Genomic DNA, 56,799 nt, shown 5'->3' with positions numbered 1-56,799 from the left:
TGTGTCTGCGTGGCTTCACACAGGCACACAAAGCCCTGGCATCCAGCGGAAGGAGCCGCAAAGGGCAGAGGGATCCGAAAACGCCATCTGAAGATGACAAATATTCCCGCAGTCAAGCTCTGAAAACATTGTATTTTCGAAACTTGATGAATTTAGGTCCCCATACCAGTATATGGGGAAGCCGGGCCTGATCGGGAGTTAAAGGTAAGCAGGAGATATCTATGCTATGTCCGGCGTTACCTTTGTGATTCATTTTCACCTATTTTTGTTGAAATTAGGTGATGATGAAACTGTCCGTAAGAGACTACATGGAGTGTAATGGTAAAAGGGATGTAAACTCAGGGGCGTAACTAGACCTAGGGGGGCCCCCTAGCAAAATTTTCATGACCCCACCTCCCCCTTCATATCCTCCCTAGTAGCCCTCAGCACTTGCTGAGAAGCGTAAGGGTGCACTGTCAGTGTTATATAAGCTGAGAATCATGCGGGTGCACTGTCAGTGTTATATAAGCTGAGAATCATGCGGGTGCACTGTCAGTGTTATATAAGCTGAGAATCATGCGGGTGCACTGTCAGTGTTATATAAGCTGAGAATCATGCGGGTGCACTGTCATTGTTATATAAGCTGAGAATCATGCGGGTGCACTGTCAGTGTTATATAGGCTGAAAATCATGCGGGTGCACTGTCATTGTTATATAAGCTGAGAATCATGCGGGTGCACTGTCAGTGTTATATAAGCTGAGAATCATGCGGGTGCACTGTCAGTGTTATATAAGCTGAGAATCATGCGGGTGCACTGTCAGTGTTATATAGGCTGAAAATCATGCGGGTGCACTGTCAGTGTTATATAGGCTGAAAATCATGCGGGTGCACTGTCATTGTTATATAAGCTGAGAATCATGCGGGTGCACTGTCAGTGTTATATAAGCTGAGAATCATGCGGGTGCACTGTCAGTGTTATATAAGCTGAGAAGCGTGCAGGTATACTGTCGGTGTTATATTGGCTGAGAAGAGTGCGGGTGCTCTGTCAGTGTTACATTGGCTGAGAAGCATGCGGGTGCACTGTCGGTGTTATATTAGCTGAGAAGCATGCGGGTGCACTGTCGGTGTTATATTGGCTGAGAAGCATGCAGGTGCACTGTCAGTGTTATATTAGCTGAGAAGCATGCAGGTGCACTGTCAGTGTTATATTGGCTGAGAAGCGTGCGGGTGCACTGTCGGTGTTATAGTAGCTGAGAAGCATACGGGTGCACTGTCAGTGTTATATTGGCTGAGAAGCATGCGGGTGCACTGTCAGTGTTACATTGGCTGAGAAGTGTGCGGGTGCACTGTCAGTGTTATATTAGCTGAGAAGCATGCGGGTGCACTGTTAGTGTTATATTAGCTGAGAAGCGTGCGGGTGCACTGTCAGTGTTATATTGGCTGAGAAGTGTGCTGGTGCACTGTCAGTGTTATATTAGCTGAGAAGCATGCGGGTGCACTTTCGGTGTTATATTGGCTGAGAAGCATGCGGGTGCACTGTCAGTGTTATATTAGCTGAGAAGCATGCAGGTGCACTGTCAGTGTTATATTAGCTGAGAAGTGTGCGGGTGAACTGTCAGTGTTATATTGGCTGAGAAGCGTGCGGATGCTCTGTCAGTGTTATATTAGCTGAGAAGCGTGCGGGTGCACTGTCGGTGTTATATTGGCTGAGAAGCATGCGGGTGCACTGTCAGTGTTATATTAGCTGAGAAGCATGCGGGTGCACTGTCGGTGTTATATTAGCTGAGAAGCGTGCAGGTGCACTGTCAGTGTTATATTAGCTGAGAAGCATGCGGGTGCACTGTCAGTGTTATATTAGCTGAGAAGCGTGCGGGTGCACTGTCAGTGTTATATTGGCTGAGAAGCGTGCGGGTGCACTGTCAGTGTTATATTAGCTGAGAAGCGTGCGGGTGCACTGTCAGTGTTATATTAGCTGAGAAGCGTGCAGGTGCACTGTCAGTGTTATATTGGCTGAGAAGTGTGCGGGTGCACTGTCAGTGTTATATTAGCTGAGAAGCATACGGGTCCACTGTCAGTGTTATATTGGCTGAGATGCGTGCGGGTGCACTGTCAGTGTTATATTAGCTGAGAAGCGTGCGGGTGCACTGTCAGTGTTACATTAGCTGAGAAGCATGCGGGTGCACTGTCAGTGTTATATTGGCTGAGAAGCGTGCGGGTGCACTGTCAGTGTTATATTAGCTGAGAAGCGTACGGGTGCACTGTCAGTGTTATATTAGCTGAGAAGCGTGCAGGTGCACTGTCAGTGTTATATTGGCTGAGAAGTGTGTGGGTGCACTGTCAGTGTTATATTAGCTGAGAAGCATACGGGTGCACTGTCAGTGTTATATTAGCTGAGAAGCGTGCGGGTGCACTGTCAGTGTTATATAGGCTGAAAATCATGCGGGTGCACTGTCATTGTTATATAAGCTGAGAATCATGCGGGTGCACTGTCAGTGTTATATAAGCTGAGAATCATGCGGGTGCACTGTCAGTGTTATATAAGCTGAGAATCATGCGGGTGCACTGTCAGTGTTATATAGGCTGAAAATCATGCGGGTGCACTGTCAGTGTTATATAGGCTGAAAATCATGCGGGTGCACTGTCATTGTTATATAAGCTGAGAATCATGCGGGTGCACTGTCAGTGTTATATAAGCTGAGAATCATGCGGGTGCACTGTCAGTGTTATATAAGCTGAGAAGCGTGCAGGTATACTGTCGGTGTTATATTGGCTGAGAAGAGTGCGGGTGCTCTGTCAGTGTTACATTGGCTGAGAAGCATGCGGGTGCACTGTCGGTGTTATATTAGCTGAGAAGCATGCGGGTGCACTGTCGGTGTTATATTGGCTGAGAAGCATGCAGGTGCACTGTCAGTGTTATATTAGCTGAGAAGCATGCAGGTGCACTGTCAGTGTTATATTGGCTGAGAAGCGTGCGGGTGCACTGTCGGTGTTATAGTAGCTGAGAAGCATACGGGTGCACTGTCAGTGTTATATTGGCTGAGAAGCATGCGGGTGCACTGTCAGTGTTACATTGGCTGAGAAGTGTGCGGGTGCACTGTCAGTGTTATATTAGCTGAGAAGCATGCGGGTGCACTGTTAGTGTTATATTAGCTGAGAAGCGTGCGGGTGCACTGTCAGTGTTATATTGGCTGAGAAGTGTGCTGGTGCACTGTCAGTGTTATATTAGCTGAGAAGCATGCGGGTGCACTTTCGGTGTTATATTGGCTGAGAAGCATGCGGGTGCACTGTCAGTGTTATATTAGCTGAGAAGCATGCAGGTGCACTGTCAGTGTTATATTAGCTGAGAAGTGTGCGGGTGAACTGTCAGTGTTATATTGGCTGAGAAGCGTGCGGATGCTCTGTCAGTGTTATATTAGCTGAGAAGCGTGCGGGTGCACTGTCGGTGTTATATTGGCTGAGAAGCATGCGGGTGCACTGTCAGTGTTATATTAGCTGAGAAGCATGCGGGTGCACTGTCGGTGTTATATTAGCTGAGAAGCGTGCAGGTGCACTGTCAGTGTTATATTAGCTGAGAAGCATGCGGGTGCACTGTCAGTGTTATATTAGCTGAGAAGCGTGCGGGTGCACTGTCAGTGTTATATTGGCTGAGAAGCGTGCGGGTGCACTGTCAGTGTTATATTAGCTGAGAAGCGTGCGGGTGCACTGTCAGTGTTATATTAGCTGAGAAGCGTGCAGGTGCACTGTCAGTGTTATATTGGCTGAGAAGTGTGCGGGTGCACTGTCAGTGTTATATTAGCTGAGAAGCATACGGGTCCACTGTCAGTGTTATATTGGCTGAGATGCGTGCGGGTGCACTGTCAGTGTTATATTAGCTGAGAAGCGTGCGGGTGCACTGTCAGTGTTACATTAGCTGAGAAGCATGCGGGTGCACTGTCAGTGTTATATTGGCTGAGAAGCGTGCGGGTGCACTGTCAGTGTTATATTAGCTGAGAAGCGTACGGGTGCACTGTCAGTGTTATATTAGCTGAGAAGCGTGCAGGTGCACTGTCAGTGTTATATTGGCTGAGAAGTGTGTGGGTGCACTGTCAGTGTTATATTAGCTGAGAAGCATACGGGTGCACTGTCAGTGTTATATTAGCTGAGAAGCGTGCGGGTGCACTGTCAGTGTTATATAGGCTGAAAATCATGCGGGTGCACTGTCATTGTTATATAAGCTGAGAATCATGCGGGTGCACTGTCAGTGTTATATAAGCTGAGAATCATGCGGGTGCACTGTCAGTGTTATATAAGCTGAGAATCATGCGGGTGCACTGTCAGTGTTATATAGGCTGAAAATCATGCGGGTGCACTGTCAGTGTTATATAGGCTGAAAATCATGCGGGTGCACTGTCATTGTTATATAAGCTGAGAATCATGCGGGTGCACTGTCAGTGTTATATAAGCTGAGAATCATGCGGGTGCACTGTCAGTGTTATATAAGCTGAGAAGCGTGCAGGTATACTGTCGGTGTTATATTGGCTGAGAAGAGTGCGGGTGCTCTGTCAGTGTTACATTGGCTGAGAAGCATGCGGGTGCACTGTCGGTGTTATATTAGCTGAGAAGCATGTGGGTGCACTGTCGGTGTTATATTGGCTGAGAAGCATGCAGGTGCACTGTCAGTGTTATATTAGCTGAGAAGCATGCAGGTGCACTGTCAGTGTTATATTGGCTGAGAAGCGTGCGGGTGCACTGTCGGTGTTATAGTAGCTGAGAAGCATACGGGTGCACTGTCAGTGTTATATTGGCTGAGAAGCATGCGGGTGCACTGTCAGTGTTACATTGGCTGAGAAGTGTGCGGGTGCACTGTCAGTGTTATATTAGCTGAGAAGCATGCGGGTGCACTGTTAGTGTTATATTAGCTGAGAAGCGTGCGGGTGCACTGTCAGTGTTATATTGGCTGAGAAGTGTGCTGGTGCACTGTCAGTGTTATATTAGCTGAGAAGCATGCGGGTGCACTTTCGGTGTTATATTGGCTGAGAAGCATGCGGGTGCACTGTCAGTGTTATATTAGCTGAGAAGCATGCAGGTGCACTGTCAGTGTTATATTAGCTGAGAAGTGTGCGGGTGAACTGTCAGTGTTATATTGGCTGAGAAGCGTGCGGATGCTCTGTCAGTGTTATATTAGCTGAGAAGCGTGCGGGTGCACTGTCGGTGTTATATTGGCTGAGAAGCATGCGGGTGCACTGTCAGTGTTATATTAGCTGAGAAGCATGCGGGTGCACTGTCGGTGTTATATTAGCTGAGAAGCGTGCAGGTGCACTGTCAGTGTTATATTAGCTGAGAAGCATGCGGGTGCACTGTCAGTGTTATATTAGCTGAGAAGCGTGTGGGTGCACTGTCAGTGTTATATTGGCTGAGAAGCGTGCGGGTGCACTGTCAGTGTTATATTAGCTGAGAAGCGTGCGGGTGCACTGTCAGTGTTATATTAGCTGAGAAGCGTGCAGGTGCACTGTCAGTGTTATATTGGCTGAGAAGTGTGCGGGTGCACTGTCAGTGTTATATTAGCTGAGAAGCATACGGGTCCACTGTCAGTGTTATATTGGCTGAGATGCGTGCGGGTGCACTGTCAGTGTTATATTAGCTGAGAAGCGTGCGGGTGCACTGTCAGTGTTACATTAGCTGAGAAGCATGCGGGTGCACTGTCAGTGTTATATTGGCTGAGAAGCGTGCGGGTGCACTGTCAGTGTTATATTAGCTGAGAAGCGTACGGGTGCACTGTCAGTGTTATATTAGCTGAGAAGCGTGCAGGTGCACTGTCAGTGTTATATTGGCTGAGAAGTGTGTGGGTGCACTGTCAGTGTTATATTAGCTGAGAAGCATACGGGTGCACTGTCAGTGTTATATTAGCTGAGAAGCGTGCGGGTGCACTGTCAGTGTTATATAGGCTGAAAATCATGCGGGTGCACTGTCATTGTTATATAAGCTGAGAATCATGCGGGTGCACTGTCAGTGTTATATAAGCTGAGAATCATGCGGGTGCACTGTCAGTGTTATATAAGCTGAGAATCATGCGGGTGCACTGTCAGTGTTATATAGGCTGAAAATCATGCGGGTGCACTGTCAGTGTTATATAGGCTGAAAATCATGCGGGTGCACTGTCATTGTTATATAAGCTGAGAATCATGCGGGTGCACTGTCAGTGTTATATAAGCTGAGAATCATGCGGGTGCACTGTCAGTGTTATATAAGCTGAGAAGCGTGCAGGTATACTGTCGGTGTTATATTGGCTGAGAAGAGTGCGGGTGCTCTGTCAGTGTTACATTGGCTGAGAAGCATGCGGGTGCACTGTCGGTGTTATATTAGCTGAGAAGCATGCGGGTGCACTGTCGGTGTTATATTGGCTGAGAAGCATGCAGGTGCACTGTCAGTGTTATATTAGCTGAGAAGCATGCAGGTGCACTGTCAGTGTTATATTGGCTGAGAAGCGTGCGGGTGCACTGTCGGTGTTATAGTAGCTGAGAAGCATACGGGTGCACTGTCAGTGTTATATTGGCTGAGAAGCATGCGGGTGCACTGTCAGTGTTACATTGGCTGAGAAGTGTGCGGGTGCACTGTCAGTGTTATATTAGCTGAGAAGCATGCGGGTGCACTGTTAGTGTTATATTAGCTGAGAAGCGTGCGGGTGCACTGTCAGTGTTATATTGGCTGAGAAGTGTGCTGGTGCACTGTCAGTGTTATATTAGCTGAGAAGCATGCGGGTGCACTTTCGGTGTTATATTGGCTGAGAAGCATGCGGGTGCACTGTCAGTGTTATATTAGCTGAGAAGCATGCGGGTGCACTTTCGGTGTTATATTAGCTGAGAAGCATGTGGGTGCACTGTCAGTGTTATATTGGCTGAGAAGTGTGCTGGTGCACTGTCAGTGTTATATTAGCTGAGAAGCATGCGGGTGCACTTTCGGTGTTATATTGGCTGAGAAGCATGCGGGTGCACTGTCAGTGTTATATTAGCTGAGAAGCATGCAGGTGCACTGTCAGTGTTATATTAGCTGAGAAGTGTGCGGGTGAACTGTCAGTGTTATATTGGCTGAGAAGCGTGCGGATGCTCTGTCAGTGTTATATTAGCTGAGAAGCATGCGGGTGCACTGTCGGTGTTATATTGGCTGAGAAGCATGCGGGTGCACTGTCAGTGTTATATTAGCTGAGAAGCATGCGGGTGCACTGTCGGTGTTATATTAGCTGAGAAGCGTGCAGGTGCACTGTCAGTGTTATATTAGCTGAGAAGCATGCGGGTGCACTGTCAGTGTTATATTAGCTGAGAAGCGTGCGGGTGCACTGTCAGTGTTATATTGGCTGAGAAGCGTGCGGGTGCACTGTCAGTGTTATATTAGCTGAGAAGCGTGCGGGTGCACTGTCAGTGTTATATTAGCTGAGAAGCGTGCAGGTGCACTGTCAGTGTTATATTGGCTGAGAAGTGTGCGGGTGCACTGTCAGTGTTATATTAGCTGAGAAGCATACGGGTCCACTGTCAGTGTTATATTGGCTGAGATGCGTGCGGGTGCACTGTCAGTGTTATATTAGCTGAGAAGCGTGCGGGTGCACTGTCAGTGTTACATTAGCTGAGAAGCATGCGGGTGCACTGTCAGTGTTATATTGGCTGAGAAGCGTGCGGGTGCACTGTCAGTGTTATATTAGCTGAGAAGCGTACGGGTGCACTGTCAGTGTTATATTAGCTGAGAAGCGTGCAGGTGCACTGTCAGTGTTATATTGGCTGAGAAGTGTGTGGGTGCACTGTCAGTGTTATATTAGCTGAGAAGCATACGGGTGCACTGTCAGTGTTATATTAGCTGAGAAGCGTGCGGGTGCACTGTCAGTGTTATATTGGCTGAGAAGCATGCGGGTGCACTGTCAGTGTTATATTAGCTGAGAAGCATGCAGGTGCACTGTCAGTGTTATATTAGCTGAGAAGTGTGCGGGTGAACTGTCAGTGTTATATTGGCTGAGAAGCGTGCGGATGCTCTGTCAGTGTTATATTAGCTGAGAAGCGTGCGGGTGCACTGTCGGTGTTATATTGGCTGAGAAGCATGCGGGTGCACTGTCAGTGTTATATTAGCTGAGAAGCATGCGGGTGCACTGTCGGTGTTATATTAGCTGAGAAGCGTGCAGGTGCACTGTCAGTGTTATATTAGCTGAGAAGCATGCGGGTGCACTGTCAGTGTTATATTGGCTGAGAAGTGTGCTGGTGCACTGTCAGTGTTATATTAGCTGAGAAGCATGCGGGTGCACTTTCGGTGTTATATTGGCTGAGAAGCATGCGGGTGCACTGTCAGTGTTATATTAGCTGAGAAGCATGCAGGTGCACTGTCAGTGTTATATTAGCTGAGAAGTGTGCGGGTGAACTGTCAGTGTTATATTGGCTGAGAAGCGTGCGGATGCTCTGTCAGTGTTATATTAGCTGAGAAGCGTGCGGGTGCACTGTCGGTGTTATATTGGCTGAGAAGCATGCGGGTGCACTGTCAGTGTTATATTAGCTGAGAAGCATGCGGGTGCACTGTCGGTGTTATATTAGCTGAGAAGCGTGCAGGTGCACTGTCAGTGTTATATTAGCTGAGAAGCATGCGGGTGCACTGTCAGTGTTATATTAGCTGAGAAGCGTGCGGGTGCACTGTCAGTGTTATATTGGCTGAGAAGCGTGCGGGTGCACTGTCAGTGTTATATTAGCTGAGAAGCGTGCGGGTGCACTGTCAGTGTTATATTAGCTGAGAAGCGTGCAGGTGCACTGTCAGTGTTATATTGGCTGAGAAGTGTGCGGGTGCACTGTCAGTGTTATATTAGCTGAGAAGCATACGGGTCCACTGTCAGTGTTATATTGGCTGAGATGCGTGCGGGTGCACTGTCAGTGTTATATTAGCTGAGAAGCGTGCGGGTGCACTGTCAGTGTTACATTAGCTGAGAAGCATGCGGGTGCACTGTCAGTGTTATATTGGCTGAGAAGCGTGCGGGTGCACTGTCAGTGTTATATTAGCTGAGAAGCGTACGGGTGCACTGTCAGTGTTATATTAGCTGAGAAGCGTGCAGGTGCACTGTCAGTGTTATATTGGCTGAGAAGTGTGTGGGTGCACTGTCAGTGTTATATTAGCTGAGAAGCATACGGGTGCACTGTCAGTGTTATATTAGCTGAGAAGCGTGCGGGTGCACTGTCAGTGTTATATTGGCTGAGAAGCATGCGGGTGCACTGTCAGTGTTATATTAGCTGAGAAGCATGCAGGTGCACTGTCAGTGTTATATTAGCTGAGAAGTGTGCGGGTGAACTGTCAGTGTTATATTGGCTGAGAAGCGTGCGGATGCTCTGTCAGTGTTATATTAGCTGAGAAGCGTGCGGGTGCACTGTCGGTGTTATATTGGCTGAGAAGCATGCGGGTGCACTGTCAGTGTTATATTAGCTGAGAAGCATGCGGGTGCACTGTCGGTGTTATATTAGCTGAGAAGCGTGCAGGTGCACTGTCAGTGTTATATTAGCTGAGAAGCATGCGGGTGCACTGTCAGTGTTATATTAGCTGAGAAGCGTGCGGGTGCACTGTCAGTGTTATATTGGCTGAGAAGCGTGCGGGTGCACTGTCAGTGTTATATTAGCTGAGAAGCGTGCGGGTGCACTGTCAGTGTTATATTAGCTGAGAAGCGTGCAGGTGCACTGTCAGTGTTATATTGGCTGAGAAGTGTGCGGGTGCACTGTCAGTGTTATATTAGCTGAGAAGCATACGGGTCCACTGTCAGTGTTATATTGGCTGAGATGCGTGCGGGTGCACTGTCAGTGTTATATTAGCTGAGAAGCGTGCGGGTGCACTGTCAGTGTTACATTAGCTGAGAAGCATGCGGGTGCACTGTCAGTGTTATATTGGCTGAGAAGCGTGCGGGTGCACTGTCAGTGTTATATTAGCTGAGAAGCGTACGGGTGCACTGTCAGTGTTATATTAGCTGAGAAGCGTGCAGGTGCACTGTCAGTGTTATATTGGCTGAGAAGTGTGTGGGTGCACTGTCAGTGTTATATTAGCTGAGAAGCATACGGGTGCACTGTCAGTGTTATATTAGCTGAGAAGCGTGCGGGTGCACTGTCAGTGTTATATTGGCTGAGAAGCATGCGGGTGCACTGTCAGTGTTATATTAGCTGAGAAGCATGCAGGTGCACTGTCAGTGTTATATTAGCTGAGAAGTGTGCGGGTGAACTGTCAGTGTTATATTGGCTGAGAAGCGTGCGGATGCTCTGTCAGTGTTATATTAGCTGAGAAGCGTGCGGGTGCACTGTCGGTGTTATATTGGCTGAGAAGCATGCGGGTGCACTGTCAGTGTTATATTAGCTGAGAAGCATGCGGGTGCACTGTCGGTGTTATATTAGCTGAGAAGCGTGCAGGTGCACTGTCAGTGTTATATTAGCTGAGAAGCATGCGGGTGCACTGTCAGTGTTATATTAGCTGAGAAGCGTGCGGGTGCACTGTCAGTGTTATATTGGCTGAGAAGCGTGCGGGTGCACTGTCAGTGTTATATTAGCTGAGAAGCGTGCGGGTGCACTGTCAGTGTTATATTAGCTGAGAAGCGTGCAGGTGCACTGTCAGTGTTATATTGGCTGAGAAGTGTGCGGGTGCACTGTCAGTGTTATATTAGCTGAGAAGCATACGGGTCCACTGTCAGTGTTATATTGGCTGAGATGCGTGCGGGTGCACTGTCAGTGTTATATTAGCTGAGAAGCGTGCGGGTGCACTGTCAGTGTTACATTAGCTGAGAAGCATGCGGGTGCACTGTCAGTGTTATATTGGCTGAGAAGCGTGCGGGTGCACTGTCAGTGTTATATTAGCTGAGAAGCGTACGGGTGCACTGTCAGTGTTATATTAGCTGAGAAGCGTGCAGGTGCACTGTCAGTGTTATATTGGCTGAGAAGTGTGTGGGTGCACTGTCAGTGTTATATTAGCTGAGAAGCATACGGGTGCACTGTCAGTGTTATATTAGCTGAGAAGCGTGCGGGTGCACTGTCAGTGTTATATTGGCTGAGAAGCGTACGGGTGCACTGTCAGTGTTATATTAGCTGAGAAGCGTGCAGGTGCACTGTCAGTGTTATATTGGCTGAGAAGTGTGTGGGTGCACTGTCAGTGTTATATTAGCTGAGAAGCATACGGATGCACTGTCAGTGTTATATTAGCTGAGAAGCGTGCGGGTGCACTGTCAGTTTCAGGTTTACCTCTGGCCTCAATCAGTTGCAGACTGGGCGTTTCTTTGTGCTTACCACATCACCAGGCACCCACCTGTATCTCCACACAGCACTGCCCTTGGCTCTACCCTCTTCAGGAAAACCATGCCACCGGAATGCCTCTGCAGTAGGCTTTAATCATCCGTCACAGTTGGAAGTGTTCTGAGGGGCTACGCAGACCAGCTAATCGGAACTGCTCTCCAGGGGGAGATGCCTTGGAGAGTGATAAAGTAGAGAGTGATAAAGTACCAATCAGCTCCTAGCTATCATTTTTCAAACACAGCCTGTAAAGTCACAGGAGCTCCTTGGTTGGTACTTTATCAATCTTCACTTTATCACTATCCAAGAATTGGTACATCTCCCTACAGGTCAGTTACTTCAGCTCTGCTCTAACTGCCACACGCTACCAACTGCCACTGGCAGTACTCCCTGACACTGGTCATGTGACCTACTCCTGACCTCTGGAGCAACTGCAGAGGCTGCTGGGAATTGTGGCCTGTCTGTATAATGACAGGCACATGTGCTGTAGCATGCTGCACAGTGTCAACACCTTGCACAGCAGGGTATTACATATGGAGCCACCATACCAGCCCCAGAGCACTGATACCGGATGGTATGCAGTCGGGATGCCGACAGTCTAAATGCCGACCGCCGGCATGCCGACTGTCTAATCCCGGCAAGTGTCTAATGACAGGCGTCGAAATCCCAACGCCTGTCATTAGACCTACTTAGGGAGCCCGACACCTGGCTTACTGAACGAAGGTAAGCCGGGCGCGGACAACCTTGGGGGGGGGGAGGGGGAGGGTTAGGTTAGGGGCTCCCGGGGGGGCTTAGGGTTAGGCACCCCCACGGGAGGTTAAGGTTAGGTTAGGGGAAGGGGGGGTTAGGGTTAGGCACCCCCCCGGAGACTTAGGGTTAGGCTGCGGGGAAGGGGGGGTTAGGTTTAGGCACTTAGAGAGGGGTTAGGCACTTGTGGAGGTTAGGGTTAGGCATCCCTAAGGAAGGGTTAGGAGGGGAATTAGGTTATTCAAATGGCAAAATACTTACCTGTCGGGATCTTCACTGCGGCCGGCGGTAAATCATACCGATTCCATACCGAACCCGGGGCCAGATGGCAACCTGTCCCCTGGCCCAGCCCACCCCTGCCCACATACTCGCACAGTGCCCAGCATGCACCCACCCTCCATACCAGGGGCACTTTAAGAGAGGAGGGTGCCTGTGTGCAGACTCATTGTGGGGCCCCTCCTCTCTCTGGCGGTGCAGTAGATTCTGGCTTAGTGCCAGAATCTACTGCGCATGCGCAGGTCACCGGGAACATGGTGCCCATGTAATTTTCCTGGGGACAGCAGTACTGCACATGTGTGAGTCACCATTTTCCCAGTGATTTTTGTTGCTCGGAAGCGTCGGTCCGGCGCTGTAGAGCGGCACTCTGGAGTCAACGGACAGCTAAGTATAAGACTATATGGGTGTGCGGTGTGGGACCCCCTGGACCCAGGGGCCTGTGTGCCCTGCATCCATTATAGATACGCCCCTGCCCCATACAGTATCCAGTATGCGTCCCCCATACCCCTAGTTTCAGGCATACACACATAAAAGTGCAGTAATACCCAGCTATACCTGTAGCTCAGCATCTGCCATAGCCCCGTGTCAAGCAGCAGAGTAGGGATATCTAGAGGAGAGTGTAATTACTGTGCTGACTGCAGAAGTCACCTTGCCGGAGTCCTATAATACTGGACACCTCACTGTCATACGCTCTCCCCTGGTGTCTGCCGGCAGCAGCTGCAGCTAGAGGGTGCTCTACATACAGGTTATACCCGTGTAAGCTGTCCTGTGACTGTCACTAGGATGAGACAGCACTGTTGCGTGACTGGGGAATGCAGGATTTTAATTAACTTTCCAGGGCATCGGGAGACTCTACATTGATCCGGGAGTCTCCTGCAAGATGTATGAGGGTAGGCAAATATGAATAGGGTACTGGGCTGGCGTCCCACCCGCGGGTCACAGTGTCCGTCGGTGGGGGTAAGTTAGAGGAAATGTGTAGGCATCTATTCACTGTGCGGTGGGAGCCTGGGGGTAGCCCAGTATCTCTGGGAGTACTGGGCATGCTCCCAGACTGATGAATAGGTGGGTGTGCCGCCAGGACACGCCCTCTTCACCACTAGGTCACACCCCCCTTTTGGCACACAGGTGTCCAGATACAGATATTTAGAATGTTGGGAGGTATGGCACCGTACGTAGTGCAGCAAGACCACATACTGCATGGGTGACCAGACAGAGCAGTTACAGACAAGTATACATAATTATAAATTGCCGATTACATAGAGGTTACAAAAGAAGAGAATGGCCCTACTCGTAACTTGCAAGAGTGAACATTCTAGAGGGGATATACGGAGGGAGGAACATAGGGCCTGATTGAGAGGTGCACGCTATTGCAGCTGCGACTGTAGTCTGCTGCAGTGGGACCACGTCTTTATGCTAAAGCTGCAGCCAATGGTATACATACAGAAACGCCCACCGACTACGGTCTAAGGAATGTATTGTCCATTTTTGTGCGTTGATTGGAAGCAGATGCATGGAGATTCACCATCTTTTGGTCTGTTGCGGAAGTGTCATTGAAAGGTGTTGTAGACCCATGAATATTATAAAACTCCAGGACAATAATGCAGGGTTAGCCATCAACCATTAATGGTTTGTCACTGACTGTCGATGTTTTTGCCATCGATGGTTGAGAGCTTATCGTTCTCTACCATCAATGACTTATGGAGCATACACACGGTCAGATTTGTCAGATGAACGACTGAACGATTTGAACGATTTTACCAAAGTTTTGAACGATTTGAACGATTGAACGATTTTTGACTGCATTAAAATGAATGGAATCGTCCAAGTCTGACTGCAAACCCATCAGATGTCAGATATCGTTATCTGACAAACGGGAACGCGCATCGTTCAGGCATGTCAGATATGAACGATTTTCCTTCAGATATGAACGACTGAACAATTTTAAATCTTTATCGTTCATATCTGAAGGAAAAATCTGATCGTGTGTATGCACCATAAGAGGGAGCAATATTTTATTTCCCTCTGCGCAGGAGGAGCAGAGCTAAGCCCCGCCCCCAGTGATCCGCTAAGCCCGCCTACACTGATTTGCACACTGCCTGCCGTTCCCCACAGCAGGGATGTTGCCATCTATGTTAAGCACTGATGACACCATTGATGGTGATCACTGATAGTTAATTTTGAAACATTTTTTGAAAATAAAGAATTTATATATATATAAAAAATAAAAAAAAAGACTATTGCCGTAAATTCAAAATTGCTCCTCCTGTGCAAAGTCGGCGTGGGTAGCTAGTTTACCATATAAACAAGTTTACAAACATCCAGAGGATAATGGACCTCATTCAGAGTCTCTCGCTAGATGCGATCGCTCGCCCCCACATATGCAAATTTGTCAAAGTGACGCCACGGGAAGCGATCTCTCGCCAAGGCATAAGCCCGCCCACCATGTCTTAGCGAGAAGCCAGCGTAGGCCCAATCGCACAGGCGGAGCCGCCCAACAGCACACGTCATCTCCAGGAAGTGTATTAAAACATTGGTACATCGAGGACAATCGGTAGCGATCACAGCGCTTGTGGTTGCCTTACCCTTCCGCAACCACTGCGAGGACTTCAGTGTAAAAAACAGGCATGTGAAGTGTACTATGTATACTTGCCTACCTTTTAATGAAGCAGCTGGGTCCCGATGGGGGCGGGGCCAAACGATTCACGCCATTTAAGCCCCGCCCTGTACAAAGGGACCCGTGATTGCCGCGGAAGTTCTCCCCATTCTGCCAACTTCATTAGGAAGTGGGCAGAATGCGGGAGAAGTGCCTACCCTTCCGGGGGTGCGGGGGGTTACCCGAAAAATCGGGAGCCTCCCGCGAAAACCGGGAGGGTAGGCAGGTATGGTACTATGACGCTGCCTGTTAATTATGCACGCCTTAAAAACGGCGTTGAAACACTCAGGCACGCCTGCGTTCGCATCTCCAACCCCCCGTTATTAGTGTCCTGCCCCTGTTACCACCCACAAACGGCCTCTCCTGTCACTCATTTCACTGGCCTGCACTCGCACAGAGTAGTTTGCGCACGCGCAGACCGAAGCGTGCGCATGCGCGTGTGCAAACCATCGGACCGCTTGCGAGCGCACGACGCTAGCGATAGACTATGAATGAGGTCCAATATGCTACAATTAGAACTATAATCAGGAGCCAGTACCTGGTAGCATTCACTGCAGGACCTTATCCATCCTGATCTATCCCATCATGCCGAATACAAAAGACAGACAGTGCATGCAATAGCCCTGCACGTCCCCTGTATGAGCCAGACCCCGGACCTCATACAATAACAACAATAGAAAGTAAAAGTGAAAGTGTTCATGAGGCAGGAAGTGACCTTCCTACTGGGAGGTGCTGGAGGGAGGGGAGGAGGCTCTGCTGCTGGTTAATGTCACATTGAGGGCGGCTTGCTGCTGGCTGTTCAGCTCTGTGCACAGTGGCTGTCTGCAAATTCATATCATAACCAGTTAATGAATGTCTTCCTGACACTATGGGCAGAAAGGTGACTCTGGCAACCTGCTCCCTTAACCAGTGGGCTCTGGATTTTGAAGGGAACCTGCACAGAATCTTACAGAGTAAGTGACTCCTGTTCTCCAAATAGCTGCTGGGCAGTATCACTGCTGGGTTACCTGTGATTGGCGAATGCTTAGAAAAAAAACACAGATGTGTAGAAGCAATTGTTTATTTATGAACAGTTTATATTGCGCACGCATATTCCGCAGCGCTGTACAGAGAATATTCGGACATTCATGTCAGTCCCTGCCCCAGTGGAGCTTACAGTCTATGGGCCTCATTCAGAGCGGATCGCAATTGCGATTGCAGCTGCGAAATCGTACGCAACGCAGCTGCGAAAATATGCTGACTGCCAGAGCTCAGCCAACATAGAGACGCACACTGCTGCCTTCTCACATCCGTAATACCTTGCAGTCCTGCTTATACATCGGTAACATCAACACACATCGGCCCGTTACGCAGCATTTACACCGGGTCTAACCAGCCGCAGACACTGCAAGTCTCGTAGCACTTAGTGAGTGCTCAAACTGCGTATGCCATCACAGTGGCTAATTTATGCACACCCATGAAACAGCGATCGAACGAACAGACACGCATGCTTTTTTCTGGCCACTCCCCCGTCACCACCCCCAAACGCTGACAGCCTGTCACTCACTCTGCAATGGATCCACTTGTGGATGCGTAAACGCGATGCGAAATCTGCACGCGCTCAGTGCGGCTCGTACACATGCGCAGTGGCATACAGTCACTCGACTGCGTCCGTAATCACTATTGCGTATGCTGCTGAATCAGGCCCGATGTTCCCTACCACATGTACACATGTACAGTTAATTTTTGTCGGGAGCCAATTAACTTACCAGTATATTTTTGGATTGTGGGAGGAAACTGGGATGCTCGTAGGAAACCCCACGCAAACACGGGGAGAATATATAAACTTTATTAACAAATTATATTAATTTATGGCGGTTGCGATATCCCACGTAAAATCGATGGGTGGCACAGCTTCCCGCTTGCTCACGCAGGCTTCCTCTGCTGCCCGCAACATTGCGTCTCAGAATCAGGCCTCTTTAGCTACAGTGTGCGCAGTGGGACAAATAGCAGATTCAGGAGTCTAGTTACTAAGCAGTGTTATGAGACAGAGTGAAAAGTGATAAGAAAGTGATAAGGTGCCAGCCAATCAGCTCCCAACTGCCATCTCACAGGCTGTGTTTGAAAAATGACAGTTGGGAGCCAATTGGCTGGCACCTTATCACAGACTTACTCTGTCTCCTAACACTGCTTAGTAAATAGACCCCACATTCCTTTATTACATCCGTTCTTCTGCTTTCAGGTATTGAGATCGCAAAAGAGAAAGGAGCTCGCTATCGTCTTGGTCCGGAACTAGAAATCTGGTGAGGCCATTATTATTGTGAGCTGTGTGGTGAATGTAACTTTGTCTGACCTGACTGCTGAGCCTGCAACCTGGGTACATCCTCCCCCTCCCAGGTGCCGATCACTAAGACAAGATCATCTGTTTGGCTGCAGGTCAAAGTTTCAATGTAACAAACGTACAACATAACAATACTATGCTTAGCTCACTTACTCACGTAATGATTACAGTGTAACAGATTTAGGCCCTCATTCAGACCCACTCGCGAGCGGCTGTCCGCTCGCAAGTGGGTCGATGGTCCGCGCTGCGCATGCGCACGACGGAGGGAGCTCCGTCGTGCTCATGCGCGAGACCCGACGAGCGAAGGACTTTCCTTCGCTCGTAGTGTCTCATCAAAGGGGGCGTGCTGTCGATGGTGACTGACAGCACGCCCCCTTTGGTGGGCATGCCGGGGGCGTGCCTGCCAGACGGAGGCGTTCCCAAGGGAACGCCTACCGTCTCAAGCCGGCCCCACTGACATCACTAGTGATGTCAGTGGGAGTGATTTTGGCTCTGATAGAGCCAAAATCACTCCTGGCCTTGCGGTTGAAAAACCCAACCGCAGGCTGTTGCTCGCAGTTTCGATGGTCGCGATGGTCAAGACCATCGCGACCATCATCCTGCACGCTCGTATATGCTGTGGGTGGTGACCCACAGCTATACGAGCGTCCAGGAGGACGCTACATATTTATGGAGGTGGGCCCTGATTCAGAGCGATCGCTCTGGTCAGAGCGTCCGGCTCTGAGTCAGGGCCTTAGTTATGTCGTTATGCAATAGGATGACATCCAGGACAGCACGTGAAAATGCAAAAATGTCCATGTGCTTTAAGGGTCCGGTGCAGAGATGAACGCAAGTCTGATGGCGGAGCATCTCTTGTGTGTTTCTGCTCTGCGCATGCTCCAGTGCCAAGCGTACGTAATGATGGGTGATACTGAGTTTTAAGTAGTCCATTTGCGATAAAGTGGCGTAACTGGGCAGTCTCATGCCGGTAATAATCATACTAGTCGCCGTGTACACATAGTGCCGGGCTAGTCACAATATACTGTACGTATCGAGGAGGTCTGACCACAGAGTACGTATAAGGGTGGTCCGGCTGCAGAGTACTTATGTAGTGGACGTTCTAGCACCCTGCACCTGTCACAACCCGTGCAGTTCCTCTTTCCTGCCTGGGGTGTCTCTCTCTGCTCTGGTACTTCTAGCACATTCTGGTTTGTAGCATCAGTTTGTCACATCTGCTGAGTGTGCTAGAAACACCAGAGTAGATAGCGACACCCTAGACAGGAAAGAGGAACTGCACGGGTTGAGACAGGTGCAGGGTGCTAGAATGAACACTACGTATAGGGGCTAGTCCCGCCACAGCCTATGTATAGGGGCATTTGTGTACATATAGGGACGGGACAGTCACAAATAGAGGAAGTCTGGCCGTATTCATATAGAGGCAGTCCGGCTGCAGAGTGTGTATAGGGTGATACGGCCACAATGTACGTGTAAGGGACCTGGCCGCAATACATGTATAGAGGAGGTCCGGCCGCAGAGTATGTTTAGGAGTGGTCTGGCCGCAATACATGTATAGAAGAGGTCCGGCTGCAGAGTATGTTTAGGAGTGGTCTGGCTGGTAATGTATGTATAGAGGAGGTCCGGCCGCAGAGTATGTTCAGGAGTGGTCTGGCTGGTAATGTATGTATAGAGGAGGTCTGGCCGCAGAGTACGTATAGGAGTGGTCTGGCTGGTAATGTATGTATAGAGGAGGTCCGGCTGCAGAGTACGTTTAGGAGCTATCTGGCTGGTAATGTATGTATAGAGGAGGTCCGGCTGCAGAGTATGTTTAGGAGTGGTCTGGCTGGTAATGTATGTATAGACGAGGTCTGGCCGCAGAGTATGTTTAGGAGCTATCTGGCTGGTAATGTATGTATAGACGAGGTCTGGCCGCAGAGTATGTTCAGGAGTGGTCTGGCTGGTAATGTATGTATAGAGGAGGTCTGGCCGAAGAGTACGTATAGGAGTGGTCTGGCTGGTAATGTATGTATAGAGGAGGTCCGGCTGCAGAGTATGTTTAGGAGTGGTCTGGCTGGTAATGTATGTATAGAGGAGGTCTGGCCGCAGAGTACGTATAGGAGTGGTCTGGCTGGTAATGTATGTATAGAGGAGGTCCGGCTGCAGAGTATGTTTAGGAGTGGTCTGGCTGGTAATGTATGTATAGAGGAGGTCCGGCTGCAGAGTATGTTTAGGAGCGGTCTGGCTGGTAATGTATGTATAGAGGAGGTCCGGCTGCAGAGTACGTTTAGGAGCTATCTGGCTGGTAATGTATGTATAGACGAGGTCCGGCTGCAGAGTATGTTTAGGAGTGGTCTGGCTGGTAATGTATGTATAGAGGAGGTCCGGCCGCAGAGTATGTTTAGGAGTGGTCTGGCTGGTAATGTATGTATAGAGGAGGTCCGGCTGCAGAGTATGTTTAGGAGTGGTCTGGCTGGTAATGTATGTAGAGAAGGAGGTCCGGCTGCAGAGTACGTTTAGGAGCTATCTGGCTGGTAATGTATGTATAGACGAGGTCCGGCTGCAGAGTATGTTTAGGAGTGGTCTGGCTGGTAATGTATGTGTAGAGGAGGTCCGGCTGCAGAGTATGTTTAGGAGTGGTCTGGCTGGTAATGTATGTATAGACGAGGTCCGGCTGCAGAGTATGTTTAGGAGTGGTCTGGCTGGTAATGTATGTATAGAGGAGGTCCGGCCGCAGAGTATGTTTAGGAGTGGTCTGGCTGGTAATGTATGTATAGAGGAGGTCCGGCCGCAGAGTATGTTTAGGAGTGGTCTGGCTGGTAATGTATGTATAGAGGAGGTCTGGCCGCAGAGTACGTATAGGAGTGGTCTGGCTGGTAATGTATGTATAGACGAGGTCTGGACGCAGAGTATGTTCAGGAGTGGTCTGGCTGGTAATGTATGTATAGAGGAGGTCTGGCCGCAGAGTACGTATAGGAGTGGTCTGGCTGGTAATGTATGTATAGAGGAGGTCCGGCCGCAGAGTATGTTCTGGAGTGGTCTGGCTGGTAATGTATGTATAGAGGAGGTCTGGCCGCAGAGTACGTATAGGAGTGGTCTGGCTGGTAATGTATGTATAGAGGAGGTCCGGCCGCAGAGTATGTTCTGGAGTGGTCTGGCTGGTAATGTATGTATAGAGGAGGTCTGGCCGCAGAGTACGTATAGGAGTGGTCTGGCTGGTAATGTATGTATAGAGGAGGTCTGGCCGCAGAGTACGTATAGAGGTGGTCTGGCTGGTAATGTTTGTATAGAGGAGGTCTGGCCGCAGAGTACGTATAGGAGTGGTCTGGCTGGTAATGTATGTATAGAGAAGGTCTGGCCGCAGAGTACGTATAGGAGTGGTCTGGCTGGTAATGTATGTATAGACGAGGTCTGGCCGCAGAGTATGTTCAGGAGTGGTCTGGCTGGTAATGTATGTATAGAGGAGGTCTGGCCGCAGAGTACGTATAGGAGTGGTCTGGCTGGTAATGTATGTATAGAGGACGTCCGGCCGCAGAGTATGTTCTGGAGTGGTCTGGCTGGTAATGTATGTATAGAGGAGGTCCGGCCGCAGAGTATGTTCTGGAGTGGTCTGGCTGGTAATGTATGTATAGAGGAGGTCCGGCCGCAGAGTATGTTTAGGAGTGGTCTGGCTGGTAATGTATGTATAGAGGAGGTCCGGCCGCAGAGTACGTATAGGAGTGGTCTGGCTGGTAATGTATGTATAGAGGAGGTCCGGCCGCAGAGTACGTATAAGAGTGGTCTGGCTGGTAATGTATGTATAGAGGAGGTCCGGCTGCAGAGTATGTTTAGGAGTGGTCTGGCTGGTAATGTATGTATAGAGGAGGTCCGGCCGCAGAGTATGTTTAGGAGTGGTCTGGCTGGTAATGTATGTATAGACGAGGTCCGGCTGCAGAGTATGTTTAGGAGTGGTCTGGCTGGTAATGTATGTATAGACGAGGTCCGGCTGCAGAGTATGTTTAGGAGTGGTCTGGCTGGTAATGTATGTATAGAGGAGGTCCGGCCGCAGAGTATGTTTAGGAGTGGTCTGGCTGGTAATGTATGTATAGAGGAGGTCCGGCCGCAGAGTACGTATAGGAGTGGTCTGGCTGGTAATGTATGTATAGAGGAGGTCCGGCCGCAGAGTACGTATAAGAGTGGTCTGGCTGGTAATGTATGTATAGAGGAGGTCCGGCTGCAGAGTATGTTTAGGAGTGGTCTGGCTGGTAATGTATGTATAGAGGAGGTCCGGCCGCAGAGTATGTTTAGAAGTGGTCTGGCTGGTAATGTATGTATAGACGAGGTCCGGCTGCAGAGTATGTTTAGGAGTGGTCTGGCTGGTAATGTATGTATAGAGGAGGTCCGGCTGCAGAGTATGTTTAGGAGTGGTCTGGCTGGTAATGTATGTATAGACGAGGTCCGGCTGCAGAGTATGTTTAGGAGTGGTCTGGCTGGTAATGTATGTATAGAGGAGGTCCGGCCGCAGAGTATGTTTAGGAGTGGTCTGGCTGGTAATGTATGTATAGAGGAGGTCCGGCCGCAGAGTACGTTTAGGAGTGGTCTGGCTGGTAATGTATGTATAGAGGAGGTCCGGCCGCAGAGTATGTTTAGGAGTGGTCTGGCTGGTAATGTATGTATAGAGGAGGTCCGGCTGCAGAGTATGTTTAGGAGTGGTCTGGCTGGTAATGTATGTATAGAGGAGGTCCGGCCGCAGAGTATGTTCTGGAGTGGTCTGGCTGGTAATGTATGTATAGACGAGGTCTGGCCGCAGAGTATGTTCTGGAGTGGTCTGGCTGGTAATGTATGTATAGAGGAGGTCTGGCCGCAGAGTACGTATAGGAGTGGTCTGGCTGGTAATGTATGTATAGAGGAGGTCCGGCCGCAGAGTATGTTTAGGAGTGGTCTGGCTGGTAATGTATGTATAGAGGAGGTCCGGCCGCAGAGTACGTATAGGGGTTGACCAGCTGCAGCATAAAACTCAACAAAGATGAAAATATAAACCATTAGTTCCATGCATTCAATGCAGGAGTAATTATGGACAACTTGCGTTCTTCCCTATATTGGCCCCCAAATGTGGTTTCCAAATTTGGAAACCACAAAGCAGGAAACACAGTGTGAATAAGCCCCTTGTATGTCCCAGCTACATCTGTTTGATAAATTACAGCGACAGGAGATATTTTATTGCTTATTACATGTAGTGATAGAAAATCAGCCTTATCCCCATCCCTACAGTAACAGCCAGGACTGCAGCTATGATTTGTTGTAACAATATTCTTTCCTAATCTAATAGCTCCATACGTCCTGTCTGTCACTTGTATTCCGTGACATAACACTGCAGGAGTACTCGTCCGCCTTGGTCAGATGCCTGGAATATGATGTATGCCTTATATAATTTGTTTTATACAGTGGATATGGCTGCTCCGATCATTTTTTTGAGTCGGATACGATTTTGCATTCCTTCCAAGTTCTGGCTAAACTCCTGGAATCTTCTGTAACAAGCGATATAATCTGTGATGTGGGGATGTGAGTATGCCGTAATAATATGATATATTCCTATACTGTTTACACATGTTACTAATTGTCACATTCTAAATAAAAACACTCTGCATTGTTCATTATATAAACCAGTGGTCCCCTCTTTTGATCTCCCCTTTCTAGCGCCATCCACATCAGCAGATTTGCACAAAACGGCAATTAAAATGTATTATTTCTATTATGTCCTTTATAACCTTATTGCCGGTTTTCTCCTGTAATCTAGTGTTCATTCTAGCACCCTGCATCTGTCACAACCTGTGTAATTCCTCTTTCCTGTCTGGATTGTTGCTGTCTGCTCTGGTGCTTCTAGCACACTCAGCTAATGCATCAAAGTGCTTAGATACAGACCAGAGTGTGCTAGAAGCACCAGAGCAGAGAGCGACACCTCAGGCAGGAAAGAGGAACTGCACGGATTGTGAGAGGTATGAATACTATTATCCACTCTGACGGTATACGTAAGAGCACTGTACTTGTACTTATTGTGAAAGCCTTCCTTTAGTAGACTAATTGAAGACTTGTTTTTTTTTTTTTTTACAGGCCGGTGATGCACAAAAATGTACGATACAACTGCCGGGTGATCTTTCTCAACAAGTAATCTACTTTTACTTTACATATTTTTGTTATTCTCTAGGGTGTTTGCACTATAGGAGAGTAACAACTTCACTGTTTACAGCAGATGCTTTAGGAACGTGCTATAACGGAGGTTATAACCCCATTATTATAGTGGTTTATAATATGGGAGTACTGCAAGAGATAATATTTCCTTTGACACCTTTGTGCAACATTGATGTAACTGTGCTTTGCCGTGCGTTGCCTTTGCGCCCCAGGAAGTACAGTGACAAACTGGTGAATTTCATGTAACTGACAGCCAATGGTTTGGGCACTATTGGCTCCCGGTTACTAGACCGTTCCAGTGCTAAGTTCGACTATAAGATTCGCTTGGGTACAAAATAAATTAGTTATTCCTGGTGGGGGTGACTTATAGAGAACGTGTGAAAACTGGGCTGTCCTTATGGCTGATCTGATGGGGTCCTGAAAAATGTAACCAATTGGTTAAATAAACTTGACTTTGTATCCAGTTTCTACTTTTCTTTTAATCACATAATCTGTTCATCTAGACCAGGGGATGAGGGATCTTTTTTTTTTCTGCCGATGGCCATTTTGATATATATAACATTATTCGCAGGCCTGGTGCAGGCCACGCCCCCTTGTGACATTGCACAAAGGACGGGGCCACACTCGCCAGTGATTACAGCAATGCCCGGAGCATCCTGAGGATGCTCCTGGGAGCTGTAAGGGCAGCGGAGTGACCGTCTGAAACGTCCGAAGGACACTCCAGCAGCACTGCTGCATAGATTCTGGCTGCAGGGTGCCATTGCAGGCACCCTGCTAGCAGATGAGGCTAGAAGAAAAAAGCTTTGAGGGCCAGACCAAATGATTCCGCGGGCCTTATACGGTCCCCGGGCCTGAGGTTCCCCATCCCTGACCTAAACTTACCCGGTGAGTCATGCCATGGTGCAGTATCAATTCCAAGCATATTTAGGGGTCCGTGTACCTGACAAGATCTATCTGGCTGCAGTTTGGAAAAAAAATGAGTTTGCTGTGTGAAGTGCTTAGAAAGTATTTGGTTGGATTCCTGTGTATACAGAGAACAGGTGCTTACTGATGGCCTTTCAGTAGTAGAACCGGGCACAGTAATGTGTTATATATAGCACCATAGTGTATCAGGGATGCCAAAGGTCTGCAGACCGGTGAGATTGCATCCATACAGCGGACTGCTGTTCACTTTACATGACTTAAAGGCTCTAATAGCCGGCCAGGTATCCGTATGATAAAGTAATTAACATCATGTGGTTGATTCGTTTGTAGAAACGCCAGGAAAGGCTCACTAACTTGCCCCCATTGTGCCCCGAAATTGTGTATTTCTGCTCACAGCCCCATACACAGATACACAATCTCAGGGTTACCATGTGCAGCTTATGGGCGGGCCTGCGGCTTTGCCCGCATTTGAATCGATCCCAATGACAGATATTTTTATTTTATATTGCGATAAGAAGGGTACAGTTAGATCTGAGTCATAGAATAGGAGTTCAAAGACAACCAAATATCATAACAATATTTTTTCATTTTCGTTGATTAACCCTTTAGGAAAATTATTTGATTTTCGAAGTTCATTTACAGTAAAAATATTTAAACTTTTTTTTTTTTAGAAAAATTCTTCTAATCCGTCCGAAAATGGTCATGGCCAATGGCGGAAATTACAGGGAACTGCGCTGGTTTACGCCATGGAATAAATTAAGGTGAAGTCAACTAGGAATTTGTATGATGACCGCTGATGCAGCAATGTGTATAACCCTTGTCCATGTCCTGCTGTGTCCTGTACTGTAAGACACTTTGTTCTTGTTTTGTTCATACTGTTTATGTACTATGTAAGGTGCTGCGGACCCCTTGTGGCTATATAAATAAAGGATAATGGTAACACTAATATTAATAGTATAGTAGTCATATTCAAAATATGTTCATATTATAAGTAAGAATGCAATATAGCATGCCAAATAAGAGCACAATAAGAACAGCAACTGAGATTTTGGGATTATTTCGATGGATTGGTAACATAAAATATATGCACATTATACCAAATCTTTAATGTTTTCCTTTGAGTATGCACATTTATTTGACTTTAATCATTACTTTATAAGCCCCTGATTTCTAATCTATGGTAATTTACTGTACATGAATAAACAATAAATCTATGGGCCTGATTCAGACCTGCTCGCAAGCGCCATGCGAGCGTGCGAGCCCCGGAGCGAGTGAGACCTTCACTCGCTCCGGAGCTCGCAGCAAAACGGGGCGGCTCTCGATGTTGATCGATAGCTCGCCCCATTTTGTAAGCGGGTTGGGGGGTGGCTGAACAAACGGAGGCGTTCCCGAAGGAACGCCTGCCGTTTGTGGGTGGCTCTACTGACATCATTCGTGATGTCAGTAGTAGACTTACAGCTCTATTAGAGCAGGAAGTCCACTTGGCATTGTGAGTGCTGAGACCCTACCACAAGGGTCTCCTCGCAATGCCGATGGTTGCGATAATCGCGACCATCGCCAGGCCGCTCGCACAGTTGTGGGTGGTCACCCACAGCTGTGGGAGCGGCCTGGAGGCCGGAATTAAAAATAAAAATAAAAATAGGGACGCCCTGATTCAGAGCGAGCGCACGCAAATAGCATGCGCCTCTTAATCAGGCCCTATAGCCATTAAAATACTATACTCGTATATCATGGTGATTAAGGGCCTAATTCATATTTGTATGTAAACCCGATGGTTTAAGTACAGATACGATGTTGGGGGGGTCTGCGTATGTGCAGAACGGGTCTTGCGATATTGCTCGCAGCTCCTGTCAGTCACAGCATAATTAACCTGCTGCAGTGTGTGGGAGGGTGGCACCCGGCACCGTTCTATAAAATGGGCGCGTGTTGCCCCTGTTTTGAAGGCATGATGGATCCAGGGTCGGCTTCGTTGGACGCAGACTTCCTGGACCCTGGTGTCCGGATTCTATGACCAGTTTGAGTAAGCTTCAGCTTACGCAGGCTGGACGGTGCCTGAAACCATTGCGAATCATGACTAATGGTCGCAATGGTGATCAGAGACTGCGTCTTCACACGCAGCACTCGGACCTTGCAAATGCTAAGAGGAGGTGTCTATCCTGTTGCATTTGAATTTTAATTCCTTGCGGCTATCAATTCCTTGCAAACATTATTCAGGCCCTAATCTCCACATTGTGTGGTGTTGGCAATATAGAGGGCCTGATTCACTGCCTACAGTAATCTACCTGTATGACTTAAAAGCATGCGCAGATAGCAGATTACTCCTTAACTGTATATACTGTATAAAATATGGTAAATATTAATTTCTTCTTCCTCCACTAGGGGGCACAGGGATGACTCTGGGTATAGCCTAGAGAGGAGAGTCTGGCACCAAACAGTTAATGAAATTACCCACAAGCCCAGGCTCCCTCACCTCTATACCCTGCTCCCAGCCACTGGACCTTAGTTTGAGTTGGTGCCGGCAGGAGCTGGGCATCTGACGTGTAATTTGTTCAATTTCGGTTCATCTGCGATCACTGTACCAGGCAAATCCAGTAATAGTGGGGATTAGTTGTTGCCAACTTTACTTCCTGAGTTATCAAATCCAATTCCATTTGGTATGAATTGAATTGTTTAAAACACTGTTGGTCGAGCAATCCATGCAAGCTTGGACCAGATTGGACTAATAGAGCCTAATTAGCTGCCACCCATGTGACAAAGACTAAAACTTGTGGCTGTTGACTTTGCTCTGCAAAGCCAAAACAATGATTGACTTAAATGGACTGGTTGGTTTCTTTGGGACAGAGCAAACTATTTAGATGGCCACCCACACACGTAGTGCATCGGTGGGTGTCCTTCTCTGAGACGCCTAACACTACCTGCAGTCAGCCCCTGAGATCAGGGATGTATGGTGCTGTCAGATCTACCTGGCTTAACTCTTTCTACGTCTCCGAGTAGCATTGCATTGTATATGGTATATGATAGGATCGGCCTGGGCTCTGGTCATTCTGTATACAGGTCATGTCTACAAAGCCGGGAGATGGACTCTCACTTCTGGCAATACTGACCGTGCTCCTCTCTGCTATTTGTCAGTAAGGCTGGGCTGGTAAATCTGATGGGAGAATTGGAGGATGATGGGGGATTGGCTAGCTAAATAGCAGAGATTGCCCAATAGATGTGACTGACAACTTGCTAAATCCTGTATCTGGTCATTTATCTTATTGTACCAATGTTGTTTTGTGATTTTAGAGAAATTGAGGACCATTTTCTTCCAGGAATAATTCGGACGATCACTGGACAGGTGTGTATGTTTCCTTGCTACCAGACTTGCCTAATAATGACCATACACGCACTGATCCTGTCAGTCGTCCCAAGCACTGAGCTGCAGGGTCCATTTCCCAACTCTCAGCGCAGGTTTTTGGACAAACCCCAGCATTCAGCATTCAGGCCAAGTCTTTAAGGTATATGGGATCTTGGCAGTGTGATTGGTAGATACCTACAGAAGAACCAAGTGGACTATTCTTGGGTATTTTGTTATCATGGGGTCCTACACATATTTGGGTTAGATTGCAGATACAGCTGCTTTATTGCTCAATGTAAAAGTTGCATATATGTAGCATTATGGCAGTGACACCTAAAGGCTCACAGTAGGTACTACACTCCATCAAATAAAATGTTTTCAGACGTTTCCATAACTTTTAATGACATAGAGATCATCAGATAAATCTTCAATATTACAGTGTGATAATGCATACAAGCTGCCAGTAGGAATGAACACAAGGAAATAACTAAACAAGTAACTAAGAGGATGAAAAAGAGAAAAGCACTCTGTACATTTATTTGTATTACTAGCTGTTTATTCCCTTGTAGGATACAGTTCCGTTTGGTGATGCAGTTTTAGCAACTAAAGACACCTGCATAGGCTCAGAAATATGCGAAGAGTTGTGGGCGCCAAACAGGTAATGTTAGAAAGTCACGCCAGCCGTATGGAAGGGTTAGATACAGTGTTTATGTTATAAACCTAAAAATCCAACAGTATGTAATTAGGACTCACATTATACTGCATCTCTGGTTTACAGAATCCCAAAACCTAAAATAGAAGATGCCATAATTCTCCTCTCCAATATTTAACAGATCCCCTATCTTGTCATATTTAGCGTTCTGTTTACACTGGCTGTGTAGATTAGTGTCAGCAGTTCTGTGTTATCTGTGATCTTCTTCCTGAAAAGGAGTCTCATTGACAAGACATCTTCTGTGCATAGGGAAAAATATTCCCCCACAATCACAGCTAGAGATGAGCAACATGTTCACAACTGTGCTGCAAAAACATTCTCCTTGCACGAATTTTGGCTGAAAAATGTAACCAGTCCTACCGCTTTAGTGTATTTAGCAGGTGGTAGTGGTGACCATAATGTTCCACCCTTGTGGATTCACTGGGAAGTACATAGGGGAGGGGCATTGACAGCTCACCTGCCTTTGTGTATCAGCTCAGCAGGACTAATAAACGAGAGCAGAGTGGGACCGCTGAAGATTTCAGGGGACCAAGCAGATCAGGGGAACTTTTTTTTTAGGGGAAGACAGCAGACAGGATGCTACAGTATGTACAGATGTTTTCACATACATTTTTTGCTCTGTGCGTTACAAGTCCCCTTACACATGACGCTTTAGTGCTTGTGACTCGTCTTTTTGTGTTCATTTTCCCTTTAAATGTCTCTTATTGATACAGGGATGTGATGCACAAGCTGCTTCTGCTGATTAAAATGATATGCGGCATGCCTATGTTCTGTGTGTGACTGCAGGTGTATCTGCATGCGTAACGCTAAGTTACTGTGTCAGCGGCCATCACACTGTAACGTAGCAATGAATGCATATACACCCTCAGTCTCTCACAGAATATAGGCATGCCGCATATCATTTAAGCTGACTGTGCATCCTATTTTCATTGCTGTGTGAATAAAATGCATTTGAAGGTAAAAAGTTGCAGGAAAAGACGCTCGGCGCTACCGAGTCACGCCACGGCATGGCGCAACTAGAAAAGCTGTTTAATGCGCAAGGAGACTAGATGTATGTGGACACATCTGTTGTACCATCTAAGAAATAGTTGGTACCACAGGTAGATGGGTAAAGTTTATTTGAAGTGGAGAGGGACATGGCTGCTTTACCTTCCAGACCTGGAGGTATGTGGTTGCACAGTCCATAAATACATGGAGCTCTGAGTATATAGTACGTTGCTAAACCTAGATCACTGTCCACTTATCCCTCAGTCCCCACATTGACATGGGCCTGGATGGTGTGGAGATATTCACCAACGCCTCCGGGAGCCACCATGAGCTGAGGAAAGCTCACTTAAGAGTCGACCTGGTGAAATCTACAACTACAAAGGTAAAGACTTCGCTGTGTGTTGTACAGATCCATAAACTCATTCTCATGTGTGTGTTTCTCAAAGATTAGTGATCGATAGACTGGATAATGTAGGTATAATCCTCTGGTGAGGGGGTTATTTTGGGCTGCAAACTATAAATTGTAGTTTCTTAAGATTAGTACATCTGGTAATATAGAGCATAGATGCGTCCATCGCCAAAATGCAGCCGTTACCATCATCATCATCATCATCACTGAAGATGACACCAGGTCTATAGGACGTGGAAGATAAGTGCCATAAACAGACTATGCTAAAGATACATGCAAGTTAAAATTGAATGCATTTCTAGGGGGAGTAGATTGACCTCTGTCTCCATGCCCCCCTACTGTACTAGACTTACACGTGGCAGCCCCTTATCCTCCTCTTCACGCCCGATGGTCCGCAAGTCTGGTACATTTAACTCAAAATTCACCTGGGTGCGCACAACGGAAATGCAGAACTCTAACTCAGGCCCTCAGTGACTATAGTGAGGGGACGGTCACGGATCTAATACACCACTGTACAGGTGCTGCTATCTGGGAAAAGAGACTTATGTTCTATCCTAATAAGCTTATTTCTCTTTTTGGTGCATCGTTTTTTAGAATGGCGGGATCTATCTCCTCTCCAACCTCAGGGGCTGCGACAGCGATCGGCTGTATTTTGATGGCTGCGCAATGATATCGATCAATGGAGATATTGTAGCGCAGGGCTCACAGTTTTCACTTGATAATGTGGTAAGGTTACAACCAACACTTCTGTCTGTCTGTCTGTCTGTGTGTCCATATGTGCTCCGTTAACAGGCTAAATTCACTTTTGTCATGTGACTCCATTAGTCTTCTACTGTGGAATCAGTGGCGTATCTATGATGGGTGCAGTGTGTGCCGGCCCCCGGGTCCAGGGGGGCCCCGCACCACACACACTGCACCCATATTATTTTAGACTTACCTGTCCGTGGTCCCACGTCGGGTGTCTGCGCTGCTCAGAACACCAGAAAATGGCCGCCACGGCCATTTTCCGGTGTTCTGCGCAAATGCAGTAGACTCTGGGCACACTCTAGTGCCCAAGTCTACTAAGGCTCCGGTGGCTGGCCAGCTGCGTCATTCGGCTGCCGGCCATCGGGGAGAGAGGAGGGGCCCCACACGGGGAGTGCACACGGGCCCCCTCCTCTCTTAAGACCCCCCTGTGTGGAATATAGAATTCATTGAAGAAAAACTGTAGATAAATTTAAAGCAGGACTTCCGAAACTCTGTCCTCAAGGAGCAACGACAGTCCAGGTTTTAAAGATCTCCATACTTGTGCACAGATGGTATAATAACACTGACTGAGGAACTAATTAAATCACCTGTGCTTAAGCATGGATATCCTTAAAGCCTGGACTGTAAAGGCTCCCGTACACGGCACGATATACGTGCCGATCCGTGCCGTGGGCACGATATCGAACCTGATATCGTGCTGCGCGCTTCCGCGGGTTCATACATCACATCCCCGGATCTTTCTGCAAAACCGTCTGATCTGGGAAGCGATGTACGATCCCATTCAGATGAAGGTCTGCGGGAACCGCAGGATTGCCGACGGTGACAGCACGATCCGTCTGCCGACAGATCGGCAGTCGCCCTACACGGTGCATCGCACCGTGTATGGGCACCTTTAGGGTGCTTTGAGGACCGATTTGGGAACCCCTGATTTAAAGAAAAAAGAAACCAAAAGCGTATACTAGCCAGTACTTTTAGCTTCTTGTCTTTATCAGCTGGTAATAATAATAATAATAATAATAATTGCTTAAAGGAACATAACTGATAAAACATTACTGGTTACAGCTTGACCTATATGGGTTTCTTGTTGTAGTGTAAAGCTGACATACTGGGACGGGCTGCGTAGAATATGTGATTTTGCACTGCGCAAGTTCAGAAAACGGATGCACATAAATGCGCCTATGGAGACCTGTGCGCATATTAAGCTGCTCGCGATCGGAGAGCAGGGAAGGGGCATACTCACGTAGGCAAAGCTCAATGAGGGCACAGATGCAGGTCATGCTGACCAGCACATACAGCGGGCCGGATTATGAATTGCAGGGAATCTACACGTAGTTAAGTGATTTTTTTTTTCTGTTTATTATTATTATTTATGTTTAATTTTTTTTCAACTACGTATGGGCAAAAATTTCAGGAAGCACCTATGGTGCTTGCGTTACACAGGGTGGTGACTCAAACGCAGGTGACTGCGGCGTGTCTCTGCCTGTGACTGCAATCGCGTATGCAGTAACTATGGTTCTGGCATCTCAGTTCTGGCGGGCACAGAAGGCAGATTATCGACTGCGTTGCTGCGTCCTTGTATGCCGTCGGTTGGATCTGCGAAGCGTCTCAGTCCTTGCACAGATGTACACAAGAGAAGGCGGTTTTGTAGCGACATTTGCATAACCTTGCAGACGGGCGAGTGACCATAGACGCTGCTGCGTGCGATTTTACGTGTGGCACCAGTACGTGCCTATGCGCCTGTTCTGTGGGGCATCTTTTGCTTCTGCTATAGGCAGCTGGTAGTACACACTGATTATGATGACTTGTGGCAAACTAGGGGCATATGCTGGCCATTTAGACGTGTAGAATGTGGCATATGTGCGGGTATACGCTGTTCTCACATACTCTTCTTATGAGTAATATACACCCATTATGCATCAGCCCCTCTATATGGGAGGGAAATAAAGAATTTAACATTTTATGCTCATGTTATTATTATAGGCCGATATCCAACCTAACTAATGTCACTGACTGATGGCGAGTTCTCATGATGCAGCCGCCCCCACCTTCTGTACACTGTAAGGTCTATGAGAGGGATAACACAATACTCTGGAGTCTATTCACTAAGCCTTGGAGAGAAGTAAAGTACCAACCAATCAGCTCCTAACTCATATTTCAACACACAGCCTGTAACTTGACAGGAGCTGATTGGTTTGTACTTTATCGATCTCCAAGACTTAGGGCCTGATTCAGACCCACTCGCGAGCGGCTGTCCGCTCGCAAGTGGGTCGATGGTCTGCACTGCGCATGCGCACGACGGAGGGAGCTCCGTCGTGCGCATGCGCGAGACGCGACGAGCGAAGGACTTTCCTTCGCTCGTAGTGTCTGATCAAAGGGGCCGTGCTGTCGATGTTGATTGACAGCACGCCCACTTTGGCGGGCGTGCCGGGGGCGTGCCTCCCAGACGGAGGCGTTCCCAAGGGAACGCCTACCGTCAGAAGCCGGCCCCACTGACACTAGTGATGTCAGTGGGAGTGATTTTGGCTCTGATAGAGCCAAAATCACTCCTGGCCTTGCGGTTGAGAAACTCAACCGCAGGCTTCTGCCCGCAGTGGCGATGGTCGCAATGGTCAAGACCATCGCGACCATCATCCTGCACACTCGTATATATGCTGTGGGTGGTGACCCACAGCTATACGAGCGTCCAGGAGGACACTCCATATTTATGGAGGTGGGCCCTGATTCAGAGCGAGCGTTCTGGTCAGAGCGTCCGGCTCTGAATCAGGGCCTTAGTGACTAGACCCTTCTGTAGGATTCATTATCCTCAACTTTATTCCTAGTTTTTTTCTCAACTCAAATGTAATGGAAAGTTTTTATTATCTCCCTCAGGAAGTTCTCACGGCCACGTTAGACTTGGAAGATGTCCGCAGTTACAGGGCTCACACGTCATCGCGGTGTATTTCCGTAAGTAAAGAACTCATTTGCATTGCTTATCCAGAATATAGGCAGCAATTCATTCATGTATATGGGGTATCCCTAATTCCCTATCGCAGGGGAAGAAAGACGCTTGTGGCTGGGAGGAATGTTTGTCGGGGTGTTTTAGCAGCATATTCCACTCCTAGCCACTCTCACTGCAGCCAGTGTCAGTGGCGCGGCCTGCAGTTATGGAGGTGCCAGTGCAAAACGTGTCCGACTGCAAAGTGTTGTCAGAATTTGGTTGGGAAACTTGTTAACATCCACCGCACTCCCCAGACCTGGCACCGAGTGATTTTCATCTGTTTCCAGCACTCAAAGAACATTTGGGCGGCAAAAGTTTCTATAGCGATGATGAGGTCAAGACTGAGGTGAAATCGTGGCACCGATCCACGGACACGTTTTTCTACACTACTGTAGAAAAAATGGTGTCACAAGTGTTTAAATCTAAGAGGGAGATTCAATTAGCCCTGATAAATTATCTGGGGTGAAAAAGCACCCAAGGCTATTCAGTTAGGTTGCCTTTTTCTCCCGATACCTGTGTTAACGCCTGTTAAATGAACGCGTTAACACTGTTTATGGGCGTTAAGACACAGAATCCATGTAATGTACACAAATCTGTGCAATAACGCTCTGTTATCACCTGATAACAGAGCAGTTATTGGGGATTTATTTTCAGGTCTCATAAGTGGGGCTAATTGAATAGCCCGCCGATGATTAGCCCATGGTAAATTACCGCGTCTAATTGAATCTCCCCTTTAATGGTGATTGTGTTGAGAAGTATCTTAAAGGTAAATAAAATAAGTGATTGTCCTATCATTTTTCTTTCCTGTGATAAAGAAACTTTTTGGGATACACCTTGCAATCTCCTAGATTTTACCATTCACCTTAACTGTGACCTTGCTTTGAGTATATGGTTTATTGATTGCAAATTAGTCTTTCAAAAGTTTTAATACCAGATACGACTGTGTATTCTCTATAAATCCTAGTAGCTACTAGGGAACTATGGAAGGGGATTTTAACTTATGAGCCTAGGGGGTAAATTTACTAAAGTGAGAGTTTATAGAAGTGAGTTTTAGAAGTGATGTTGCCCATAGCAACCAATCAGATTCTAGCTATTATCTTCTAGAAGGTGCTAGTTAAATGTTAAGTAGAATCTGATTGGTTGCTAAGGGCAACATCTCTTCTAAAACTCACTTCTACAAATTCTCACTTTAGTTAATTTACCCCTTGGTCTAAATTTACAAACTGCAAGCAGTTGTGTCAGCTCTGTGTATTCTTACAGGAAAGGGCAGACGTACACTAAAATAATCAGCGAGTTAGCTGAATTCTGACGATATCTGAAAATTGTCCCCTCCCCTTGTATATAATAATTTGTGTCATTGTTATAGGCAAGCAGAGTGCCCCCCTTCCACCGAGTACGTGTGGACTTCTCCCTGTCCTCATTAATAAATGATGTGTACACCCTCACTTCTGAGCCGGTCCAATGGAAATACCACAGCCCTGAGGAGGAAATTAGGTACAGAAAACTAAGACGTTTAAACTGCATGTTTTTAAATTGTTGTAATCCCATTCATTTAAAAATCTGCCGCAGAATGGGGCATTTGTTTTGTGGGCTGAGACAATGATTAACACAATAAGGCTCATTAATAATTGAAGCAGTGCTGGAACAAGCTGAGACCTGACCGGGCAGTAGCCTGATTTTATGGGGCACTGACATTACTGGCAGAAGTGCCTCAATGATGACACTGCTGCTAGCCAATGGATGGCTGCGTAGTAATTTACTCAGCTCATTAATGGACGAAAGCTCTGTGGGTCAGGGACCGCTTTACTGTCTTTCTTAAGGATTAAATTAAAGCACTTGGGCACTCTGGACCTCATTCAGAGTCGGTCGAAGCGGCCGCACGGTCGTACAGAAAAAGGGGCCGGATATTCAAATGATTCCCTCGCAAGTTGCGTCCCTAAGTTCGGATCGGTAGTTGGCTGACCAAGGGGAGGAAGCGGTCGGAAGACAAAAAAATATGCCCCCTTCTCGTACGCATTGCACGTCATCTCCAGGCATATAAGGATTAATCGAGACCATCGGGAACCATCGGCACTGGTCGTAGAGCTTAAGGTTGACCATACTCTCTCTTAAGCTCTACAATCATGTCAGTGTAAAAACCTCCCATGTCACATGTGCCATGACGCTACTTTGTTAATTATGCACTCCCATAAAACGCCGTTCGCATAATGAGGCACGCCTGCGTTCAGATCTCCACTCCCCCGTTTTCAAGCACCTCCCCCTGTTACCACCCACAAATGCCTCCATCTGTCACTCAAACTACCGACCTGGCTGTGTTCAAGGAGAGAGAAATTTCTGATCGTAGCGGCTAGTTTGCGCACGCGCATTGCGAACTTTACACTGCGCAGTATAGCGAACATCGGTGGCGTACGACCGTGCGGCCACTTCGACCGACTCTGAATGAGGTCCTCTGTGTACTGAGCGCTCGCTCTGAATCAGGGCCGTTTTTTTTTTTCGCATAGCTTAGGGTGACCACCCACTGCTATAGCAAGCAGCCAGGAAGATGGTCGCGATGGTCTTGACCATCGCGACCATCGGACTTGCGACGAGACCCTTGTGGTAGGGTCTCGTTGCCGCAGGCCCCAGAGAGATTTCGGCTTTAACAGAGCCGAAATCTCTCCCACTGACATCACTCGTGATGTCAGTGGGGCCGGCCCCAAACGGAGGCGTTCACATGGGAACTCCTCCGTTTGGGCAGCCACTCCCCCGGCCCGCCCACCAAAGGGGGCGTGCTGTCACTCAACATCGACAGCATGCCCCCTTTGGTACGAGACCCGCTATCCGGGTCTCGCGCATGCGCTCGACTGAGCCGGCTCCTTCATGCGCTCTGGGCCACCATCGACCCGGTTACGAGCGCTCAGCGCTTGCGACTGGGTCTGAATCAGGCCCTAAATCTGGAAAATTATGCTTAACGTAGATGATCATGACATGTCGCAGTGTATGGCTCAGTTTTCACGGCAACGCTTGTTGTTGCAGCTTAGGACCTGCGTGCTGGCTGTGGGACTATTTACGACGTAGTAAGCAGGTAATTTTTTTTATTATTATTTATTTTTATTTTTTTGTAGTTTTTGTTTAAAAGTTGCTTAAATCTCCCATCTTTAGATTAAGCTGGTACTGTGATCCTGCTGCTGGTATTTCCTGACTAATGCCATGAGCTCCAGTATGCAAATAAGTGGGAGGAGTCTAATTCAGTATCATTTTATTAGCATAATATAGGAAACGGGGCTGTGATAAAGTGTTTCGTGAAGAACTTAAACATGTTGAATACAGAAGCTACTGTCTGCATTTCTTTAGTACCAGTCATTGAAATTAATGATAAAATAAATTTATATTTTAAAGACTTAAGTAAAGGATTACAGTATGCGGGCGAGACTGGTCCACTTTCCCCTGCTCATGGGGGAGATCTATCAAGCCTTGGAGAGATCTACAGTGGAAAAGTTGCCTAATGCAACCAATCGGCTTCTAGCTGTCATTTATCTAGCACAGTCTTTGTAATGATAGACGCTGTTTGGTAGCTTTGGGCATTTCTCAACTTTATCTCTCACCAAGGTTTGATACAGTTCCCCCCATATGAGAGACTTATGCAAGTGTCATTAGCACTGATCCAGATACCCAGGTCTCATCTGTGTAACCTTGTAGATTAATTAAACCTTATTGTACCTAACAGCGTCTCCTCAGTCTACACCAGGTTACATATGGCTAATGTTGTGTTACAGGGGGGATTCCTCCTTCCTCTGAGCGGAGGGGTGGACAGCTCGGCAGTAGCCTGTATCGTGTATTCCATGTGTCGCCTAGTGTGCCAGGCTGTGGCAGAGGGCAGTAAGTGAGATCTATTACTATCTCCCTAGAACCCTAATGGTAATTCTGAATTATTTCTTTAATTTATATTGTCTTTGTATAGGGAAAAGGGGATGAGGATATCCTAAGTACTGGTGGGACTACTGACAGAATCACTTGTATAGTAGATGTATTCCAAAATAAGTATACTATGTGGGTCAAAATCCCAAGAAGTCTCTCTATGGAGGTGCACCTCAAGAGTTGTATTATATGAGAAGACAAAGAAAGAGAAGGATACTCTCTTTTTGTGGGGCACTCAAACTACTATAATATATATGAAACTTAGCTTTTAATATGTATGCTATTAAAATAATGAAATAATGTGACAAACATCTATACGTGAACACTGAAAAAACAAAACAAACACAAAGTGTAGTCTGGGCCACAGTGGGTCCAGTTATGAGTGACTGATAAGAGATAGGAAAAAAAGTTTTTTATATATCCGATCTCTAAATCCCAATATGGGTCAGACACAAAAATTATGACACTGTGGTCAAAAAGGCGAAAATATGTACAGTCAGGTCCATAAATATTGGGACATTGACAGAATTTTCAGATTTTGTCCTCTATTCACCACCACAATGGTTTTGAAATGAAACAAACAAGATGTGCTTTAACTGCAGACTTTCAGATTTAATTTGAGGGTAATTACATCCAAATCGGGTGAACGGTGTAGGAATTACAACGGGATTTTGACGCAGGTCATTAGACACTTTCCGGGATTGAACAGTCTGGATGCCGACGGTAGATCCCAACTGTTACCCAGCAGGCTATATTACTGAAATATTATTGCTGCAATTATAAAGTTAAAACTGTAACACCAGCAATATACTCTTCCACATAGCCCTAGATATCAAGATAAAGTAAGGCTTCTCCAGTTGTGTTAGAAGCAGGCTTTTCTACTTTTTACTGATGCCCCATGGCATTACGGGGTGTGGGTCTGAGATGACGCAATTCACAGCCTATCACGTCACCACAGCCCCGCCCACATAACTGATGGGGTGGCTATGATCCGAGAGGGTTGTCTGCTTTCCCCAGGGCTTAGGATAACTCCCCCTAGTTTCCAGTCTCCAGGAATATCCAGGGGTGTAGGTAAGAATGGTTAGATGGCCGTAACAAGTGATCTCTCTGACAGGTCCCTGCCGTTTTTGTATGCTGCGCTGACCATCATATTGTCTTCAGAATTAGTAAGATCGAAATAGAATATTCTTAAAAACGCTTTGTTTCACACTTGTTTTATCCATGTAGAGGCATTGAGGCAGATTCAGAGCTGTGCGCAAGTCCATTGTGCGTAGTTATGAGGTTTTTGTTATAACGCATGCGTCCGAGAATAGCTCAACTTTACAACTTTAAGAAACAACAGACAATTGAGACTAATGCGCATGTAAGATGCATCTCTACTTGCAGATCAAGTTGGTGTAACTGGGCGACAAGATTTACGGGTGTGGATTGAAAGATCTATAGTAAAAAGGTAGACAATGTCTAGATAGACACCAGAAGTTAGACAGTCAATAGGTCAACAGGTACAAATGGTCGACAGGGTTAAAAGGTCGACAGAAAAATGGTCAACACATGTTGTTTTTTCCTAAATCTAATCTTCACCCTAACCCTCCCCTTGGTGCCTATCCCTAACCGTCTGGGTAGGTGCCTGACCCTAACCATCGCTTCTAGTGCCTAACCCTCCGGTAAGTGCCTAAACCTAAGCCTCCCTCCTAGTGCCTGACCCTAACCGACCCTTCTAGGGCCTATCCTAAGCCTCCCTCCTAGTGCCTGACCCTAACCGACCCTTCTAGGGCCTATCCATAACCCTCCGGTAAGTGCCTAACCCTAAGCCTCCCTCCTAGTGCCTGACCCTAACAAAATAAAAGTGACCATTCTTTTGTGTTGACCTTTTGACCCTGTCAACCATTTGTACATGTCGACCTTTTGTCCCTGTTGACCTATTGACTGTCTAACATCTGGGGCCAAATGTAATAGGGTGAGAGTTTAGCAGTAAACTCTCACATTGGTTGAGTTTTATCTTCAAAATGGGAAAACATCTGAATGAGATTTTTAATCTTGAGAGTTTTTTAAGTCTAAAAAAACATGCAAGTTCGCTCTGTTACTTTGTTTTTGGACTCTATTACATTGGCAAAGTTTAAAAAGTGTCAGAAACTCTCACTTTTCTAAACTCTCACCCTATTACATTTGGCCTCTGGTGTCTATCTAGACATTGTCAACCTTTTTACTGTAAATCTTTAGACCGGATCCCAGATTTACAAACCCTCAGTTTGTCAAAGCTGGCGATGATTAAAGTGGCGCCAGAGTAAATGCTAAACCAGGCTGATTTAGCATATATTTCTGTTGCTGCTTTAAATCCATCGGCCAAAGCCAGCAATCATCGGTGACTTTGACAAACCGATGGTTAGGAAGGCTAGCCCTAAGTGTTCTGAGGGTGTGTCACAGGCGTAGGTGGAACTGCGGACTAGTCAGGATTGAGTGTACGAAGAGATTAATCTGATAGGGCCAATACGAAAGTGTGCTGATAGCGATGACGGCTCCCTCCACAAGCTAATGTATAGGAGCGGTGTGGCCGTGTAGACGCGGCTGACTAGCGTGCAGCTCTGAATCTGGGCCCATGTGTGTAATTGTTCATGTTTACCAGATTTTTTTTCAAAGTAGAAAGCTGTACAAATATTTTATTTTTGGGTAGATGATGAAGTGCTGAACGATGTACGGCAAATAGTCGTCGATGAATCCTACACACCCGTGGTGCCCCGGGAACTCTGCCATCGCCTTTTGACTACTTGTTACATAGCTACTGAGAATTCTTCTACTGAAACGCGGGAACGAGCCAGGATGCTCTCAGAACAAATAGGCAGGTAAACTTTTTTGTTCAGTAAGTTTTATTGGCATTTTACGAAAAAGTAACATAACCAATAATATAATAAAAAGCAAATAAGGCATACGGGTGTCAAAGAAGTAGTGTATATATAGCATATTATGCAAACTGTAATAAATATGATAAAGTCAATGCAGGGTATTTAAAAATGAAAAGGTTCATAAACTGATTTAAAATCTATATGAGACATCGAGTCAATATTATGTATAAACATATTAACCATTCCATGGTTTGCAGAGTCTGGCTAAAAGAATATATGCAAAAAAATAAATATAAATGGATAAATAGCATACTCAAAAGACACAATTATCCCCGTCCCGATGGAGGCCCCATTAAGACTGACACTAGCGTTTAAAGTGATTAAAACAAAATTCTTCTGACCTGCTTTATCTTAGCCAGTATACAAGCTACATACGGATGTATCGACTCTGGTCCCTGTACCCCATGTATGAAGCTATTATGTCACATAGCTAAACAACACTGCAAATCTGTCATTCACTCTTTGCCTGCTCAGTTAGAAAAGCATCTCCCTCCTAACATGGCAACTAGCTACAAAAGAATGAACGAGTACGATTTACTTGTTCGGTTTGGAATAAGTACTTCAGGTTTCGCCTGTTTACTATTCAGCTAAATAATATGCAGCATGCATTAATAACAGGGTTGCATTAAACTATTTATCCGAGGTTTTCTTCAGTATTGTGTATCTTTATTTTAGTTATCACCTAACCCCAAACATTGATTTGGCTGTTAAGGCTGTTGTCGGTATATTTACTGCGGTGACCGGTAAAGTGCCCCGGTTTCGTGCTCATGGGGGTTGTGGCCGAGAGAATCTGGCACTTCAGAACGTACAGGTAATAAAGTATAAAATATAATAGAAAATATGTCCTCCACTGGCTTTGCTTATAATAAGAGTTGGATTCATCCATCTGCAGTGGGGATACACAGGCAGCGGGTTATATTTCACCACTAGGCGGAACAACACTGGAAAACAAGATCAGGCTCTAAACCCCCCTCCCCCTCAGTTTATTTCTCTATCCTTCTTCCTGTGACCAACATAGTAGAGGGGCCATAGGGATCTCATACTTTTATTATTTATCTTGTTTTTAACAGATGTAGCACAGTCTCACCTGTCCACCGAGTGTGGTGTGGCCGCATTTTGGTACATAAGTACAGTATGTAAATGCCTGTATGTATGCCACAGAAATGGACTGTGCCGATCTCTAGTTGAGGCCGATTGTGTTTAAGATTTTTATTTATTTTTTATTTCTTTTTTTTATATAAAGCCTCATTCTGCATTATCCCAGATTAATCATTGACCTCATTGGGATTATTCCCATCAGCTCTTTCACCTGTAAGGTCATTTGTCTATTGTTCCTTCTAGGCAGGTCTATGAGCTGGCAGCTCTTTCCCATACTCACTGGTCCCTTGTTCCAACCTAATGCTGTGTTAGGTATTAACATGAACTAGGAGCTAGATGATGGGAGAACCTCAGGTTACCATGTTTTATTCCTTGGCTGTCCTGCGTGGTCTGTGGACCAATGTATTGGTCACCCTGTTTATCATTTACAAAGGAATAGGAGGGATACGATGCCTCTTCTCTGTCCATCTTCCACTAGATCAGCATGCAAATCCTCCAGTCATAGTCTATAGTGGGGATACCAGTTCCTTTATGGTGTAGACACACTCAACCAGTGTCCCTCTTTTGTATGACATCATTGGCGATTGGCACAGCGACCCCCGAGTCAACCCCATATATAATTTCCAAATCGTAGAAGGTGGACATTCCTACCTTTGCAGCTTTGGTAGGAAGGTCCTTCAGGTGGTTGGTTATTCCCAGACAGGCCTTCTCTCCCATAGCAGGTGGCTTTGGGGCATCCAACCTTCTGTGACCTCTTTAATGCTTCATTATAAAAAAGGGGATATTGCAACTTATGATTACATTCCTTTTTTTGATACTGTGGGGGAACTTGCACCAGTTTGCACAATAATGCACTAGTCTTTGTTACCATCACATACACCTCTGCTTCCCTTTACACGGGGAGCCACTGGTCCCTACACATTCCTGAGGAAGTCCCACTAAGGGATGAAACGCGTTAAAAATAAAAACAGGTATTGCAATGTAGAAGCAAGCATGAGAACACCAAAAATCACCATTCAGCAGCAGCACATCACAAAGTCTCGATGTAACAAGCGCAGACGGTCTTGCAACAAACCCCCATAAAACTGTCTTGCGCTGCTTATTTTCTCTATGCGGGGCAAATGATAATCTAAGGAAGAAGCAGGTGCACAGTAGGTTATAGGGAGGAGGAGGAGGAGTCCTTCCCAGTCTGCAGCTTCCTATGGTTAAAATGTTACCCACAGTCTGTATCCTCTCCAGCTTCTGGGAAAAACACTAGGGTCTAGTTACTAAGCAGTGTTAGGAGACAGAGTGAAAAGTGATAAGGTACCAGCCAATCAACTCCCAACTGTCATTTTTAAAACACATCCTGTGAGATTGCAGTTGGGAGCTGATTGGCTGGCACCTTATCACTTTTCCCTCTGTCTCCTAACACTGCTTAGTAAATAGCCCCCTAAGGGCCGAATTCAATTATCTTCGAAGTGAGGATTAGCCGTGGTGCAGTGCCCGGGACTATTCAATTGCAGCCCACAATAAGGTCACAGGCAGCACTTAACTCAGGTTTTTGTTCACCTCTTCCTGAGGCTTGAACAGAAATCTGCATTAAGTAGGGCTTTCTGCCCTTATCGCGGCTGCTGCAAACGTGTTAACCCATAGCTCCAGGTACTTCTCACGGAATCTATGAGTTAACGAGCGTTAGCTGCAGAATTGCCGCGCGAGGAAAATTGTAACTGTCAGGGTATAAAAGTCAGAGGCTTCAACCCTTTCCTCACACGGTAAAGCTGGCCACACATCTAAAGATTATCTGTCCAACCAGCCAACTAGTTGCTTGGTTGGAAGAAAATCTGGTAAGGGATACAATCAGCAATTTGCTCCCAAACACTGGAAAATGGACCAAAACTGTTGTTTGAACAAATAGTTTAGATCAAACATTTAACAAACTTGTTTGAATTACCATTTTCATCTGTTTTCTGGCATTTAGGAGCAAATTGCTGATCATCAGTTACTCGCATACGTTACCAGATTTTCATTCCAGCCAATCAACAAGTTGGCTAGTTGGATGTAAGTTGGTCTAGTGTGTGGCCAGCTTAAGAGAACAAGGCTGTATGAATCTAGCCCTTAATGATAAATGACCTTTAATGATAAATAGAAAGATAATTATTCTTCCACACACGTAACCATCATCTATTCTATTCAATCGTTGCTTTTTTTTCCCTAGAGCTAAAACTTTTCTCCTTTTAGCATTGCCAGCTGCGATTTGTGTTTTAGATAGTTATATGGGAAACTAGCTGACATTGCTTACATGAAGGGTATTTAACTTCCGGACCTCTAGAGTAGCACATTCTGCATGAAATTCATTGCTGCAAGCTCTTCAGATATTTAACCTTGAATTTAGGGCCTGATTCAGACCCGCTCGTGAGCGCTGAGCGCTCGCCAGCGGGTCGATGTTGGCCCAGTGCGCATGCGCACGACGGGCAAGCCATCGCTCCGGGTCTCGTACCAAAGGGTGCTGTCGATGTTGAGTGACAGCACGCCCCCTTTGGTGGGCGGCCCGGGGGCGTGGCTGGCCAGACGGAGGCGTTCCCATGGGAACGCCTACCGTCTGGGGCCGGCCCCACTGACATCATAAGTGATGTCAGTGGGAGTGCCTTCGGCTCTGATAGAGCCGAAAGCACTCCAGGGCTTGGGCAACGAGACCCTACCGCAAGGGTCTCGTCGCAAGCCCGATGGTCTTGACCATCGCGACCATCTTCCTGGCCGCTCGCTATAGCTGTGGGTGGTCACCCACAGCTATACGAACGGCCAGGAGGCCGCTCTAAAAATTAAGAAGGACGGCCCTGAATCAGGGCCTTAGTATATAACCAAATGTGATGGCTGCTTCCTACAGGCAGATTAAAGAATGTAACACGGCTTCAGTAATTAATTCAGGATAGGAAAGCTTTGATGTATAATCTTGCTATGTCTAGTTCTATAAAAAGTGTATATATGATATAATAAATTTAAGAGCAGAGAAGTTCTGAAAGAAAGAAAAACTTTATTCATCTTAATTTCTACCTTGTTGGAGAACGTAACCTGTCCACTAGGATAAACATTTATCAAAACAACAGATATGTCATCTTCTATCCAGAAAACTATTATCCAGACAGAATGGAAGAAGTAACCGATTGGCTGCTGCTTAGTGATGATGTCATATACACACAGGAACGATCACCGCAGGTCTCCTCTTGTTACTATGAGGAGCACTGGTAAACCAATTAATGAAGTGAAGATGCCATTAGCTGTGTATGGAAAGACCAGAGAAAGTCAACGGGGCTCATGACGCATTGTGGAAGACCATTTAAGATGCGGGATGGCAATAGCAGAACAAAATGAATGAAAACAATTTCAAAAATATTTTAAGTTTACAATATTTGTAACTTTTTTTTTACAGATTTATTTATTTTGATTTTTTTTCTAGCTGGAACTGAGCGAGCTGGGTTACACATGCGTATATTCCCTTAGACTGGTCCATCAAGCTTGATATTTTACTGATTAAGTGCTGCGATAGTTCAATTTTCTTTATTTCCCCGATTGAAAGAATAAAATTAAAAACAGCCTTACCGCTGCATAATAATACATAGGGCCCTCAATTACAGAAAAACTGTAATGCTGGGTACACAGGGAACGATCTGTACCACCAACGACATGAAAGATAGCTTTCAGTGAAGTCATCCTGCCACATCTATGAAAAGGCAAAGTTGACGATATCGTCCAGATTGACCTCATGTACGGACGACCATAGATATAGTTATCGTTCATGTGGGAACGCGCATCGTTGGTCGTTCACTGCATTAAAATGAACGATATATTGTTGAACTTTATCTTTCATAGATATTGTACCGTGTGTACACACCTTAAGTTCTGAGAGCAGATCTTGGGCCTACAAAGTGTGTACAAAGTAAGCAGCCATGTTTGTTCCTTTTACAAGGTATCAAGGTATAAGGGGAGATGTATCAAATCTTAGAGAAAGAGAAAGTGGAGAGAGCTAAAAGTACCAACCAATCGGCTTCTGTCATTTTACAGACTGTGTTTGAAACATGACAGAGGCTGATCGGTTGGTACTTTATCTCTCAAGGGGGTCTATTTACTAAACTTTGGAGAGAGATAAAGTGAACGGAGATAGTATTTGCCAATCAGCTCTTAACTGCCACGTCACAGGCTGTGTTTGAAAAATGTCAGGAGCTGGTTGGTTGGTACTTTACCTCTGTCCACTTTATCTCCATCCAAGGCTTAGTAAATAGACCCCTAAGGTTTGATACATCTCCCCATAGGGTATTTCTGAAAGTCGTCTATCTGTAAAAAATCCTCATGAACCTTTAATTACTTTCCTTTCATTGGCTTCTTATATATCAACATGCAGACCAAGAGAGCTTCGCACATTAAATTTATTTTTTCATGCATTTACAATAGAAATATTTACAATATATTAAATATTTAAATGCTTAAAGTTTATAAAATGATATATACTGTAAGTGCATGCTGTTTTCCTTTCATGTTTAATATATATTTTTGTCTCTTCAGGCTCGAATACGAATGGTTATCTCCTATTTGTTTGCCCAGCTAAGTCTTTGGACGCGTGGCATGCCGGGCGGACTTCTGGTCCTTGGTTCAGCTAATGTGGATGAAAGGTTCTATGATACTACATATACATATAGAGATACTAAATTCAGTGAACCATTTTTTTTTATCCCCATGATATAACCTAGGCCACATTCCTAACGCCAGACCAATCTAGCGCAAAGTAACTTTGACCAATTTACCAGCCCCTGACACCCAAAACTATTCATAAAATGAGACTGGTGGCAAATTAGATCAATGCGTTTTAGCTTATTATAATTATGACTATATTTGCTTTGATATGGCCTCTTGTAAAAAGGGTGCAATATTGTCCTAATATTTTTCTTTTAAGTCTTCGCGGATACCTGACCAAGTACGACTGCTCCAGCGCTGACGTAAACCCTATTGGTGGAATCAGTAAAACAGATCTGAGAGGTTTTATACAGTTCTCCATTGATAAATTCCAGCTTGACGCACTGACGAGGTGGGTGGTGACCAGAATTCAGCAGCTCTTTCCAAGAGCATCTGATGGTAAAAGATGTAACAAGCTTCTACTAAGTCTTATTATGTCTTCCTTACAGCATATTATCCGCCCAGCCTACCGCAGAACTGGAGCCACTCACAGATGGACAAGTATCTCAGATTGATGAGGTAGTATAACCCCAATGATTGGCTTCACTAATCAGAATTCCTGTCCCAAAATCATTAATTGCCTTAGACCGAGTTATTATTAGGCTGCTGACGTTTATGTTTTGGTCTCGCAAAAGCCATCTATAAGTAAATCACTGAGGGGTATATTTGCAAAGGTGTGGGTTTTGAGAGATGTTGCCCATAGCAACCAATCAGATTTTCCTTAACTTTTAACTAGCCCTTTCTAGGAGAGAATAGCTAGAATCTGATTGGATGATATGGGCAACATCTCCACTTCTAAAAACCTGCACTTTAGTAACTATACCCCTGAGGATCTAAATGTTCAAAGACAAGATGTTAGTCATACTACGAGCACTGGCAGTAATGGAGACCCCTAGGTGTCTCCTCTTATACATCAGGGTCTCTCCTGGTCAGAGACGTCACCAAATGCTAAAGGTGCGTACACACACAACGATTTTGTTACCAACGATTTTATGAACGATTATCTGTCAGATTATTTAAAGTGTAATGAACGATTTTTTGGAACTACAAACGATTTTTGCATGTTCCCTTAATGACAATCGTTCAGTTGGTCAGTCTGACTAAACTACAAACGTGAATGCGCATGAACGATAATCGTTCATCGTTTTAACTCAGAAAGTTAACGATTTTTTTGAACAATAAACGATATCGTCAACGATAATCGTTCAAAAAATCGTTGTGTGTATACAGCTTTAGTGCTTACTGTGCGTGACAGTGCTTGGATTGTAATATTGGCTATCTTTGTCTCATGACTATCATATTGTGAACATGAAAAAGAATCCACAAATAGTCCAAATTTATTTCACATAACAAAGGTTTTAAAAATCAGGTTGCCAATTGAAGACTCACTTCTATAAGGTTTTTGTCTTTTTTTTTTTTTTATATATATATATATATATATATAGCTATGTTACTGTGATTTATAAATAAAAAGTGTAATATATTAAATGTTATAAATAAAAAGTGTAATATATTCAATGTTATAAATAAAAAGTGTAATATATTCAATGTGATAAACTGCTATTAGTATAAAGCATTCATTCTCTGCTATGTTTACCTATGTTAATATTAACCATGCACTATGTCTATACATGTCCCCCTGGTTCATAGCTACCACATTGCAGTGTTGTACTTAGATTATCTGATCTTCCTCATGGCCTGTATCATTATGTACTGTCCTATAATACAAGGTGCTGGCAAAGTCTCCTCCCCCTTTCTACAACTTTGCTATGTCATGCTTTCCTGTGATGTCATATCCCACCTTATATTTCTCTGTATATTTCTCATTGAGGATCCCACTGTTTCTGTCATTGAGGATTATGTCATTGCAAACTTTGCACTATGGGCCTGATTCAGACCCGTTCGCTAGATGCGATCGCTCCCTACCAGCATATGTAAATTCGGCTAAGTGACGTCAAGGCATCTGCTCGCAGGATGCCTACTATGTCTTGGCGAGCGATCACTTTGTGATTGTAGACACCCACTATCTGGTCTTAAGACTCCCACTTGCGTACATCATCTCCAGGAAGTGCTTGAAACCATTGGTACATCGAGCACCATCGGAAGCGATCGCAGTGCTTAAGGTTGCGAGGACTTCAGTGTATATTTCAACCAAGTGACACGTCCTATGACGCTGGCTGTTAATTATGCACACCTCTAAAACGGCGAAGAGTTTCACAGGCACACCTGCGTTCGCACCTCCACTCCCCCATTTCAAGTGGCTTGCCCCTATTACCTCCCACAAACGTCTTGACCTGTCACTCATTTAGCTGGGCTGTCTATGCTGGGCGAGCGAGAATTTCCCCATCGTTCTTACTAGTTTGCGCACTCGCATTGTGAAGCGTACACATGCGCACATTGAAAAACATCGCTCAGTCCGAGCTAACGTTTTCTAGAGAATGGGTCTGAATCAGGCCCAATGTCTTTAAAAGCTCAACCGGCAGCATTTACTTTTTATCCAGTAATTGGCTAAAATAAAAGATGATTATTTATCTTCAAATTAAAGCGCCTTAAAATAATAACATCAAATCGCACCATGTGCCATTAGACAAAGTAATTAGTGTGTCTCAATTGTGCCCCCTGCAGGAGGATATGGGTATGACGTATGATGAGCTGTCTGTATATGGGAAAATGAGAAAAATCGTGAAAACTGGACCATACAGCATGTTCTGTAAACTGCTGCTCATGTGGAGGGAGATCTCACCAAGACAGGTACTGTACATCAATGTATATAGATTTTTATTTTTCCCAAACACTTACTCTTGGTGGCCCAAAGGCCAGATGGAGCATCCAAATTATTGTTGAAGATTTAATGTGCCCAGAAATACTCTGTATTGATCGTTTTATAACATCATTTTGAACCACATGTTTGTAATTAGAACCAGTATACTACTGTATGTACTAACTTCTAATGTAATCAAGCAGATATGTGGTTCTCCTTCAGAACAAACTTGGAGTAATATCTAGTTGTGCCAAATCTCTTTTAGATTGTAAGCTCTCACGAGCAGGACCCTCTTCCCTCATGTGCTTTTCCTTCTTTCACTAATACAAACAAATTCCCAGTTTTCCTGTATAATCAAGTTTTCCTCTCTATCATCAAGTCTGTTTGCAGGATAGAATCGCAGCACAACTGCTATAATCCAGCTGATTGTACCTGTCCATTGTATTGCAGGTGGCTGAGAGAGTGAAGTATTTCTTTCAGATGTACTCCATCAATAGGCACAAAATGACCACGCTGACGCCTGCCTACCACGCAGAGAGCTACAGCCCAGACGATAACCGCTTTGACTTGCGTCCGTTCCTATATAACGCATCTTGGACGTGGCAGTTCCGCTGCATTGATGAACAAGTAGGTGTCCACCTAATTCATAGAGTATTTGCTGAATTCTAGAAATGAAGACCAGAAATGAAATCTTGCATATGAAAATAATACTGTGGAGCAAGGCGATGCCAGTCAGCGTACCAGTTATTTGGGCATTACATCTTAGGGCCATATTCAATTTGAGGCGAAAAGTCCGAGCTCGGACTTTTCACCATCGTTGGAGGTTTTTCCAGGGATAACGTATCGGGCATGTGCCTGCTTATCCCCGTATTCAATTTTGGGTTCGTCGAAAACGGGACCCGGCGGAAAGGTAAGTATCAAAGTCCTGGGAATTTTCGGGAAATCAACCTGGCACACCCCTAAAGATGGTCCGACATGGGGGATCACTATGGGTACCCCCGTTTTGGCCTGCGGAAGGTAAGTCAGGTTTTTAAATAGCTGCGGCAGGTGCATAAATGCGCCTGTGAAGAAGGAGTGAAGAATAGCATTTATTTTATTTTTTTTCTTTAAATAAATAACTATGCCCATCAAATTTGGGGTACATGAAAATGGGTGCAAGCATATTTTTAAGTCCTTTAAAATAATTTTGTAAAATTCTTCAAAAATGCACCTGCTGCTACCACCCGCATTCTAGAAAACACCTGCCGCGTACTTCGGAACCCCTCCCCTGAATCAATTTCGCTAGTTTAAAACATTGTTCCCCAATATTTTTTTTTTGCCCCCAAAATTAAAGTACATTTTTTGGGGTCTCCTGAGGACTTTTAAAACATTTTTTGACACAGAATACTTTCAGGGGACACTCCCAGGGCTGCAGGCTATTTTTTTTAAGCCTGCACCCCATAACACCTATTCTGCCCCTTTTTTTCGCCACCGGCGAAAAGTCTTTGAAATTGAATATGGGGATAATTGAAACAGGCGAAAATGACGCCATCGGACTTTTCGTCCCGTATTGAATATGGCCCTTACCATTTTAAAGATGCCCGTAACCTCCTTTCTGTCACCTCATCCTCAATAAGAAACTGCTGCAACCAGCCCCTAAACTAGGATATGTCACATATATGGATTTACGCAAATTGGAAATTGTTTAAATATTGCAGAATTGGTCGGACAGTTGCAGCGCCTTCATTTCTGTAGAGTTGTAGATACCCAGATAAAATGTCCCAAGTCTGTCTCATCCTTATTATACTACCTCATACTTAGTAACGTTTCGCTCCTCCGGTAAGATGTATTTCTGAAAACACATTTTTTTCCACCTGCATTGGAGCACGACTCTGTTCTAGACATCGACAATAGGCTACAGTATATGGAAGACCTCATGTGACTATTAGGGTATAACATCTGTGATGCCGTACATTCCGCCAATTATCGGGTACATACCGGAGATAATATCGCCGTTATGTACCTAGAAAATAGCAACTGTTCTCCCGGTAAGAGGGATTTCCGGGCTTATGACCCAGAAGTCCCATTGGCGTCCTTCTTCTCATGTGCAGAAGGACGGATGCGCCGCAGAGGGTGCTGGGAAGGATCCCTCTCAGAGGGAGTTGCGCAGCGAAGCCCATAGGCTTCTATTGGGTAACGCTATATAAAGATGGCGTTATCCGCCGGGTCCAATGCGATAAATTTCGGAGCTTGGTACATATGGAAATGTGTCCAAAGTTTTGAGTTTTGATCACATTTCACCCCTTAGTACATCCCCACCATTAAGGTCTGTTTCCTGGCGCAATATAAGCTCCTTAATCCTCCAAAATATGCAGAGGTGTTCAATGATTACGTCTCTGTATGTTGTGCTTTGCTTATACCATCCCATTTGGGTAACTGAATGTGAATGTATAATGTTATTTGTTTCCGGCTGTGCCTCTATCCAATCCTCCTATACTGTATATCTTCCTCCATATCCGGGGTTATTCTGTATGTATTCATGTTTCTGGCACACTTCCGTATATTCTTATCTGTCATCTTCTATTTCTTTGGAACATTTCTGTCATGTATGACAAGGGTTGGGGACGGGAGCCCGGCATTCGGCGTCCCAATGCTAAGACTCTCCATAGGGTACATGTAAGTACCCTAACCTTCCCTCCTTCACCCCCTCACCCTAACCCTCCTGCTTTGCATCCTAACCCTCCCTACCACGCACCTTAACCCTTCCCCTTAGTGCCTACACCTAATCCTCCCCCTTAGTGCGTAAACCTAACCTGTCCCTCCTTAATGCCTAACCCTACGCCCCCCTATCTGTAGCCTCCCCCTCCCACAGCCTATGGCTAAACCCCCTGAGGTGTCTAAACCTAACACCCCCCCCCCCCTGGCGGTTCGAGATTCCGGCTCCAGGATTTCATCAGCCGGCATCCTGATGGTCGGCAATTTAACTACATCCCGTATGAAAATGGTAATAACAGACTAAACTCCAAACTTTTAATTATGCCCAGCATCATTCCGTGTACAGGGTATAATCAACCTTAGTGGGGTACCATTCTCTGCCATTTTCTGTCCTTTTAGGCCTGGCCACCCCTGAGTGATGTCTGATCCCATTCCAGCCACTGAGCTTTACCAGTACTGGGCTGTATTGTGCAACGTTTATCACACTTAAAAATGATTAACAGTCAGGTTGTACAAGGCGATGAGGAGATTTTGTCAGAGGATATTGAACTACTTCATGGGTATGGCTCCCCTGGGGGTAGATTAGGGTTAGGCATCCTCTGGGGAGGGTTAGGGTAAGGTTACAGGGAGGGGGGGGTTAGGGTTAGGCACCCCTGAGGGGAGGATAGGGTTAGGCACCCCTGAGGGGAGGATAGGGTTAGGGTGCAGGTTGGGGGGTTAGGGTTTGGCACTAGGGGTGGAGGTCAGGGTTAGGCATCACTAAGGGAGGGTTAGGGGGGAGAGGGGGAGGGTTAGGGGGGGGAGGGTTAGGGTACTTAACGCCTTTGTCTAGATCTTCATGCATCATCCCAGCCGCTGTCAGGATTTGAACCACTATTGAGCGACCGGTATTTCCTACCAAACCTCTCAGGCCTGTTTTTTATGTACTTATTAGCCTTATGGTCAGTAAACCTCTGTATTCTCCACCTCTGCAGCCATGAGCCAGTGCAAAAATGGTCACTAATAGGAATGATGCCATTGGATACAGTAACATTAACTTCAATTTCTTCACGCGAGTGGGTGAGCAAATATACATCGGTTATTGGGCTGCTTTTGGCATTTGTAATCGACAGGCTAAATTTACTAAGCAGGCTCTTTTTTAGGGCCACTGCGTCTGCGGCGGTTTTGGCCACTGGATTTAGGGGGGCAATTATTTTGAATTCAAAAGACGCCTGGTTTTGTATGTAAAATGACTTCCCCTTTGGGTTCACTGGGCGAAACCACCGGGGACCCCTGGCGGCTTTGGGAAGCACCTCTTAGTAAATTTAGCCCATATATCTTGCATTTGTTTTACTTTCTGGGCAAGGAGACCATCTCTGCTCCTTCAAATGATATCAAAGCCTATTCAGGTACCTGCTGACAGAGCAGACACAGTATTCTTACTTTTTATCATTATTTTACCAAACCCACCATTGTATGCACCAACAAACCCAGAATAATGAATAAACTAAAAGAAATAACCGCAAACAAATTTGATGTTAACACATAACACAACGTTTTTGCACTTATTTTATTGAAGACAAAAAGGTGTAAGAAGTCTTTACATGATTTATATAGATGTTTAAGTAGTTGTCCCACGCAGGTGTAAAGCAGCGAGGCAAGGGTAGTCCACACTCTGGATGGGGACTGCGCTGAATTACGCTGATGTCAATGCAGCTTTTCCGTCGTTCTCTGAGAAGAGCGCAGTGCTCTGGCTGTTTACGCAGTATATGGTGTCATCCAGTGCAGCACATCTGAACGGAACCTCGCTGCCTGGGAAAGATGTTCTGTACTGCGACCACTTCTTGGTGGCGGTCTTGTGCTGGATAATACTGACGCCGTCCTTGCCTAAGTTAAATCTGTAAAGGTTGCGCCCGATTGCCACCATGTCGCAGGAGCATCCCCAGCTAGCTTCATAAGGACGTTCTTTCCACCTGTCACTGCTGGGTTTGTAGTAGAAGAGGCGGTAGTACAAATTTCCCCCTGTGATGTAAATCTTCCCCCTACATTCAGCAGCTTCATGCGCCACTGGGAACGAGTCTTTAGGAAAGGGAGCCACGAGGGTCCAGGTGTCTGATCTTGGATTGTATCTTTCCGCAGTGTGCAGGCCCTTTCCTCCAATGGCGTACAGGCAGCCGTCAAGTGGGATCAGCTTCAGGAGGCACCTTGCTGTTATCATTGGTGCCAGTCTGCTCCAGTTGCCAGTCAGAGGGTTATAGCACATTAATGTGCTGGTGCAAACCGAGCCCTCTTTGGTCTTTCGGAGGCCTCCTGCAGTGAATAGGTAGTTAAACATAGTCACCACTTTCCAGCGGTTTGTTTGCATGCTAAGCGACAGAAGTTGTGCTCCGCACTGAGGGTGCTGTGCCTCCGCTGAACTCCCAAAGTTCGTATTCCAGTCACATGTGCTCCTGGACTCAACTTTGCACATTGACAATGTTCCCGTCATTCTCAGCTGGAGAATCCTCTCTCTCTCCCAGCCAGTCAAATGCTCATAAATTACGGAGTCCTTCAGCAGGCTGAGGTAGTTGTCACTCAGGTTGTACAGTGCATGAAGTAGTCCGGGCACACGGTTCTTCCTTGCCAGCTGTAACAGCGGCAGGCAGCTCCCCAGCGACAGCTGAAACCTCTGTGCTGTGTCTCTGTAGGGAAGGGGCTTAGGAATGGAGATGGAAGTTCCTCCTGCAACTCTCTCAGCTGCCCCCTTCTCCAGAGAACGCAGAGGTGACGAGCACAGTTGGGCGTCTACCAGAGTGGGTTCCCGGCACGATGATCCTGGCTGGTGCTCTGGATTCTCAGCCATAGAGGAGACGCTGTTTCTCTTCGAGGTGGAGATGTCATCGGCCATTACCGCACACGGTGGTTTTATAGTATTGGATGATAATGATGTATCTTCATCCTGTCTATGACTTATAATGGCGTCACAACATGTTATATCACTTTGCAGAACGTGTTCAAAACATGTCATGCTGGAACTTTGTACATGTCGTATCCTGAACAGTCTCTGCTGCAGGTCCAGTCGGTGGAAATAAGGTGTTGACTGTCAGTTCTCCGCTGTCTTCCTGGACATCATCATTAGATTCAGCACTACAAGATGTTTCTACAGAACTACCTGAGAGTCCTGGCAGCTGACAGACATGTGGCAGAACTGAAGACTTTATGCCAACATCGTCACTGATCTGTGGTTCCTCTGCGTTCTCTCCTGGCACTTCATCAGGTTCTTTAGGACTGTCCCTTGGGGACTGTCCATCCTGGATTAAGTCCTGGTTTCTCTGTAAGCCAGCTTCATTATCTGCCGCTGCTTCCTTCTGGCTGTCACGAGAAAGATACCAATGGATGGCTGCACTTACGCCTACAGCCACAGCGAATGCCCCCAGGGCATGACCAAGAGTGCGGATGCCTGGGCCTGAGACCCAGCTGCTGCCACTCATTGCCGTAGGTGTCTGTATCACATGATGATAGGTCGGTACAGGTCGCAGACAATATAAGATGCAATGTGAGTCTTTCCTCCAGGTGAGTGGGAAGAAAAACAGCTTGTATTAAAAGACACTTGCTTTTACCAGCTAGGTGTGAGTGATGTCATAAGGACTAACTAGTGATGTCATAGGGACCTGCCTACTCCCTGCCAACCTGGGCAGTGCACCCGCCGCGTATACCTGGGACCTGCTGACTCATTAAAATATATTTTCTAAACCGCTTTACCCCATTTTTTTGTAGCGTAACGTATTTCAGTAATTGTAATTTACCAACTGATGTCCTTTCTGCCTGTAACATGAAACTATTTATTTATTTGTGATTGTTTGTGGCTGATTATTATACATATATTTTGTAAACGATATTCCTGTTTAGCAGTCCTTTTATATCTGCAATCATTTTTCCTTAGAACTAGGACCATGTAGAAGTGTCACATTTTTTAAACGCAGAATTCACATTTCTCTAACACCAATTCTGATGCATGTAGCGGTGTGAGATCTCTTATATGTAACCCATTGCCTTGAAAGCTTGGAACGTCAGAAATGAAAATGATTGATGCCATTTTATGGTGCCAAACGTGCACACAGCTTATTTCAAGATTGCAAGTTACAGACAAGGGAAAAAGTTTGACTTCTGTGAAATCAAATATATATATATATATATATATATATATATATATTAGAATGTAAGCTCTTTAAAGCAGGGCCCTCTACCCTCCTGTGCTTCTCCCTACTGTATTTTCATTCACCTCTTACTCCCCACTAGGGCAGCAAACACTCGGCTGCTTATGTGGGTGTAAAGGTCACTAATATACAGTTATGTTTATTATCCATGTCCGTGTCCTGCATTGTATTGTATTGTAAGTTGCTGGTTACATATTTGTTTATGTACTATGTAAGGCGCTGCGGAACACTTGTGGCGCCATATCAATGAATGATAATGATAATAATAATAATAATAATAATAATTTTGAGACGAGTAGAAAAATAATGGCTTTGTACTGAGTAGCTGACTTTCCAAATTGAGTTAGTAACATGACTATCAAAGCGAGGTAAAGCCAAGAGACTGGAATGTTATTATTCATATATATAATAATTTAATACTGTACAACATGAAAATTAAGGGTCTGTTTTTTTTAAATAGAATTATTTTCTGAGTGAACAAAATAAAAAATAATTGCACAAAATTCATCCAAAAAATACTTGAGGACAAAAATAACGGTTTGATTACACTTTTTATTCTCTGCTTATTTCTCGTTTCAGCTGTCCTATCTGGAAGAGTGTAAAAAGGGAGAAACGTTTGAAGAGATAGATTGAGAAGTGCCGCCATTAATACCTCTATTACCATTATGTTACTCCACTATGTAACAATTGATTCATTATAAGAAATACATATTATTGATTTTACAAAAACGCAGTTGTTGTCTGCACTTGTCCTCACATTTGCAAATCTATATATATCTCGCCAAAAGTCAGATATGAGGTATCCTTTCCCACATTGACACCGTTACAGCACCTTTAGAATCAGGGCTTGATTTATGTTGGTGGGGGGCCGATGGCAACTAAAGGTGCCCATCCACTAGTAGATCAGGGAAAGACGGTATGATTACGATTGATCGTTCAGTGTAGGCATATCAATCATCCCTGAACTTGGCCAATCTCTCGTTATTGGCAGATTCGCCGGCATGTTCGGGGAATGATTGATGTCGGAAACGACCAGAGGCAACGCGCATCGCTGGTCGTTTCAGACATTTTGGATGCACGATTTGCGGCCAATTACTGAGCG

The 56,799-nt window shown here is 45.9% G+C and overlaps 1 protein-coding gene and 1 pseudogene across 1 annotated transcript; one reads left to right on the top strand and one right to left on the bottom strand.

The window, feature by feature from the left end:
* Positions 1 to 15,648: 15,648 nt before the first annotated feature.
* Positions 15,649 to 56,424, top strand: NADSYN1 (NAD synthetase 1). The gene is made up of 21 exons (XM_088461474.1): positions 15,649 to 15,864; positions 17,133 to 17,193; positions 22,629 to 22,745; positions 23,295 to 23,348; positions 24,968 to 25,057; positions 27,582 to 27,633; positions 28,203 to 28,291; positions 29,597 to 29,714; positions 30,336 to 30,467; positions 33,357 to 33,431; positions 34,832 to 34,959; positions 36,481 to 36,529; positions 37,221 to 37,323; positions 40,034 to 40,202; positions 40,938 to 41,073; positions 45,900 to 46,006; positions 46,288 to 46,419; positions 46,517 to 46,586; positions 48,693 to 48,818; positions 49,279 to 49,455; positions 56,277 to 56,424. Exons 1-21 carry the CDS (start codon positions 15,780 to 15,782, stop codon positions 56,328 to 56,330), a joined length of 2,124 nt encoding a protein of 707 aa, XP_088317600.1. The 5' UTR covers positions 15,649 to 15,779; the 3' UTR covers positions 56,331 to 56,424.
* Positions 53,111 to 54,971, bottom strand: LOC148453919 (kelch domain-containing protein 7B-like; annotated as a pseudogene).
* Positions 56,425 to 56,799: the final 375 nt, after the last annotated feature.

The sequence above is a fragment of the Taudactylus pleione genome, unplaced genomic scaffold, assembly GCF_031769625.1.
Source record: "Taudactylus pleione unplaced genomic scaffold, aTauple2 ptg001060l, whole genome shotgun sequence".
Lineage (NCBI taxonomy): Eukaryota > Metazoa > Chordata > Amphibia > Anura > Myobatrachidae > Taudactylus > Taudactylus pleione.
The sequence above is the reverse complement of the archived record's forward strand: the minus strand, read 5'-3'. Positions and strand labels throughout refer to the sequence as shown.

Excerpts from the sequence above, each read along its gene's own strand:
- NADSYN1 (XM_088461474.1), top strand. The coding sequence starts at position 15,780 with ATGGGCAGAAAGGTGACTCTGGCAACCTGCTCCCTTAACCAGTGGGCT. Across the intron at positions 46,007-46,287 it reads TCAGCTAATGTGGATGAAAG|TCTTCGCGGATACCTGACCA; the intron begins GTTCTATGATAC and ends TTTTCTTTTAAG. Across the intron at positions 48,819-49,278 it reads GGGAGATCTCACCAAGACAG|GTGGCTGAGAGAGTGAAGTA; the intron begins GTACTGTACATC and ends ATTGTATTGCAG.